Raw genomic sequence first — 72,089 nt, forward strand, 5'->3', positions numbered from 1 at the left:
CCATTAAAAACTAACTTCCAAGGTCAACCAACACATGAAGTGGTATTAAAGTTCTGTCCAGTGTTTAAAGGGTTTTTATTTTAAAAGTTTCATAGATAACCTTGATCTCTGGAGGAGAGCAAAACACACATGCACACATGTTCATCTACATTACGTTTTCAACTTTGGAAATCTTTACTCCCATTCCCAAGTATACAAAAGAAACTCTGCCTTTCGACTGAACAGTTTAAATCTTGGAGCACTGAAGATTAAAAAGAGAGATAGCCTTGAAACATTCCCACACTTTATCCCATCTGAATGCCAATTTTTACAACACTAAACACAAAATAACCTGTGTAATATAAAACAGATAAAATTCCATGTGAAGCTGTAGCCCCCACCTCAGTCAGCCCTTCTTCTTGCACCTAACCCCTCCCATGCTTTCCAACCCAGAACTTCAGCCAAGGAGAACCAGTTTGGTTTCTCAGCACCAGAAAGTGTTCAAGTTAGATGTTTCCTTTAGGCTGCGAGCCTTTGCATAATGACTTGGAAAGATCTAATAGACTCACTGGGATTTGCTTACCAGTAAACACGCACGTCGGCAGCACAGCAGACTTCCCAGGACAATCGCCAAGCAGCAGGGTGCTGCTGTGGTTGCGCATCTATTTCAGTTAGGAAAAAAGTGACAGTCACACATCCACCAATTCAATCAGCCTTCAAAACTACTGCTGCTGCACCTGCACAACTCACTCCGTTAAGTGAACGGATTGTAAGGGAGCGTCATTCCTCCCTCTCCCCACACATGGCTGCCTTGCCAGGTCGGTCCATTCCCAGTCCTGTCGGCTGCTCTGGAAGCAGGTGGCGGTTTCATCCCCTGCTGCTGGCTCTGGCGCTATCTTTGGCGCAAGGCACAGGAGCGATCAAAAGGATGCCCTCCCCAAGCTAGTCGAAGTTATGATTCCAAGAGCCCAATCCTAGGCGTGTCTACTCAGAAGTAAGTCCCACTATAGTCAATGGAGCTTACTCCCAGGAAAGTGTGGATAGGATGGCAGCCTCAGATCCCAAGCCTACTCAGAAGTAAGCCTACTCAGAAGTAAGTCCCGTTATAGTCAATGGTCTTACTCCCAGTGAAGTGTGGATAGGACTGTAGCCTCAGAGCCCAAGTCTACGCTTGTCTACTCAGAAGTAAGTCCCATTCTAGTCAATGGAGCTTACTCCCAGGAAAGCGTGGGTGCGATCGCAGCCTAAGAGAGGAGGGACCGCTTCCCACCCTCCCTCTCTGATCACACGCCTGGTCAAAAGCCTGAGAGCAGCTCCTGCTTCTCCTCGCCAGTGTCGGCTTACAAAGCCGCTGCAAGGGAAGGAAGACGAGCCTCCCCGCTGTGCGTGTGTTCTAAAGCCATCTCTGCCCCACAAGCGTGTACGCAACAAGGATCAAACCCAGTGTACACCTGCGGGCTGGGTTTCAACCACCACCTCCCCAGCCACTCCACCAGAGCACAGGGCAGCAAGCTGCGCTCCCCAAAGCATCTCCGCGGGGGGCCTCCCCACCAGAGGAAGAGGAAAGGCGGCAGCGTCTCGTCAGGGAGGCAGCCTTCCTTCCACCTGCGCCAAACTTCTTGGCGCGCGCCCCGTCGCTCCTGGGCTGGGCGGCGGGAAAGGAGCAGAGGACTCCACCTCTCTCTCGCCCTGCCCCCAGTGGCAGGTCCTGAAGGAAGGAGAGAGTCCACCCTGGCTGGCTGGGCCACTTGCAGGTCTTGGCGCCCCCCCCCCCCCGCAGCTTCACAGCTGGGCTCCCCCCTCTTTGGACGCACAGCGCAGGAGCCTCCCAGGAGCCCGAGCTAAGCCGAGTACAGTCCGAACTGCACCAGCAAAACTCTCTCCTCGCCCGCTCCTCCTCCTCCTCCTGTAGGAGCACAGCCGGCTTGGCACTGCCTCTCCTCCAAGTCCCTTCCTGCCTGCCCTCCCAAGGGGCGGGAAGGGACTCGGTTCCCGTCACCTCCGACTCCACCTCTCCCTCTGGTGCCTCGCCATGTTCTTTGTTTCTCTGGCTTCGCCCTCCCCCCCGTGACAGCTGCGAACCCCCTTCAGAAGGAGAGAAGGGAAAGTCAGGAAGCACTTCCCAGCCAGCCCCCTTGCACGCTTCCCTCCTGCACAGGCGCGCGCGCGCCGCTGCTGCTGCTGAACGCCCCACCTGCAGGTGGCCGGCAGGGAATGACTCCCCAGCCTCAGCTCCTGGCGCCTGTCCCTTCGCCATCCCCTCCACGCTCAGCCTCCTCCAATTAGCTCCAGGGGAAGAAGGGAAGTGGAGCCAATGACAGGTCGGCAGCCCGGAGAGTCCCATCAGCGCAGGCCAATGGGAAGCAGAAGGGAAGCTTCGGTCTGCTCGCTTCACGCTCCTTCCCCGCCTCCCTTTGGAACCCTTTCAGCTGCAGGGATCTCGTGCGCTCCAACAGCTGGGAAGAGCCTCCAGACAAAGGCAGCCGGGGCTGTGATCGCGCACTGTGGTGGTGGTTCAGTCGTGGCCTCCTGGACCACAGCACGCCAGGCCCCTGCCTACCACCAACTTCTGGAGTTTGTCCAAACTCATGCTCAGTCAGTGACACTATCCAACCTTCCCATCCTCTGCGTCCCCTTCTCCTTCCGTTTTCCCCAGCATCAGGGTCTTGCCTTCTCATGAGATGACCAAAGTATTTCAGCTTCAGCATCTGTCCTTCCAATGAACAGTCAGGGTTGATTTCCTGTAGGATTGACTGATTTGATCTCCTTGCAGTCCAGGGGACTCTCAAAGGCTTATCAGAAAGTGTTTTCGGGAGGGGTGGGAGGAGGGAGGGGTATGTGCAAGTGCGCGCGCCTCGCCTGGAATGTCAAGAACTTCAAGGAGAACATCTGGCCAACATGGAGCGCTCCTATTTATACACACTCGCTCTTACGCACTTCTTTGATCCCATTGTACGGTCCGGGAGTGGGAAATCATAAGACAAAGCGGAAGAGCTTGCAAAAAAAATCCTGCAAAGTGCTTCAGTTTGGTGTTTAGCTGCATCATCAAGCAACTGAGAAAAAGTGTTTCAACTTACAAGTATCCTATTTATAGTAATAGTTCTTTCTTTTACAGTTTGATTTCTTTCCTCCTCTCCCCCCCCCCCCCCATGCACTTGTAAAGTAAGGAGGTTGGGAATGAGCTTTCACGCCTGGGCCAAAGTAATGTTTCTGCTCTTTGACTAGTCTTTCCCAGGAAAACTTTAGAAGCAGAATGAGAGATCCTACAGGTGAAAGAGAGACAACCCAGACTTTGTTTCCTGTAAAGAAAAGAAAAAAGTATTGAGAGTAGGAAAAAAAGATTGTCAAGCAATTTGTGGCAGAAATTAGCTATTTCTCCTAAATCTGAATTTGTGTGATAGGCTCATGAAGGCTGCATCGAACCATTGGGGAATATATCAGGCCTCTTTTGTGACAAACAGTGAGTGACAGATCACCCTCTTGTATTTGAGGCTGTTCACTGAAATTGAATGAGCATAGGTTCCACACTGTTCTTTCCTGAAATTATACCAACACTTTTTAAAATAAATTTTTATTATTTTTCCAAAAACAAATATAAACAAACATACATAACACAAAACGCATATCACACTACACTGCACAAACACACTATTGGAGGGTGCAGGAGGTCATCTATCACTATCATATATCACTATAACTAATAAATCATTACATATCTCCTAATCAATTTCCTCTTCTATATTCACCTCTTAATATCATTTATCATTCATCTATCATATCATATTCATCTAAATGCCCTATCTTATATTTCTACAACTTCATTTTCAACCAAGCATAAAAAGGTTTCCATTGCTCAATCTGTGTCAGTTTTCGCTGCTGATCCAAAATCTCTGAAAGTCTGTCCATTTCCACCATGTTCATTATTTTCTCTATTAATTCATCTTTCAGCACAGGTCATGGTTCAAGAAAACACAGGTCAAGGTTCAGGATGTGGACCATGCATTACAATCCCTGCATTACAATCTCTGTGCATGAACTGTAGGTTGTCCATGACTTTGTGTACCTTGGCTCAACGATCTCCGGCACTCTTTCTCTTGATACTGAGCTAAACAAACGCATCGGTAAAGCAGTTACCACGTTTTCCAGACTCACAAAGAGAGTCTGGTCCAACAAGAAGCTTACGGAACATACCAAGATCCAGGTCTACAGAGCTTGAGTACACTTCTGTACTGCAGCAAGTCATGGACTCTTTGCTCACAACAGGAGAGGAAACTGAACGCTTTCCATATGCGCTACCTCCGACGCATTCTCTGTATCACCTGGCAGGACAAAGTTCCAAACAACACAGTTCTGGAATGAACTGGAATCCCCAGCATGTATGCACTGCTGAAACAGAGAGGCCTGTGTTGGCTTGGTCATGTTGTGAGAATGGACGATGTCCAGATCCCAAAGGATCTCCTCTATGGAGAACTCATGCAGGGAAAGTGCCCTACAGGTAGACCACAGCTGCGATACAAGGACATCTGCAAGAGGGATCTGAAGACCTTAGGAATGGACCTCAACAGATGGGAAACCCTGGCCTCTGAGTGGCCTGCTTGGAGGCAGGCTGCGCAGCATGGCCTTTCCCAGTTTGAAGAGATACTTGCCCAACAGTCTGAAGCAAAGAAGGAAGGCCCACAGCCAGGGAGACACACCAGGGACAGACTATATTTGCTCCTAGTGTGGAAGGGATTGTCACTCCCAAATTGGCCTCTTCAGCCACACTAGACACTGTTCCAGAACCACTTTTCAGAGCACGATACCATAGTCTTCTGAGACTGAAGGATGCCAATGAATTCATCTTACTTTGGGATTTTAGAGTCCTTCCAGCATATAAAATCCTTGCTGCAGTTAATATCGTAATAAATAAATACACATCATTTTCTTTTTAATATCTAAAGTAATATTGAGCAAAAATAATTCAGGTTTCAACGGTATAGTAAATCCAACAATATCTTGTATTAAATTTCTTACCACTCTCCAATATACTTGTGTTTTTTTACATGTCCACCACATATGAAAATTATACCAACATTTTGATGGTTTTTTAATGGTAAAAAAATTGTTTTTAAGAAAAAACAAATGCACATTTTATTTATTTATTTGATCTGATCTGATCTGGTCATGATGTCATGATGAATTCCAGGGCCAATGCATTGAGCATGTGTACTGATACAGAACTTTGTGCCGACACTGGTGAAGAGCCCCTGCACTTTGCAGTTAGCCTGCATGTTGAGGAAATGTTGATGGTGTTTGTTGCAATACAGATGTGGTATTTCATGATGAGCAACTGTAGAGGTTCATGAGTACAGTAAACATCTACAGTTTTCTTATGTGTATATATACTTTTGGATAACCACTGTATGCCAAACAAAAGCCCTTCGCTGGCACTTCCCCCTGTAATGTATTTTTCAAAAGCATTAATCTGCCACTCTAGCAAATGGTAACTGACAGTCACTTCTTGCATTATTACACTAGATCTGATGCTCATTCCTAGCAGATTTAGATTTTTGTAAATTAAGTTAGGCACCCTGAGGTTAATGAAATCATCCCAGTGAATGAAGTACTTTGAGCACATTGAAACATTATATAAATACTAGTATTATTCTCTATACTCAGTACCAATTTCCATAGTTCTTAGATGGTCTTTCCTACAAATAAATAGATTTTTGCTCAAACAGACACACAGAATAATCCCCAGGAGATTAATGCAGGTTCCTGGAAACATTCAAGCCAATCCAGGAGGGGTAGCAATCACAGGACACAACTGCATATTTTAAAAACATTCATGTGTTTTCATCTATTCAGAAAGAATTCATATTGAACTGCTTCAGATGTATGGAAGTTAGAACACATGGGCCACTTCTCACAGCTTCACAACAGGGCTTTTGTGAGGATCAAAGGAGGCTGAGGGAATGAAATATCTGGCACTTATAGGTCCTTGGAGGGAAGGGTCTCAAATTTGAGCATAATTCCTTGGTGGGATAGAGCAGGCACTGAGGAGAAATATAAAAGCCTACTAGACCTAACCTATCTTTCTGCACCAACTATGTGATCAGACTAGGAACAGGAATGTTGTAGTGGAGGAGGGGAACTGCTGTTTTGAATTGTGCCTTCATAACATGGCAATTGCTTCCTACTGTACATTGAGTCCGCTAATTAGAAGGAAGTGGTACCCAAGAGGTATTTTAAGCAGGGCCAGTCCTGCTGCAGGTTCTTTGTTATTATGTACCCCAATGGCAGCAGGTTTATGTGATTGGCTGAAAATAACCTCAGAACTTCTGGCAGCCTCAGTAGCAATTGGCTGACAGTTTTGAGAAGAGATTATCAAAACTGTCAGCCAATTGCTGCTGAGGAGGGCAGAAAGAGTTGGAACCTCCCTGCATTGACAAGACTGTTGAAAGGGGATAGCCTGCAGACCCCTCCCTCTTGCCTGGCAGCCTTAGGGAGGCCTGAATGAAAAGCCAGCTTGAAATTAGAGGCTCAGACATGAGAGAGAAGCAATGGGATTGGACAACCAGAAGAAAACCAAGATTAATCTGTCAGTAGCCGGGGACGTCAGTGATGTCACACAGAAATCTTTAATTGGTTAATTGATACGACTAACAGCCCAAGCTGTTAATTAACAGCCCAAGCTTACACAGAAGTAAGTCCCATTATAGTCAATGGAGTTTACTCCCAGGTAAGCATGGTTAGGATAAGCCTTTAAATACATTTTCCCCTTCTTTTTCTTGTAGGGGCTAAGCCCTACTTGCCCCTATGGAGGAACTGCCACTGTTTCTATGTTAGCTTCTCCGGTCCAGGACCCCATTCTAGGGAGGGGGCAGCAGCCCCTGTAACTTGCACCTACTGGCATATCCAGCATTACACTGGCCACCCATTCTGCAAAAATAATTGCATGGAGGTATCTGCCTGTCATGCAGCTATTAAAGGTTCAGAATCTTTGTCCATATAAATTGGTAACCCTTATTTAACAATCTCCATTTAGCAATCTCCATCACTGTGATCCAAAATATATTTGAGTTAAAATGGTGAATTACAATTAGTGTCATATTAAGTTGCAACTATCACATTCCTGTAACACATATATTCTCTATATGTTTTGAAATAATCTTAATGGAGAGATACATTTAGAAGACATTTTGTATCTGGGTATATATAGCCAAATTTAAAACAAAGTGTCTCACACTTGTTTAGAGACTGACCTACATCTACAAGAAAACCTCCTAAATTCCATGTGTTGACTGTATAAGCTGAAGACTATTAGGGAATCTACAATGTGTCTCTGCTATCCTCCTCCTCCACCCCCATTTTCTTTTCATCTAACTCAGTGGTTCCCAAACTTTTTAGACTAGCCACTCCCTTGACCTACAGGGCCACTGGCCATGGCTTACCATTAGGGCTACAATCCTATTCATTGTATAGGGTGGTGGGTTTTTCCACAAGGATTCCATGACTCCCCGGCTGGTTTCCATGGCTCCCTGGAGAGCCACAGCTTATGGTTTGGGAACCACTGTTCTAACCTGATGAAGAATCCTTTAAGTTTTGGAAGCTTGCTGCACCCTGCAGCAGGACCTTACCTGCTTTTAAGACTATTCTTCTAGTCAGTTGACCAACTCAAGCTACAATTCTGTCCACACTTTCTTGGGAGTAAGCACCATTGACTATAATGGGACTTATTTCTGAGTAGATATGCATAGGACAGTCCTGAAATGAGCTGGAATCCCTAGCATGTATGCACTGCTGAAACAGAGATGCCTGCGTTGGCTCGGTCATGTCCTGAGAATGGATGATGGCCAGATCCCAAAGGATCTCCTCTATGGAGAACTCGTGCAAGGAAAGCGCCCTACAGGTAGACCACAGCTGCGATACATCTGCAAGAGGGATCTGAAAGGAATGAGCCTCAACAGATGGGAAACCCTGGCCTCTGAGCAGCCCACTTGGAGGCAGACTGTGCAGCATGGCCTTTCCCAGTTTGAAGAGACACTTGGCCAACAGTCTGAGGCTAAGAGGCAAAGAAGGAAGGCCCATAGCCAGGGAGACAGACCAGGGACAGACTGCACTTGCTCCCAGTGTGGAAGGGATTGTCACTCCCAAATCGGCCTTTTCAGTCACACTAGACGCTGTTCCAGAACCACCTTTCAGAGCGCGATACCAGAGTCTTTCGAGGCTGAAGGTTGCCAACAACAACAACAAGGGCTCTCAGTCTTCTAAAGTTACACGAGCAGGATCATCTAATCATCTCCTGCCCATCATCTAGATTTTTAAAACAAAAACTGCAATGAATGATGCACCCTCCATACCAACACATGATTGTGCATATTTTAAATTTGCATATCTATTTCAAAGTAAGAAACATCTTGTAAGGAATAGCCTTGCAAAACCGTGTAGTCAGTGAGCTTGAAAAGATTGTTGTATTGCCAAAATGTAAGAGAGGAACCGTGAACAGAGACACACCCTGCTTGTCATACCCCTCAGTGGCGTCGCTAGGGGGGTGCGGAGGGTGCGGGTCGCACCGGGTGACGCGCGGGGTGTGTGTGACGTGCCCTGGGGGGTGCCGCTCTACAATCACGCCATTAGGAGCTACCACATCATGCCATAAACCATTGAATGCAGAATGTCCAGAGAAACACAATGCAAAAAAACCCCGTTGAGATCGCTCCTTTCCTTCAAAAGTTATGGCCAAAAAACCGGAAGGAAAAATGCATGGAGCCCTATGGAAAGTGAAAGTGAGCTGTCGCGCACGTCCACTCGTGAGTAGGTGAACATGCCTTAGTGCATCGGAAAGGGCAAGCTGAGAGGAATCCAACAACACCAGAATGGTCCTGATCCAGTAAATGCAATTCTCAAAAAACACCCGAGAAGAAGGTTCCCCCCAGCTGCAAGTGTATTCAGCTCTATGGGAAGGGAAACGAAGCCACGTGGCCGCGTTTACTCATGAGTAGGCAACCTTGCCTTGCTCAGCTCAACAAAAGTAGCAGAAGGCAGCCCCCCCCCCCCCCACTAGAAAGGACCAACAAAGAGGCTTGAACTGGTAAGGGGAATGTTTTCTATTTTGCACTTGCAGTTTCCCTCACAGCCCAATCCTACCCACACTTTCCTGGGAGTAAGCCCAACTGACTCTAATGGGACTTACTTCTGAGTAGACAGCATAGGATTGGGCTCTCAGACTTGTAAAGCCAGGTGGGTCTTTGTATTGATGTGCTTGAAATAGAAGGACTTTAAACTGGGCACTGGGGAGGGCTGAAGATGTCACTGATTCTTTGGGGGGGGTGTTTATTGCAGGCAGACTACAGAGAAAACTCACTTGGTGGAACAGGGCTGGCTCCCCCTTATTTAATTATTTCTTTCATTTTAATTTAACTATTTATAATTATTTATTGTAATTTGCTTGATGATGTCACTTCTGGCCATGACATCACTTCGAATGGGTCCTGGACAGATTGTCATTCTAAAAAGTGGGTCCAGGTGCTAAAAGTATGAGAACTGCTCCAATAAGGTGTTAGTAAGTTGACACGGGGGTGGGGTGGGGTGAGACTCTACAAGTTTTCAAAATCACTAAAATCAGAGTTTGGAGGAATAAGACCATCATGTTATATATCAATCAATGTGTAATTTCATGCAGAATGCGGTGAAACAAACCACACTGAAATATCTGTGTTCTATCAAAAGGTACTGCCAAAAAACCAGTGGGGGCGGGGTGATGGTACACTATGCCCACCACCTGGGGTGTTGCCCCGCCCACTGCATGGAGTAATGCGCAGGCCTCCCGCACTGGGTGACGTGAATCCTAGTGACGCCACTGATACCCCTTGTGGCTTTGTGCTATTTCTTCTGCATGTCTGTTCATGCTGTGTCCTGGGACATTACAAAGAATCCCCTGATCTTCAACATAGACTTTTCAAGATGCTCAGGGGCTTCAGTAAGAAAGGGTGGGAAACACAAACAGCATGAGCATAACTCAGGTGCAACCCACTGTCTGTATCATTGCAATAATGTTGCAGAAATGGAAGAATAGCATAATCAATGGAGTGAGTTGTCCTTTAAATTAGACAGCAAAGAACTTTCCATGTCACATCAGTTGTAGAGTTGGCCAATATTCTCCTAGTACAACCTTATATGAGCTTTGTTTTTTCCCCTAATTAACAGGATAATTTTACTGCATACAAATCTACCAGTTTTTCTTGTAACAGAATGATGAAGAAGTGATGATATATTCAAGGTCAGTGAAATACCAGTCAGGATGTAGACCTGGCCTACAATACATACATGAATTGAGGATAGAGGTCTTATCCCCAAACATGCAGTATAATGCACATGATGCAGTGAGAAAAAACTGGAACAGAAGGAAAGGAGGTGGTTAAACAAGACTTTCAGAAAACAAGGCCTACCAGTTGCATCAGAGCTACTGCGTAGGAGGCTCGGGAAAGGAAATGCACTCTTGTTCTGATTCAGTACACACAGACTTGAATAGATTTAATTAAGGCAGCATACATTACACTGCTAATGGGCAAAAGACACTGAATGGTATTTGAAAAGTATCCGTTTCCTCAGTTTTACCGGCTGCTTCCCAAAGCACTTGCACTCTCAGGCCCTCTATTATTGCCTCACAAAGGACTTTTACACATAAATGTGCAGACACTTAACTGTACACTATTATACTTAGTAGACAATCCATGATTGCACATGTACACAAGGATTTTCAGAAGCAGAATTTGATGCAATTCATACAATTCCAAGTGCAAAGCCTTGAATCCCCTCTATGTAATTTACCAGTGAAATCAGTTCACAGTCAGTGGACTTTTAGGCCTTACACATATACTTTGTTTAATTGCTAGTAAATTAACAACAAAACAGAAACCAACAAAACTCATACAAGGCAGTATTTTGGCCTGTTCAGGATAAGTCTACCTATGGCTGTTAGTCATGATGCTAAATAGAACCTCTATATACTGAGACAGTAGCATCATCACAGTTCCCTCCAGTGTTGAACTTGAGTGGTGGGATGACTATCAGTGTGGCAGCAAAACAGGACAACCCAAAAAGAATGCAGTGGTTTCTGCAAACTTGGGGGACTCTTCAACTGTGCAAAAGTGTGTTTATTTTGAATGAACATTAAAAAAAATTCAACTTTTATTCTCCTTCCCAAGCAGTCTAACAAGGACCTATTTTCAACTATTTTCATGGTTGCTGGAGTGTTGAAGGTATCACTTGGAAGAAAAGAAGGAAAATGGGAAGAGAGAGTAATGACCTGCTTGAGTTTGTAACATCTTTTCTTCCCTAGAGGAGGGCATTAGGGTGGAGAAGATGCCTACCATGCAGTTAAAACACTCCACTCCCTGCATTATCTGAGAAGGTTTCAGAAGAGAGGAAAGGAAAAAAAGACACCCTTTCCTTTTCGTATTCTCTAAAACTATCCCATATATAGTAATAACATGCTTGGATTCAGGACTGACAGTCCTGATTTCTGAGCACTTTAGCACTATATAGCAAAGTGGGGGAAGGTTCTCAAGGGTGGAAAAGCAAAAAAGGTGTCTCATTAAGACAGGTCACCACTTTCTCCTTTGACACTAGACCTGTGTCTTTAATAGAGCACGTTATGAAGAAATTCCACAGATGGAGGTTCATGAAGTGATGCTGTAAGTAGACAAGGGTGTTGCTGTACAATTTCTGTCCATCATGCAGCCTCTGTCAATGGACAACCATAGACTTAGATATCATTTTGGGGATGAAAGGGGAATTGACCTCTAAAAGCTCATCCCACCAACTCACATATAAAAAAATCCATTCTTTTTGGACAAAAAGGCAGCAATTCTGCAGACACACCAAATACACACTTAGGGTTTAATATACCGACTAACTGTTGTTCCCATATACACTGACACTATTACATCAGTGTTGTTAAAGACACTATTGTGTGTGCTGGTTTTTCTCCAGTGCAGATGTTCTAGATCAGGTATGAGCATTTTAATTCCCACTAGGATGATCTACACTCTAGACATGGGGTGGCCAAACTTGCTTAATGTAAGAGCCAAATACGATAAACTTCAGATGTTTGAGAGCCACAATATTTAAGTAGTTTTAAAATTCTTAAATGTATTTACTCACTATGAACATTAAACTTACATTTGAATCCAGTGGGCTCTCTGTTTATAATTATAAAACTTGAAAAGAATTATTTACCTTTTATATTAATTATGATGCCAAAAAGGAGCTCAGCCAATGTGTTTCTGTGAGTTGCACATTATATTCAAAAGCCACATGTGACTCATAAGCCAAGGTTTGGCCATCCCTGCTCCACACCAGCAACAATCCATTATTTCTTGTAATACTGAGTTTCACCTTGAGGAAATTCCCCTGAAGAATTCTCAAATACATTGTTAAAGACTGTTTAAAATGTGTGCAATATTTTTGAGTTTCTCCGCATCATCACCTTTCTGAAGCTCATAGTGGTGTCTTTGATGACTATTTTTAGTCTCAACTGTCTTTTTAATTATGTGGCTGACGTTCTGAAAAGCAACCATTATTTATTTCCTTCTAGTCATTTTGTTGGGTAATATACCAAACCGCATTATGTTCCAAGGATCGACTAGGGAACTTTCAGAGTGCACTGCATGCAAGAGTACTTACTGCCATTCAATTAGCTTTAAATTAATGAACATTTGCAGAAAGAAATATGTCCATGTATGTTTATGCATGCCAACCATACATACAGATAAATGCAGGAACATCTACAAGATAATCCTATTAGAAGTATTCTAGAGTAGAGGTGGTCTCTTCTAGTAGTCACCTGTCTACTAAAGTTTTTTGGTATAATCCTGAAGAAGGATGTTGGAAGGGTCATCATCTCTCCTTGATAAGCATGTCTTGCAAGGTATACTTAAATTTAAGCAACTGTGGGGAAGTGATGTACCATGTAATCTATCACATTCACAGTGTTTCTCAGACTGTCGGTTGGGACCTACAAGGCGGGTTGTGCACCTAGCTCAGCCACCATTGAAAACAGAGCTGAAAATACATGGTACAGAGCTACTGGGTAGGGTGGGCGCCTGGTGGGAGAAAGACATGGTGCTTTGCCCTGAATAAGTGGGAAGATGAGATGCTGGAAAAGGAGGGCTGTGTGGTTGGAGAAGAATCCAAGTCTGTGTTCTGCTTTGACTTCCAAGCTGGAATGTTTGAATTCCAAGCTATGCAAATAAGAGCAAGAGCACACTGGGGACCTTTGGCTGATCATAGCTTAGGATTAAAGCCTAAATTGATGATGTCATTTCACTTCCAGGTTAATACATCACTTCCAATGGGTCCTGACAGATTGACAAAAAGTGGGTCCCAGTACTAAAATGTTTGAGAACCACTGATCTATCACATACCTTAGGAATAAAAAACCTAGGAGTTAATGGGAGACTTCTGACTGTACACATATTAAAAGACTTTAGAGTGAAGCTATGAACAAGGGTATGAATTTGACAAGCATCTCTGTTGAAGAAACCAGTTATTATTATTAACAGTATTTATATACCGCTTTTCAACTAAAAGTTCACAAAGCGGTTTACAGAGAAAAATCAAATAACTAAATGGCTCCCTGTCCCAAAAGGGCTCACAATCCAAAAAGATGCAAATGAATACCAGCAGGCAGCCACTAGAACAGACAGTGCTGGGGTGAGACGGGCCAGTTACTCTCCCCCTGCTGAAAAAAGGAGCACCCACTTGAAAAAGTGCCTCTTACCCAATTAGCAGGGGTTAAGTTTCTATGTATTACTATACATAGAAATATGTTAGTATTGACTTTGAAAAGCCTTAAACTAACTTTTTCAGTCAAGACCTTATGTGCTTATTAAAGTACATCCTGAATTATGTATATGTGATGAACCTATTGGGTTATCACCTAAATTATGGGTGCTGTAGCAAATTACAAGAGCTTGTGCAATGAAACCCTGCAACACTCCCCATACCCTCCTTCTGGGACTGTTTATGAGGAGGTTTTTCAGGGGGTACAGTGGGGAAGAGGGGGCAAGGAAGTTCTATTGCAAAATCTTCTCCTGCAACTTAGTATACACCCTTATTATTGTATATGTATGGGCGCAATCCTAGAATTGATCTGGGCCAGCACAAGTCCCTTGCACAGGCCCAGGAGGCCCTCAAGAGGAAGCCAGGCCAGCGCTCCAAGAAGTGCCAGTCTGTGGAGTTTGACGCAAGCCTCCATGCCAGCTTCCTCTCTGAAGCAAGCTGACGCAAGCCGCAAAGGTAGACGGGGGGGGGAAGGTGGGGAGGAGGCGGGAGGGAGGCATTCCTGGGCGAGTGGGAGGGTGGGTAGTGGGCAAGGAGAGGGAGGTGGGACTGGGATCCAGTGGTTATGCCAGGAGAACAGAGCAGCTTCAAGCCACTCTGCTTTCCTCAGACTTGTGCCTCCTCCAGAGGTGGTGCAAGTCCTAGGAGACCCATAGGGGTCAACAGCCCTCACCCAGGGGTAAGGGGAAAAGTTTCCCCTAGCCTCTGGCTAAGCTGCTTCTGGTCACTGTCCTGCGCTGGATACAGCGCAAGCCTCTTGGTTTGCCTGTTCCAGCGCAGGATAGGATTGTGCCCTATGTAATTTTGAAGCGTTTGCAAAGAATATTGCTTAATATCTATAAATTCATGTTTCTTAACCAGAGAACATATTTGCAATTACATATTGTTATATTTGCACTTACCTAAAGTGATTACACATAATATGTATGGAAACTGCATATATCAACTCTCTCTCTCTCTCTCTCTCTCTTTCTCTCTCTGTATTCCCCAGTAGCATTTTTTACTTTTGAAATTTCAGAGAAGTTAAGAAACAAATAGTGCCCCAAAATATGTGCAGTACATCAAACACATTGGTATTCCAAGTGGCAATTTGACCTTCAGAAGTCTGTTATTACATTAATTATAGTGTTCTGTACATAACAACAATCAAAGCATTCTAAATCGGAGCACTTCAACAATAGCTCTTTTAGCAGGAATGAAACAGTGCTTTGGAAGGAGGTTTGCCTGAATCATTTCTATAGGTATTGGTAAACACAAACTGTGCCAAAAAAAAATCAAGGCTTGTACCTCTTGTCCATCTCTCCATAGAAAACATGAGTTGTATTTCTCAATTATACCAGTCCATTGACAGACTAGAATGTCATTTTGCATTGTCAGTACCCAAAAAATGTTCATGACATCCTTTACATATACAAACATAGTTTGGTGATCTCTTAATCTGAAACTGCAAGCATGCCTTCAGTCCACAGGCTGTGTGAGTGCCATTCAAAAGCTTCTTCACTGCAGTGCTCTGCAATTTGAAGGGGCAATTTGAACCAGAGAATCAGTTACAGGGAGGAGATACATAACTCCCCCAACCCCAATAACTCTTGCATTGTTCCCGACGTATGTTCAATGGCCTGAACCTATACCAGTGACCATTGACAGAATGAGCATGCTCACAGTTGCAAATGTGCCATAAAGCACATTGCGGCCACGCAACAGCCAGTGCTGTCAATGCTGAGGCCTGTGCTGACGCTGGAGCATTGCTTACTGACCGGGTTAAGTGAACTGCAAGGAGGTGAGTGGGGGGCTGAATGGGGGCAGGAAGGAGCTGTTTTTGGTGGGGGTGGGTGGCCTGGGAATGGTTTAGGCCCCAGAGGGGGGTGGAGGTGGCACCACAAAGGATGTTCCCACATCCTATCCCCCCTCCCATGCCTGAAAGCCCAGCACGGGCTAGTTGAATCTGCACCAGTGATTGAACTGGTGCAGATATGAGTAGACCCATAGGGTCTGTCTGGGCCCAACACAGGATAAGGGAACTAATGTTCCCTTAACCTGAGAAGACCGCTGGCTACCTCCTTGGCCCCACAGGATGCAGAGGTGGCTGTTCTGGCATTGCTGTACAGTGGGGTGGTAGCCACAATAGGATTAGGCTGTAAAGGCGCAACCCTAACTCACTTTCCAGCACTGACATAAGGGCAATGCAGCTCTGAGGTAAGGGAACAAACATTCCCTGACTTTGAGGAGGCCTCCGTGAGCGGCACCCAACTGCAGGATGCAGCACATGGCCCACTAGCACAGCTATGGTTGGCAATCTTCAGTCTCGAAAGACTATGGTATAAGCCTACAGCACCCGGTATTCCCAGGCGGTCTCCCATCCAAGTACTAACCAGGCCTGACCCTGCTTAGCTTCCAAAATAAACTTGGTTAGGATTTGGGCCTAAGAGAGATATATGACAGCCCAATTCTAACCAATGACAGCATACTCTGTATCCTGAGGTGGAAGGGCAGTGATTTTCCCTCCTCAACGTAAGGGAAAATGTGTTCCCTTACCTCAGGGCTATATTGCAACTGCATCAGTGCTGGAAAGTTGGTTAGGACTGGACTGTGAATGATTTTTCCATGGTGGGCAGATAAGTGGAAAACAGGCAAAGAAAGGATTACACAACTTAGGGGTGTCAAACATAAGGTGGCCCACAGAAGCTCTTTATCAGGCCCTTGGGTTCCCACAGCATCACCTTCAGCTATTCTCAGCTGCTGAGCTGTGCTAAGGTGTTACTGCTGAAAGGGCAGCCTACATGATAATTGGGTTCTCCCATATCTTGGAAATATGATCAAGATTTGTGTATTTTCTCTTCTGTCATTTGCAACTAATGAGTTCCTGAGAAAACAGTGCTTATTTCTGGTCATCAGCTATTTAATGATGTCACCTCCTGCTTAGTGATATCACTTCCGGTCCTCAGCAGATGTCATGCATGCTATTCGGCCCTCTGTTTGAAATGACACCTCTGACATAGCCCCTATCCCTGCATTTTCTTGGTTCTAGATTCACACATGCACAGCTTTGCACCAAAGAGTGTTATGTTATTATGCTTTTATCATATGTAATATGATAATTGTTTTTAATGTTTTATTATTGTTATATATCCAACAGCACCAGAATGGTTCCTATCCAATGAAAGCTGCCCCCCAAAAACACCCAAGAAGGAAGTCTCTCCCTCCAAGCAGGCGAATGTATTGAGCCCTATGCAAAGCGAAAGTAAGCCACATGGTCGTGTTTACTTGCAAGTAAGCAAATGTGCCTTGGTTGCTGGTCAAGTCAGGCAAAGGGGAATGCAAGGCTGGCTGCATGGTCCCAATCTGATGAAAGGGGGCAGGGAGGCTGCTACTGGACGGAATAGGATCTGGTGTGTACCATCGCCACTAGATCCATCCCTCCTGCAGCTTTCTGCCCCCGTTCTGCCCCTTCCCCACCCAGTTTTGCCCTGTCCCTGTTCCCATTCTGTCCTCCTCCTTGCTCCTCCCCTTTGTGGCTCCCTTTCCCATCCTACCACACTATGCAAGCTCTGATACCACACAGGAGGGCAAAAAACCCACCACAGCAATGAGCCGTTCTGTGCCATATTCAGTTTGTAAGCTGGGAGAAACAGAATCCACTACATACTTGGTTCTTTGCACAGATTTTACTTCCTTTGAACACTGCCTAGGGAAGGGTGGAGCATGAGCCAAATGTGACTGATAAGAACTACTGAGGATATCCAGTTAAAGTCTGGCCTTTTGATGCTGTAGGGCAGGGGTGCCCAAACCCGGCCCTGGGGCCACTTGTGGCCCTTAAGACCTCTCAATGCAGTCCTCAGGGAGGCCCCAGTCTCCAATGAGCCTCTGGACCTCCGGAGATTTGTTGGAGCCCGCACTGGCCCGACGCAACTGCTCTCAGCTTGAGGGAGACTGTTTGACCTCTCGCGTGAGCTTTGGGATGAGGGCTCCCTTTACTGCTTGTTGTTTCACGTCTGTGATGCAGTAGCAGCAGCAAAGGAAAGGCCAGCCTTGCTTTGTGCAAGGCCTTTTATAGGCCTTGAGCTATTGCAAGACCTTCATTCATTCATATAAGTTCATCTTTAATATATTCATTTATGTAAACTTATGTAAATTTATTCAAATTTTAAATATTTTGCACCTTTTTAGATTGTGAGCCCTTTTGGGACAGGGAGCCATTAGTTATTTGATTTTTCTCTGTAAACCGCTTTGTGAACTTTTAGTTGAAAAGCGGTATATAAATACTGTTAATAATAATAATAATAATATAAATTAATTCTTTTTTTCCCCGGCCCCCGACACAGTGTCTGAGAGATGATGTGGCCCTCCTGCCAAAAACTTTGGACACCCCTGCTGTAGGGGAAGATTGATCTCCACTGGCATCAATATGAATTTTAAAGAGCTTACACTTTGTCTTAGTTGTAGTCCAGGTTTGTATCTGTTCCGATTGGTCAGGAAGAGTTACTGGATGCCCTTTCCTCCCATGAGGACACCTTTTGAATTCCTTGCAGAGTCAGTTTTTTGTTTCGTTCTGGAGATTTGGGGAGGGAGAAAGGGTGAACTGCAAGAGTTGTACCAGGTTGATCCCCAACACATGACTGCTTGTCATGTTTATTTGTACACTTTATGCTCCTTGATTTCCAAATAAAAAGTGGTTGTGTACCAGGTCACAGGCTGGGGTGGGAAGAAATCAAACCCCTTTTTTAATCTTAATAAAGGTTGAAATGCTTGGCCTGTTTGGCAAAGCGCTGTTTAGAAATTCATGAACGCTGCGGGTGCCTGGAATTCACTGCTATTGTCCGCAGTATGAATTGCTTTGGGAAAAGGTCATATGAGGAGGAAAGGAAGTTTTGACTTTCATATGCCTGTAATTGCTAAGGAAACTGCTTTTGTGGTAGTCACAGATTTAGTACGTCTTGCAACTTTTAGCGCTCTGACAAATTGCACTGAGCGACTGCATCATGTTTTCTTTTTGCTTTTTTAAATTTCTTAATTCAGCCTGTGAAGCAAATAAACAGACATTTGTTTTACTTTATTTTATACACTGTTGCATTTCAATTGTGGAACAAGATTTTTGTCTTAAGCCACATGACACCTATAATCCACTAATTAAATTAACTGTTAATTATTATGTTAGAACATTTTCAGCAACTCTGCTGACACTCTACTCTGAGCTGTTGTAACAGAGCAGCTAAGGCTGCAATCCTATGCACACATAGGTGGGAGCAAGTCCCACTGAACTCAGTGGGACTTACTTCTGAATAGACATGCATAGGAGTGTGCTGTGGCCTAAGGCAAGCCAGTCAGTTTCCCAGCTGCAACATGGATGTAATACTACTACTTACCTTACATGGTTGTTGTGAGGACAATTTCAAGGTAATATGTGGGAGGTGCTCTGTACTCTCAAAAAGTGTGATATACTGTAAATGTTATTCATTATAAGACTTGCACCCTACAGTTTCCCCTCCCACAAGAGGGGTGCTCATTATGGCTTCCAACAGAATAATACAATAGTGTACAATCAAAACAATCATATCACGAAACACAGCAGTAATCTAGATAACAAGAGCACTAAAGATAGCAGCACATAAAAGCATGCCCCGCTTTCTGATGGCTTGTTTTTCAATGTTCTGCTCTTTCAACACATTTCAATTCTAACTGGAAGTCTATAACTTCCAGTCTATAACTGGAAGTCTATAAAACGTCATTCAATGCATGCTCCACTCTTTCAACCTTGCTCTGCTGTTCTAAAGGCAAAAATTGTGCTCACCCATGTTGATTTGCATATGACATGGTGATTTAAACTGTTTTGGGGTGTGTGTGTGTGTGTGTGTGTGAGTGTGTGTGTGTGTGTGTGAGAGAGAGAGAGAGAGAGAGAGAGAGAGAGCGCACCAACTTTCCCTCTGGGTCTATTCCCATTCCTGAAGGTGTTAATGAGAGTCCAATTGCAGAAATCTTTGTGTGGGAGCAGGTATTTGAAAGATAAAAAGGCACTTGCAGTTTGCTAGCTAAAAAAGCACTGGTAGCAATATTTGTAAACTAAAAAAAAGACTAGGTTTCATTTTTCAACAATTTCTGCTTTCCAGAACAGCTCCAGTATCTAACCTGTCAGATGAGCGGGGGACACCTGTATTGAATACTTAATGAAACAGAAAGGTCTTTAGTCAATGCCAAAATGAAAACAAAGATGGTGACAGCCTCTCAACATGGGGTAGGTGGTTCCATAACTTGGGTCCCACTGCAGAGAAGGCCCTCTTTTCTATCACCACCTAGCATTTTTTCACCAGCAGTGAAAGATGCAGGAAGGCTTCCTCAAATGGTTTCAGGGAATGGCTATTACTATGCAGGTAGAACTAATTCTTCAGATACTCTGGTCCCAAGCTGTTTAGGGCTTTAAAAAGATCAAAACCAAGACATTGATTGCCTTTTAAAATGTACCAGCAACCAATGCAGATGACCTAGCAACAGCCTGGTTTGATCACCATACCTAGTGTCCCATCAGCCATTGTGCAGCAACATTCTACACAAGCTGAAGTTTCCAGTTCTTCAGGGGCAGCCCCTCATAAAACATCATCATAGTCCAAAGAAGATGTAACCAAAGCATAGATAACCATGGGCAGGTCTGACTGACACAGGAAAGAATGCAGTTGGTGCACCAGCCTAAACTGGGCAAAATCACTCCAGACTGCAGTCAACAGTCTGAGAGCTAAGTTGAGTCTAGAAGCACCCCCAGTGACTTGCTCTTATGCAAATTCAGCACGCATGTCAAATGCCTATTCTATGCACTCAAATCTCAATCTGAAGGTGCAAAAGAGAGGAATGTATATGTATTATTATCAATAAGTAGCATGGTATTTGAAAATTGGGCTCATGAAAACCAATTCCTCCACTCTCTGTGTTTTAGCTTGGTGAAAGATACACACAGAGAGAATACAGTTCCATCTGTAAACAGAACATTTCTTACCGTACGTTCTGAAAAAGTTCTGAAGTAAAGATGGCTCTCTCAAGCAGACCGCACTTTATAGCAGAACGGGTCTTTCTTTCTGGAGCTGACTTCTAAACACAACAGCAATAAAGTCTGCTGTATGCTTCAAGCTATAACCAAATGTCATTATAAATGCAGAAAAGCTACAAAAGCTACATGACCTCTAACTGGGGATAAGGTGGCCATGCTGAACACTGGCCATGCTTCAGTTTATATTCAATATTATGTATAGTCCAATGAAATCTGAATTATGAAAATTATACAGCCAGGACCTCACAGGATGGCACATTAGAATGGTGTGTTCCTCGATGCTTGGTGTTGCTACGCAGAGAGTTTGCTGTGTTGCCATGTGTGCATAATGGGCAATGCTCATTATAGCGGAGTACAGCCAAGTACTTAATGAGCTGCATGCTACAGTGCATTACATAGTTTAAGCTCTAGTAAAGCACGAGCCACAAAGGGTCAGGAGTGCAGAGCTCAAGGGCTGGCATACACAGTGACTGTATTTACACCACAGGAGGGTACTGGTAATTACTCAAAAATGCAAGAAAATCTGGTGCTTTTGAAGAGAGTGGTGATGAATTCAAACAGAATCAGAAACAACAAAAAACATAAACATATACAAGTTGAAAGGATAATCCTAGCATGCTTACTGGGTTGCCAATCCTCATGATTTTGAAACACTACAAAATCTGTGTCAGTGTCTAATCCAATTGGTAATAGGTTTGGTATCTAGAAAACATCAGGGAACTCATTATAGATATCTATGATCCCTCCCCCCACTTGTTCATACTGTGATGCAAAAAGACCAGAACAAGCAGACACCTCTCTGGTAAACCAGGGGTTACTTATGCTCAAAACTCTGGAAAGATTCAGGGCCAATTTACTATTATTTAATATACTGCAAATTCTAAGACCAATAAATCTTTGGTTTAAAGATGTAGGGTGCAATCCTAGCCCCTTATGTCAGTGCATTCCAGCACTGGCATAGTGGTGCCAATGGGACGTGTGCTGCAGCCTGCACTTGGGTGTCACTCACGGAGGCCTCCTCAAAGGAAGGGAATGTTTGTTCCCTTATCTCAGAGCTGCATTGCCCTTATGTCAGAGCTGGAAAGCACTGGCATAAGGGGCTAGGATTGCGCCAGTAGAGGTTTTTTTTTTTTTTAACAAATTACTTCTGCATCATCTGGTGCACACTGGAGCCACTGAGATCTGCCTCTTCCTTTCTTGTTCTTCCATCCATCATGCCCTGAAGCTCCCTCTTTCCTCCCCCTCCCTGGCCCCTTCTAGCCACCCTCATCCACTTCTTGCCCCTGCTAGCGGCTGCGGGTCCTTCCAGCACCAATGCTGTTTGCAGTGGCAGACGCAGAAAGGCCATTGGTGGTGTGCTGAGCACCACTGTATGACCATTTACAACAGTTCTGCTGTTATAAAGGGCAGTCTGGTCCAAGTTAGGATATGTCTTCCCCTCTCAAAATGGGAAACTGCAGTGATCCAAGATAACCGTGTATAAGGGATGGTTTAATTTTCCAAGTTCATAAGGCACTGACACTAGTCTGAGTTTGGGTGGAGCAAATGCCTGGACAGAGTCAGCAGAATTGAGCACTGCTCAGTTCTGAAGTCTCTAAATCATGTTTATTCCAGTGCCACTGACTAACAGCCCTCCAGCTCAGATTATGTTACTACTATGTCCCTCAGAGTTGAACAAATCTGGAGAAGTAGGCATATGCTGTACAATATGGTGCTGTCCTCTTTTATTTTTGAAGTATGAATTAACGGTTAACATGGTTGTCCCTGCAGTTAAAATCCATTTTGCTCAAGTCTAAGAAGGGACTGTTTTAGTCTCAGAAAAAAACCTGCTTCTGTCTGTCATAGCAGAAATTTTTTTTTGAAATTTATGTTGTAAAGGTTAATCTCATATCAAAAATACTGCTAAATCTATTTTTGTTCTTCTACAAGAAAACCCATTTGTACATACCACTTATGACAAACTTGATTTCCTAATAATACACTTGCACTATAAAGTATACGTACCGTAAGTAGTATACTTTAAATCAGTGTCAGCGCTGCTGAAGGGGGGGACAGCTGAGCCCGGGGCGACTGATATTGGTATGTAGTGAGAGGTCGCAGATGGAGCAGGAGAAGGTTGTGTTTGGGCTCATGCAGTCTGTCCAGTAGTCTCAGAGATAGGCAGGGGGAGGGGGTTCCATCACCCACTGGTCCTCCTCCCTGCCTGATTTTTCAGGATCAGCAGCTGGCAGCATCCTATCTGCTAGCCAGCCTCCTCCAGACTGCCCACATCACCAGCTAGCCATATATGGAGCAACTCCACTCCTTTGTTCCACCCTTCCTCCTGGCCAGGCTGCATAAGCCCAGCCTGACAGCCTCCCAGGCCCCCAATCCTTCGAGCACTTGCCACCTCTGCTTTTCTGGAGTCTACTAATTGCAGCTCTACAACCCTTGCCCCAAATGTCAGTTGTCTGTCTTGGCTTCTCCCTTGTTCACAGCAGGTCTGACTTGCCTGCAATCAAGAAGGAAGAGGTGGGGCTCCCATGCCTCTTGCCTCCTTGGGGCCAGTCCCATTAGCAAGGAGAGGAGACCCTATGTTGCTGCTACCAGCCCAGTGGAAAAGCCCACTGGCCTGGAGCTTGGCCGTGACAGGCGACCTAGGTGAGTGAGGTCCCGAGCCAGATCCCGAACAAATACATTGTTTGTGTTACTGATTATACTGGGGTTACTTTCATCAGGTACATATTGAATCACTGGTTATATCCCAGACTGAGAAGGTGCCATAATCTTCCAGGTGCTACAGCATAGCAGAGACTCTTTTCAAAGTACATGTTCTTTCTCAGCAATGCAAAAAGTGTCATGTATCCAGAAGCCAATGAGATCACATCATACAATGGAAGTTTACTGGATAGCCTTCATTTTATTATGTAGCATGAAAGTTAAAGTGATCTGTGATAAATGTGATAGATCATGGGTCATTTTTAGTGAGGTGGGCATCTGACCACATGCCCACTAGGAACAAGCAGGTAAGACAAAAGTGCCTGTGCCACAAGAGTAAGTTTCGTCTTTTACAGACACTGATTTCCCAGCACAATCACATTACATGGGAGTAAGAGATCAGCCTTGAAGAGGAGAACACAGTTGCGTTCTCAAAAATGTCCCAACGAAGCTGTGCACAGCTGTTTTCTGCACTTCATCAATGCAACCAAGAAATCAAACTCTGAAGCTTCTGAAAATATATGCACTTGCCTTTACATCCTTTACATACACCCTACAGGCCTTTACATTTCCTTCTACAGGTTAGTTCAGCTACAAAACAAGACCAATACTATGAATAACTGGACTGGAATTTAATGAAGGAGTTGCTCTTTCAGAAAGGAGAATAGATTTGATTCCCAGCCAAGGCCTATGATTTTCACCCTGCTGTATAAACTTGACTTCCTTCTGTCATGTTTAGGAGCCCATAGAACTCATGGCTTCTTCAACAGACTGTCTATGCCTTTCCCCTGCATGAACGCCACACAGCAGCTCGTCATCTTTCACTGTAGCCCAGGACATCTGCTTTGTGGAGAACCTTGCAGCCCAGTCTCCTGAACTGCTGATCACAATGACCCCACCCAGTCCTCCAACTCTTGTTTTCATGAAGTTTAGAGCAGCATCAGCAGCATCTTGTGGTTTCTTCCCTGAAGGGAGGAAAAAAAAAAATCAGAATATATGAGACAATTATTTTGCACTAGAATGAATTTCAGACGAAAAGTGGCCTAAAATTTTTAAAAGAAATAAAGTCCGAATTGTGTATCCCACCAGGTTTGCCAGCAATAAACTTTTGTGGTAAATAACAGGCTCCTTAAAGGTCCTTGCTAGGATCCAAAAAACAAAAAAAAAGCAAACTTCCAACATTCATCATCTTATCACCAGGATTATTCTGTTAACACCGATATCCACTAGCTAAGGAAGTATTGTGAGAGTTTATTTACTTGCATTTATTTCTGATAAGTCTACAAATGAAGACATGAACATACCGCTATATTCCTAGCTGATAGCATGAACCTGTCAAAGGCACACGATACTAAAGAAGAGTGAACTTTTAAACAAAATCTGATATCCTGCAAAACTTCACTGTTGTCTTTCTTGTCCTTGGTAGCCTCAGATTAATCTCAAGGCATGGAGTACTGTTTGGTTTAAAAACACCAAAGACATCAGGCATGATAGAGCAACACTAAGGCTACAATCCTATGCACTCTTTCCTTGGAGTAAGCCTCCATTGAACAAAATGGAATTTACTTCCAAGTAGAACTATGTAGGATTGCGCTGTAACAGACTTAACCGTGAAGTATTTGCCCCTCCCTCTATATAAAATGAAATCCAAATATGCTAGAGTGGAAATTATTTTCATGCTTAGAAACCAAAGTCCCAGACATTATAAACACTAACAAGAAGGATATTTTCATCCAGGCAGCAGCTGCCATCAGAACGCTTAAACATTCTAACAATTGCAAAAAGGATCATTCAGTTTTTAGCCATCAGAAGAGCACCTGCTCTTGGCTTGCAGTGCACTATGATCTGATTTATATAGGCTGATTGAGAGGGACTGGTGACACATGTTGGCAACACAGTAATTTGAAAACAAAATAAAAAGCCTACCTTAATACATACCCTGGAAGCTATTATACATATTCCAAGATCAAATTAGAACATGGTGACACATTTCATCATCAGTTGTCTCAGTAAAGACATGAGACCCTCCCTCCCCAAGACAACCAAATAGAGCATTCCAGGTTAAATGTTACTAGAAAGTCAAGGGTTGGTTCACAACTGTTACCACATGTGTAGTTCATGTGTCCGGTGAACTTCCTTCACAAAACCATAACTAAATCATGTACGCTTACACTCATCTTGGAGCACCACCATGCAAACTGAAAGCACATGTGTGCTTCCAAGCCACAGTGGCTTGGAGAATTACTGCTGCCCCATGTACTTCTTGTTCAAACGTACTTCTTTTCTATGGAGACTGCCCAACTCCGGTACTCTCAGAGTGCCACATTATTTTCAAGATGTGGGCCACAAGCATATCCTGAGACACACAATGACCCTTCACAAGTAAAGTGAGGTTCATTAATAAAGTTGGGGCCATCTAGCAGGAGTGGCTTTGTAACTATAGAACAGATGAACTAAGGAACACAAATATACTGATTTACTGTACGTAACCCATTTTCCCAAGAGATCTGATATGAAAATGAAGAATCTGTTTCTTACAACTTGAAAGCATTTGCCTTTTTCTGATTAAGATGTTTACCACTCTCTTCCTTTAACATAATTAAAACCTGGTAGCAATGCCAAGAGTCAGATAAAATTGCCTTAAGAGAATGGGAGCCCAATAGTGCATGAAATGTGCCAGTTGTACATTTCTCCTCTAGAAAAGTACAGTGGGCAAATGGAAGCAATTCATATATGACCACAGGGGGAAATTTAGTAGGATGGCCACACAAGTGAATCAGCCTTAAGAAAAGTTAAACTTATAACCCTGCTAATTGGGTAATAGGCACTTTTTCAAGTGGGTGCTCCTTTTTTAGCAAGGGGAGAGTAACTGGCCCACCTCACCCCAGCACTGTCTGTTCTAGTGGCTGCCTGCTGGTATTCCTTGGCATCTTTTTAGATTGTGAGTCCTTTCGGGACAGGAAGCTATTAGTTATTTGATTTTTCTCTGTAAACCGCTTTGTGAACTTTTGTTGAAAGCAGTATATAAATACTGTTGTTGTTATAACCACTTTAAAAAATGCATTATTTTGTATGAAAAATAAATGCGTATAGATTTTCATTTATGCAGAAACTGAGACAATGATTTTAAAAGTACCAATTAGTGTCTGGAAAAAAAACAACATCAAGATATTATACCACAACGGTTATAACTCTACTAACATAACATGGTTGGAAAGAACACTGGTAGTCTGGGTAGATGCTATGAGAAGTCTTTGCATGAAAGTCTTCTATTTGCACAGGACTGGATCATGACCAACTCAATATCCTCAGCCAAAATGTTTTTCGTGCTTGTTTTATCAGCCATTCCATAGTGCTGCTCCATGCAGCCACTGCCCTGCAGTTTCTCCTCCACTATTAGTACAACGTGAAGTTATTCCATCTATTCACTCATTCCCCTCAAGAATCCTCATTGTGTGTATGTGCATGAGAGAGAGAGAGAGAGAGAGAGAGAGAGAGAGAGAGAGAGAGAGAGAGAGAGAGCATGCATGCATGTATGTTTTCCTTACATAAGTCTGTCTTCATCCAAATCCTACAGAGGAAGAGGTCTCTTCTCCCTTAATTCTGGAAAGATGCATGGCCATATGCAATGCATTTTTAATATTATTGAATTTGTAAAAATCGCAAAACCAAGAATAGTTTGCACTCCCAAGACGAAGAAATATGCAGGGTCAGAAATAAACACACACACACTGAGCTTTAGGCAAGGTACTAAGTCCACTGCCCCCTCACTCACCTTGCCGACATCAGCTAATTAGGAAAGCAGCCCAGTGTGGGCTAGGTGAGGAAGACGTGGTGTGGCACCCCAGGGTCCACTCCCTTGCCTTCTCCCGCTCTGTTACCCGCAATTCTGTGCCCATCCTGTTTAAAATAAGCAGGAAGTACGGAACAGGCTGTTCTTCCTGTTTAGGACAGGCACAGAGCTGAAGGTGTGAGCGTGAGGGGGTGGGATCTGGATTGCCACTCTGCACTTCCCTTCACTAACCTACATTGGCTATTTTTTTAAGCCCAGAGAGGAGAGTAAGGTTGCAGTGGCAGAAGTAGGTGAGTAAGCTGGGCTGCTGCTGCTCCAATCCTGTTCCTGCTTGCTTTCAGAGAGTGGGGTTGGCAAGCTAACAGAAGCAGCTCGATGAGTGGTGGGCTAGAGGAGGACAGCAGGCAGGCACAGGGTGAGGGGAACCCCTCATCACTTTGCTGCTCTTCCCTCAACTTGCTGCCCATGCTTTAGTTGGCATCTTGGTTGAACCAGCCCTGCCGAACCAAGCACAATCCAAAATAAAATGTGACAAACTTCCACAGAGGCCCCCTGGTGTCGGTACTCTAAGATGAAGAAGAGGGGTGTTTTAGGTTAATTTTGTGTTAAGTAAGCGTGATAAATAAATAAAGCTATTTATTTAAAGACCTAAAAAACAGAGATAAAACGTTCCCATGCTGGGGCAGTTGCATGGCAGGATTGTGTAGATAATCTGCTTGAATTGTAACATATTTTATGTGACGTTGATAGTTTCCCCCTTTACAATTTAACATTTTTCCTGTATATATGAAACAAAGTTTTTTTTGTTGTTGTTCCAAACCCGTCAGTATCAGAACAGAAGTTATTAAACTGTGGTCCAAGATCTGCAACTATAGCTTTGTATTAAAGCAGGGGTCACATTAGCATCTGTAACTGTATTTGGAAGAAGTAGGTCAGCTGATTGTATTTACAGACTGTACTATAAATTGAGAGTCTGGATAACATTGAAGGTAAAGCTCTTCGGGTCACCTGCAGCCTGATTGTATTACAGTAGCATGAACATTTTCCTTACCACACAGATGAGTACACCTGTTTTCATTCACACTACTTTTGTTTTTACAGAAGTCAGAGAAACAAGGGTTTAAAAGGATTCATCAGCAAGGATCCAGCTCCAACAACAATTAAAATCCATTGGGTATGAAATTACAATCAGGGAAAAGAAGTGCTTTTAAAAGTAACCAAGAATAAGCTTCTTCTCTACTATGCAGCTCTAACCACCACGTTGTTGCTATTTTTTCCAACATATTTTAGTAGGACAGAGTGACGTCCTGATGCCACCTAATGCCACTGATGGATTAGGGTTAACACAAAGCCAGTACTATAGAGAAAATGTACTGAATAGCCATCTGGGCACAGTCACCAAGGTCATGAAATTGTGTCCTCACTCCATTTCTCACTGGAATACCATGTCTTCCAGTCTGACAGCACCCCAACTGCCTGTGCAGCAATATAGTGGTGTCAACATGGTGTCTGCTGAACCCCTTACTCCAGCCTCTGGAGGTCTCCTTGGGGTAAGAACCTGCTGGCCTCGTGGGACAACTCAGACCTGCACCAGCAGTCTATCACTAGTACAAGTTTGTATTGATCCATGTAAGCAGATCAGGCCCAGAAACAGAGTCAGGATTTGACAGGTGCTGATGCTGCTGAATCTGCCCCCTTCCCAGGCCTGATCCATCCCTGTTCATCCACTCCTGCCCCCATTCCACCCCCTGTGCAGCCCTACCTGAGACAGTGACTGTCCAGTGCCCATCACTAACCAGACCCAGCCACTCATCACTTCTGGCACACACTCTCCAGTGCAGTTGCATTTGTGACAGCCTCAAAGTGCATTGTGCCAGCAGTACACACATCATGAAGGCATAAAACATGCTTAAGATTGGGCCCTAAGAAATATTAATCTTAAAAAGTTTTGGCTGTACCAAAAATGATTATAGCATGTGCTATAATCCATTGGTTGGTCGTGACACGATTTTGATGGGTCCTGTAGCAGCTGAGCAGAGCCTTCAATGAAAACATAGGTGAGGGAAGGATCAGATAATTAATTACCTCAAGCACTGAGGTTATTCCCAAATCATATAGCTGCTAATTGCCCTACAAAGAGCTGAGCTCCTGCACTTTGCAAGCATGTGTCAATACAGGGAGATAAATGTTTGAGCATCTATTTAGGGGTTATTATTACTTGTAAATAAATTATTTCTATATGTCTTTTTTTTAAGTCTTGAAACCTAGGTTGGTCCTGACACAGTGTGGTTTTAAAAAGTGGGTCCTGGAGCTATTATTTAGCATTATAGATTTGTGTGTATTTGCTCCGAAAACATTTCCAGTATTCAAGGAGAATGTCAATACTTCTGAAACATTCAAGTAACTGACAACAACCTATTCCTACCACCAGCTGACAGGTATATTATTGTTCTATACTTTCTGTAACTTAGGATTTCTTGAACTCCAGGCTTTACCTTGTTCCATGTGAAAGAGGATAAGTCGTGCGAGAACCACTTTCATAATGCTCTCCCCGTGGCCTGTGGTAGAGGTGGCGCCAACATCATTATCAGCATAGCCTCCACTTCCTGATCAAAGAACGGAATGGTTAGAGGATGGTGTTTTCTCAAATCAACCACAGGGCACATCAAAGAATAAAAACTCTTTACAAACATATAATCCCCCTAACGTCAAGTTTTGTGAACCAGAATGACCCAGGTGAAATACACTCTGTTTGCACATTGATGGAAGACAGAGGGCATGGGTAATTTTGCTCTTCAATTAAAAGATGTGAAGGGCAAGGAACAAGTGGCAATTACCCATGAGTGGCCAGATGCAGAGCTGTGGGGAGCGAAGTGGTAAGTACGGCGTGCTCTGCAACGTACCGCGTACGCCCCCCCCCTCAGCGTCAAAGCCATTTGGGGTAGTGATGGCAAAGTACCATCACTGCCCTGAATGGCTCCAATTCCGAGGGGGAGGGGGCTTACACGGTGCATTGCGGAGTATGCTGTACTTACCACTCTGCCCTCCTTCTAGCTCCACTTCTGAGAGTGGCTGTATTATTCTGAAGGTCAATTACTGTTAGTATAGAACTGCCACCAAAAATGGCTTCTATGTGGTCAGGGTTCCACTCTCCTTGATTATTTTACGGTGGTTAAATGGTTTTGTTTCATACATCATATTTCTTATCTTGGTTTTGTTTCATACATCATATTTCAGTTCTACTTTCATTTTGATTTGCTAGATTACTTTAATTGATATAAACCACCTTACACATTTTAGTCCTGGAGAGGCTGTGCAGAAATCAGGAGATAAATAAAACCGATTCTTGGGGACAGTGTCTAGTACACACTCATGCATTTCTTTTAGAGGGAATCTTCAAGGAATATTAATGGAGCATACAGTAGTTCAGTATGTGAGACAACACCCATGCCTACCAAGAGCAACCCATATACAGCAAATCTGCATTCAAAAACTTCGGGGAGAACCTTAACCAATATTAACCTACCAATAACAACATGATGGGTCTAATATTTTTAGGACTATTGCCCTTTAGATAACTGTACACTTCATTATTTATTTATTTGGGTTTTTTTTCTCCCTTTCTCTCTCTGGAGCCACTATATCCCCCTTTCAACAATCCTCCCTGTTCTGGGGGTTCAGCTTTCTCCTTCCCTGTCAGCCATCCAGGAGGCTGTGCATAATGAGTGAAAGGTTACTGAAGTGAAGCAAAAAACATGTACTGGATGGAACCATGCAGAGACATTTCACATACACACAGTTCTTGATTAACTCTCAGCTGCAAAGTTGCCAAACAAAACTGAAGTTCAGGCAAACTATGGCATAAATGGATGACACAATTGCTAATAAGCTATGTCCTTCATTCAGCCTGCCAAGCTAATGTTACCTCTGAATTGACAACTAATAATTGCTCCGGGCTTGAATGTCATTAGAGTTTGAATCAAAAACAGCATGTTTCCCTCCCCCCACATCAAAGCCTATGAATTTCTAAATAGCTTTCTACCTGGAATTTCAATTGGAGACACAAAATGAGGAGCTTGTTCTACTCAATGCAAATTGAAGTCTATTGCTGGTAAAGTATGTGTGTATACAATATGCGCTTTATAAGACTTTGCAGGAACACTGCTTGCTACCTCCTCTAGTAAGACCAGACCTGCAGCTAGAGAAAGTATGAGCCTATTTCTAAGAGAAAAGCTTACACTTTTTCAAGTGACTGTTGAAAAACCGTGACTGAAAGATCGTCATGTATTTTCTTTTTCCACTCCCTACCCTTCTAATCTTTTTTTTTTAATTATTTTTTTATTTTTCCATAAACACACAAACACACATACAAAAACACATACATACAAACATTGAGGTTGCAGGATACCATATACCAATTAATTAATAATTCATTCTACCAATAATTTCTTATATCTCTTAATATAATAAAAAAAGGAAAGAAAGAAAACAATTATAAAAATAAGAAAAAAGATATACAAAAAATACATATCCTACCCTTCTACTCTTGAAGGTGTTCAGTAGGTACAAGTTAAAAAGATGTTGTTTTAGAGACGTGAGTTTGTGGGGAAAAAATTCATTCCTATTCAACAAAAGCAGGAACTTATGATTGCAACTCTGGACTTACGCTTGCTGTTTCTGCTGGAGTTGTTTCAGTTTAAGAAGTGGCTTGCCTCTCTGGCAGTAGGCATTATTGCCACAGGACCCTCAAAGCCTTCCTATCACTTCTTTGGTTTACAGCCCTTGGATGTTATTGGATAATCAACGATATCATGCATCTGACAGGAGAAAGGATCTTCTTCCGTTCACTGTTCTCCCCTACCTATGCAGGCTGTATCACCAACGCGGCCAACCAGTTTGTTAGTGAGTCCCCCTGTTGATGTTGCAGAAGCTACATTTCCCGCACTGTCGATAGCAATGGCTCCAACTGTTCCAAGGTCTCTGCCAAAAATAACATTGCAAACAATTAGCTGATGATCCAATTGCGTTTGCCAGAAGAACATGGCGTATATTCTCACAGGTAGCTTTTTCCAAATGTGAGATGGCCTATCAGGAGTCTTCAGTCGGAAGACATGAGTTTTAATGCCTTCTTATCTATTAGGATAATTCGCACACGTTAAAGAGGTTTAATGACCTTCTCAATTTGAAGTTACAAGAGAGGGAGACGTTAGCAAACTAATTCTAACATGAGGCTGCAACTATTAATTGACGGGAAAAGTAATTAAAGGACTGTTGTAGGCTTACAAAATTCCTGACAGATTAATTGGTTTTTTCTTTTCAGATTTTGGTCATTTGGGCATAAATTGAACGTTCCCTCCATATCATAGTCATTCCTTTATTTCCTTGTAATTGCTCGGGATGGCTGCAGGCACCATATGATTCGATTTCATTTGGACTGTTGGAAGATTTCAATTAGAGAAACAGTGCAAGGGGAAAAGAGTTCAGCATCCTCTGCGCTGCAGTCCTGATCTGATTTCTCTCACATAGCTGCTATGACCTTTTAAAAAACTGAACCACAGGAGATCACTGACCTCCCTTGTCATGACAAGTTTGGTCTCATTTCTGTTGAAAAGGGAACAGACCAGTGGTTCCAAATTGTGAGCTGTGGCTCACCAGGGTAGCCATGGAATCCTTACAACAACAACAAAAATACACTTTTGCAGACATGGGGAGCTCCCTGACATAGTGCTCACAGACATAGTGCTCCCTGCACCCCCAGACCCCTCAAGCCTGCAGCGGTGGCTGTAGGTAAGTAGAAAACCTCCCTCCCCCACAGCAGCACAATCATGGGGATTATGGTGCTGCCTTTCCCCTCTCCCTACCCATTAAAGGGGCATTGGCCAGTGCTTCCCAAGCTGATGGGTCATGACCCACCAGTTTGGGAACCACTGATGTATAGGACTGTAGCCCTAATGGGGAGCTTCAGCCAATGGCCCAGTGACCAAACTTGAAAAAGTTTGGGAACTATTGGCAATTGACTCTGTAATGGTCCAAGAAAAGCTTTGAGGGAGTTAGGGAAGGTACAAACAAGAGAACCCTCAGAAGGAAATGAGGGAAAGCCTTTATGCAGAGCCCTGTGTGTAGGAGAGGCTATGTACTGGAGGCAGGAAGGGAGATTGAGGGTACCTTTCTATACTCAAAAAAACAAAACCCAGTTTGGAGCAGCATAGGATTTGGCATAAATTCCCTGCACCAGTATATCCTGAGATACAGCAGAATATTTCCACTGGAGCAAAGTTATATCATTGAAAGCAGTCACTGGTGTGAAATAAGATTTCAAACAGATAAGCTTTGCCAAGACACCAACATTTATACTCACTTTTGAAACTCTTGAGGATTGGAATCTGCCTCAAGGTTTTTCTTCCATCTGTCCAGAGACCTTTCTGTGATTAGCTTCTCTCCAGGAACCTCAGGAATTCCCATAGCTCTAGCAAAGGCAAGAGCCCCCTGGTCAGTTAACAACATATGGTCTGTCTGAAGGGGGAAGAGAGAGAGAGAGAGAGAGAGAGAGATCTAAGCAGCTGCTCAACAATTACGCAAAATGGGGCTTAAATTGGTTTAGGATTTTCTACCAACGGAAAAGGCAAAAATACCTCTCTAAACTTCTCCCTTTATTATAAGAATAGTTAAGCTCCTGACAGTGGTATAGCTGGTGGGGGACAGGCCGCACTGGGTGCTACCCCCAGGTGACAAATGACACAACTAGTGACCAAAATTGCAAATATTGCAGTTATTGGGAATAACACCATTTGTATGCCATTCAAAGTATAATTTACAGCAGCATGCAATGAAACAAACCAGAATGAAGTAGCTTTGTTCAAACATTACGGCCAAAAAACCAGAAAACAAAAATGCAACTGTCTTACGTAACAAAAAGTAGATTTCCTTAACTCAGAATGAACCAATGAGATTGATTGTTCAAAGAGCCAATGATATGTTATTATGATACAGCATGGAACCACTAAGGTATTATGATACAGCATGGAACCAGCATGGTACCACTTAGTAAGGTGCCACCTTCGGGGGGGGGGGGAGGTGACCCCCCTAGTGACCAAACACTCAGTGACCAAACACCACTAGTGACCAAAATTATGAAAATTGTGCTTTTTAGGAAAAATACCATCATTCAATGTGTAATTTAATGCAGAATGTATTGAAACAAACACTGAAATATCTGTGTTCTATCAAAACACAGTTATTACAGCCACATAACCAGAAAAAGAAAACACAACTGATTATGTAACGAAGTGAATTTCCTTAAAACCCATCAATGAGCCTGAGTGTACTGAGAGCTAACGAGGTATTATTATGACACAGCATGAAACCAATAAGCTATTATTATGAGTCAGCTCCCTTTTCCATATATCAGAGCTAATACTAGAAGTCCTATACAGTTGTGTGAGTGTCATCAAGTTGGCCACTCTTTTTTTTGTTGGTTAGTGATTGGTTGGATGACCTGTACTGTTCTATAGTAAAACAAACAAACAAATCAATCTTGGCAACAGCTTATGCAGGTTGGCAATTTTGGCACCAAGAGTGGTACCAATCAAGAATCAGCTATTCGAAAGTATTACTCTGTTACTATAGTAACCTATATGCACATGCAAGGTCATGAACAATCCCCTGACATCAAATCAACAAAAGCACCCCAAGAGAGGCTCCATGAAATTTCTTCTCTTGAAGGCTCAACTGGGAGTTTCCAATAAAGGACAATATAGATAGGTATCATATATCTCTACTTAAGAGCATATATTGTCATTTGTAAAGTGGAAGGACAATGAGAGTGTTTATTCTTACAGGTCTGGAATATTCTAGCTCTTTAAAAACAAACATTCATGGGGGGGGAAGAGAGAGAGAGAGAGAGAGAGAGAGAGAGAGAGAGAGAGAGTTCATTTGTGCAAGACTGCCCTCTTCTGTCTTTGCAGATAAAGCACCAACCATGTCTGATTGTGACTTCTACACATTTACTCAAAAGTAAATTCAATGAATTCAAACTTATTTTCAGGAAAAGGTACACAGGACTGTAGACTTAGAAGAGGAAGAAAACTGCCAACACCACTAAATAATATTAAGCAGCCTCAGGAAGAAGGCAGACAAACATTAAAAAGAGGTTCACAGTTTTATGAGCACAGTGGAACACACTCCCTTCTTAAGGCTGGCGGTAGCTTACCAGTGAATGAAACACTGCTAAATGTGACAGCTTCTGGCTGGCTGCCTCATTGGTAATGCCTACTGGAACAAAACACAAAACACACCACAGCCGCCTGGTCTTGGAGAAGGTTTTGAAGCTTCTGTCTCAGGTGGTCAATTTTGAGGTGCTCCCCATAAGCACCAGGGCAGGGAAAGAAAGTACCATGTGGCTGAGCACTTGAGATGGAGGTAGCCCACCCAAGGCAACAAGTTACACAATGCTTTTCTTCTCAACAGGAGCTGGTAGCAGCAGAAGTGATGGAGAGGTCAAAGACTATAACTTATACTCTACCAACATTCAATTTGCTGGTATGCTACAGGCACCCACCCCCCCACACACACATGAAAGAGAGCTCAAAACACGTTCACAGTACTTGGAGCCTCTCTTTAAGGCACATCTGTCAACTCCCTAAATTTAATAACTAAAAATTTCACATTATTAAGAAAGACTATAGACTCATCAGTCTAACCAAAAAGATTTAAACGATTAATTTTTGTTTAAACCCACATCAACTTTCTTAAAAAAAAAATTCACAACATTTTTTAGATGAGGTTTAAAGGATCAAAAAGTACATTTTTCCTTTCCTCCCGGACCATACTACTAAGATAATTATGTTTTAATTGTTTTTATTAGTGAATGTCATTCAATAAGATTTCAAGCTATGACCCTGTATCTTGTTATGCACACTTATGGTGCAATCCTATGCAGACTTGTCCAGGAGTAGTCCCACTGAACATGGTGGGCCTTTAGAAGTAAATATGCGCAGCACTCAGAGCTGGCTGAAGACCTTCTGACACCTGAGGCAGCATGCCAGATGCTGCCCCCTTTACCCAGTATGCGCCTGCCTTTGCTCTTCCCACTCAGCATTTCCCCCCTCCACATATCCTCTTCCCTCTGTCCCCCTTTCTCTTTTCCAAGAAAAGAAATGCATTTCCACATTGTTTTTATTTACTAACTTTTTTATTTTATTTACTAATTTTTATTAACTAACTGAACAAATCCCAGCAGTCACAAAATTAAGACAACTGCAGTTTCTATTGGCATTTTCAAATGATGTCTTATGGTCCCAATTAAAAAAAACAAAAACATAATCAGTAAAAACGTTTAAAGTTCAATTAAATGAACAGGACAATGAAAGTTAATTGCAAACTATTTGTGCTATGAATTGTAATTTAAGTCCCAACTTTGATTGCAAACCTTTACATGTTTATTCAGAAGTAAGTCCCACTTCACTCCCAGGTATGTATGTACTATATAAGATTGCAGCCTGAGAGGTTTAGAGCCCAGTCCTGAGCTCGGTTTTCTGCCAGGGCACACTGAGGCTTACCGCCAAGCTATTGCCCATGCTAGCCCAGCGCTGGCCGGCGCTGGGCTAGCGCCGGGGGAGCACCAGGAGAGTGCCCGGCCTCCACCACTTGGCAGTCTCTCAGACTGCCAAGACACGGAGAAGAGAGCAGTGGCGGGGGGGGGAGGCGAGGAGTAGGTGTGATGGGGAGGTGGAAAAGGCGGGCTGGAGGTGTGCTGGGGGAGGGAGCGGGGAGGCAGAGAGGCAAGTCTGGTGGAGCTCTGCTCCACCGGATCCTGTCCATAGGGCTCGGTGCCCTACATGAACATATTTACCTTACCATTGACTTTTTGGTCGGCGATAAAGTAAGTAGCCCCAAGTGGCTACTTCCCTTACCCAGGAGAAGTAGATGAAGTCCCTTTCTCCTGAGACACCGCCCGTGGCACCATTAGGCACGCAGGATGCAGAGGCAGCTGTTTGAGGAGCTGCCGAAGCTGCATGCCCCGAGCAGCTGAGGATTGGGCTGCCCCATGTTAAAGAGTTCGAATAATATTGGTGAGAATACACCCTTTTTACAAGCCTGTGGGAAGAACATGTCACCTATTTCCTTAATGCAGCAGCTCCCAAACTGTGGGATGGGACCCACCAGTGGGACGGGACCCAATTTTTGGTAGGTTGCAAAACTGACAGGGCATTAGGCTATGTGCATCAAGGATTAACAAGCTGCTACTTGGAGGGGGGAGCACTGCTGCCCTATCACCATTATAGCACCACCCCTTAGCATTTATAAATCAGGTAGCAGCCACCTTTGGGCAAGGTTAGGGGGAATGCAAGGTGGAGCTCTACAAACGCTCCAGAAGGTGGTCGCCCTCCCCTCCCCCCAGTACAAAGGATAAAAACAGAGGTTTGAAAAGTGAACCCCCCCCTTTTTTTAAAGGCTCGTAAAGCTAGGTGAGTCCTGATAGAAAAAAGTCCAATTTTAAAAAGTTGGTCCCACTGCTAAAAAGTTTGGGAACCACTGCCTTAATGCAAGGAAGAGGAACAAGTCAATGTTAAGGAAGAAAAGGAAGTTCATCTTCCAAACATGATATGATTTGTTTATTTTCAAGTGTTTTATTCTCAGGATTTCAAGAAAGTAATCTCAGTACATAAAATGTGTTTTCCAGTTGGCAAGATATCATTTTCAAGATATAGTTAATATCCCACTTATCACAGTAAGGGTGCAATCCTAACCCCTTATGTCAGTGCTTTCCAGCACTGACATAAGGGTAATGCAGCTCTGAGGTAAGGGAAGAAACATTCCCTGACTTTGAGGAGGCCTCTGTGAGTGACACCCAACTGCAGGATGCAGCACACGTCCCATTGGCACCGCTATGCCAGTACTGGAAAGCACTGACATAAGGAGTTAGGATTGCACCCTAAATTAGATTATCATTATGTCTCAGGTCTTGTTAACACAGGGCATAATTTACTGAAAATGTTTCCTGCACAAACCCTGTCGATATGAATGGGAGCTGCACAAGAATATGACTTAGCTGACAGTTTTCAACCAACACATATAAAAATGTATCTCTTCTGTTATACCCTAACCATCTGATAAAGTGAGCAATTGTCTATGAAATCTGACACCACGATAAAGGAGCTAATCCCTAGGGTGCCATTTTTGCTGCTGAAGGGACTAACCCAGCTACTCTTCTGCAATTTATTTCCAGGTACTTGTTTCTCTCCCAGTGCACGTAATAAAAGTATGCCACAGAAATCTCTAGATTTTGGTAGATCTCCAAAAGCAATCATTTAACGGATCTGACCTTCTGAGGAGTTATTAGCTCATGACAGGAAATAGGTTGCAAAGCTTAATGAAATATATCTCAATGGACTATTTAACAGGCTAGACTTGTGAGTGTGGCGAAATCTGAAGAAATCCATTCTGCCCACCAGATGGAGCCCATATTGTGCTTGATAATTCCAGAACATATTTATTCTGCTGGTTCAGAATGAAACTTTAAAAATTTATATATTTATTTAAAATGGGACCAAATCAAATGCAGAACAGATTTTCATAACCTAATGTCCTCTGACTTAAAACAAATAACTCATATTTAAATCTCCCATGTATCTCCCATGTTTAAGGAGTTTCCCCAAGTTTATAAAGAAATATCTACACATTATTTTTTAGAATAGAATATTTTTTAAAATTAAAAATTAAATTAAATTTATATTTTAAAGGATTTAGCGATGGATCTAGATGCTAGTGATGTTCGAGTTTGAATGCAGCATTTACACATATGTTATGGTCATGTCCTCTGAGTGTACGCTTTTGGGGAAGAAATATAAAGATTGTGCTACAGCAACTTCTGATTTTTACTGATATGTATGTAATCCTAAATTATTTACCTGTTGTAAGGAGATTAACACTCAGCCAACGGAAATGAACTCTCTGTTCTTCCATTATGGCAAAAAGTCTTAGGTTGCAATCCTAACCACACTTCCCTGAGAGTAAGCCCCATTGAACAAAATAGGACTTACTTCTGAGTAGACCTGGTTAGGATTGTGCCCTTTACTACTTAACTGGAAGGAAAGATGCCCACCAACATATGCCCAAAGGAGGAATGATATTTTGCACTTATTGGTATTTGAGCAAATGGCATATCGGCATCAATTGTGCATAGACATATTTGAGAATATCTGGAGGCCGTTCCTTGATATAATAACATAAGCCCCATGAAGTGTGTTGATAAATAGATTAATTTTGATCACGTATATATTTGTTTTGTCCCCCACATTTTTTCTTTCTTTCATAATATGTAACTTCTAATATTATATCCATGGAATGTTCTTTTTTGTTAGTTTTTAAAATTTACATAGAACAAGAATAAAGCATTTTTTAAAAATATGTATGTCCAAATGATACATTACCAGGCTACTTAAACACTGGAAACAGTACTTAAGAACCATCTTCTCCAACATGTGTTGCAATATGCTTTGATCATAATAATCATCAGAGGACCTGCTACAGGTGCGCTTACCAGAGGAGGAGTGATGGGTGTCTGCAGACCTTCAGTGCCTGAGAAGGTGAGCCAAATCCTGCCCCCACCCCTGTCCCAGCATGATGACATGCCAGCTTCTCCTCTTTACAGCCCTTACCAAGGACCAACCTTTACTTATAGACAAGAATTCAGTTTGGTACAGGAGTCTAAAATGCTCGTGGCATGACTGAAGCTGCCTGAGCAAGAGTCAGATTTGTAGCATCACCACCTTCTTGTGCACCACATTTAGTAAAACCTGCACTGGTTAATAATGTGTCAGTCTTGAGAAAGGACACTTCAAACATTTCAGGCCAACAGATACAAAACTGGAATGGGGGCTACAATTGGAAGGGAAGTGAACTTTACTCCTGGGCAGAATCTGCTTACATTCCTTTCGATTTTCACAAGAATACAAGTGAAGGGAGGATTTTATTATGAACCAAGACACTCCATTTTACCAAGCTATTAGGGTCATGACCATAAAGGGCCATTACAATTCACAATGTAACAAGTACACAAGTAAGTAAAGAAAATGATTCCTTACTGAGATAACATCCAATAGAAGTTGCTACATTATGAACGGAAACTGCTCAGCTGGTTTAGTAAAAAGAAGGAATTCTTCATATACATTTCCTGCTAGAAGTAACCTTTACTAAAACTGAAGATAATCATAATACCGAACAATTTCCTGTACTTACAGCCCAAGCTTATGCATGTCTTCAGTTCCATTGTGTTCAATGTGTCTTACTTTCAGGTAAGTGCACATTGGATTAAAGCCTTATTGGCAGCCCAAACGTGAGCTGCCTGGCGCACGGGCCTGCCACGGTGCCAAAATGGCTACCACAGCATCCAACATGCAACTGAGCAGCCCACAGCGGCTCTTTGGGAGAAGGGGACTTTTGTCCCCTTCCCCCGGCTAAGGAAAGTAGCCCCACAATGGGGTTACTTGATTCTGCTGTGGCTTTGGAGCTGGTGCAGAACTGAAGAGTCCTGTGCTGGGCCACACAGCCCGACACATGGCTCAGGATCCGGTGGAGCTCACTCTCCTTCCGCCCCATTCCCTCCCTCCCACCCTCAGTTTGCAAATACACTTCTAAGCAAGGGCTATCACTTCAGACATCAGATTAAACCATAGTTAGTTTGGTTTGGTGTGATTAAGTTAGATGTAAATGATGTCTCGCTCAATAAGACTGCTCTCTGCAGCATTTCAGCGTGAAGCAGCTTATTAGGGAACTAACTTGCATGTGTGACACTTTGCATGAGCACACATTTGCAGGCATGGAAATCCTTTTGGAAAGTCATTCAATGTCTTAAAAGTTTACCATGTAAGTCATCATTTTCAGTTATTTCAGTTTCAGTACAAAAAAACAAAGAGCCAATAATCCATTCTTTGCCACTTAACAGGAAATATTCAACACCAGCAGCGACCACCATTTTATATTTTCGGTAGACAACTTCAATGAATGGTTCAAAAAAGCCTTCATTTTGTTATCTCAGATCTCTCATTGGACATGGGGATTACTCACAGTGCTTGGTATATACTCTGCAGTGTGTCAATTTTTGGGTTTCAATGGCACTTGCTAAATGCCTATCTAATCAGTGTCTTTTCAGTGGTAACGGCTTCATTTTCATGTCATTGCCAAGGTGCATATCTACTTCTCCTGCAGCTGTTGGCCAACTGGCTCTCATAATGCAGAATGGCCCTGTCCTACTCTAGCTCATCTTATGACTCACCAAGCTGACACCACCGACTGGCCCAGAATTGTGGCCTGAGAAGTGCCTGCAATCCTGGTTAGGCAATAAAAACAGGAATCCTTGGCCATCAAGTTCCTAGTGGGCCACCATATATTGCTAGGCTGGTAAGCTAAGAGTGTAAAATTAGAAAGAGCCTGCCCATTACTCAGATGCCATGACTGATGTCCAAAGAATGAGTTAACTAGTGCCTGAAAAACAACTGGGCTTTTTGCCCACAAAAGAAAGTACCGTTTCCAAGGATACATGAACATCCAAAAAGTGTGGGACTACTAGCCGAACAACCTGAAGCCTTGGTTCAACTTGCTATTTTGACATGTTTGTAACAAGACACCTCAATTGAACATTGGGATATTACAATGAAACTTGAAATGTAGAAGTATGTTCTGTATACTTCTCTGAAGTTTGAAAGTGCTTGACCCACACAACTGCTTTGGAGGTGAGAGGAAAGATGGTTGTATCAAAACACATTCACCCCAACCAGACATAAATTGTTCTGTTTGCTGAAAAGAGCTAAATGGCGGAGGTCATCCAACCTGAAATGATGCCTCTTGAATCTTGAAGTTAAAGTCATTAAGGTTCAGTTGCAATATGGGCATTAATTTCCTCTTTCACAGGGATTTGCAAGACTGAATGAGATAAGGGTTGTAAAACTATTCAACATACAAGAAATGCTACTCTAATGAACTGATTTCTACAGGCATCTGCTTCTATGATCGCTTTGTCCAAAAAGCAGACTGTTCTTCTCTATTCTGAACTTGGGGTAGGCGGAGCCAAAACACCTTGCTTGGCCAAGTTGCAGGACAATTTGCTTCAGTGTTAGAAGGTATAGGAAAACACATTAAATGCTGGTTGAAATTTGTACTGAAGAACTAATATAAACACACAAAATGGTGGCTAGCCTTGCTTTTAACAGTTTTAAAGGGCTTACTCACAGTTACCTCAGAGGCAGAGGAGGGCTGGTAGGTTCACTTCCATGATTAAAGTCACTGTTTTGAGAACTGGTGCCTGATATGACTAGCTTCATGACAAACTAGCTTCATGGCCTAGTTTGTCCAATTTTTCAGATCTGTCATACAAGGGTAGCTATAAATACGAACCAGTCCTGAGATGGTTGAAGGACTATAACAGTGGTGTCATTGCCCAGGGTGTCTGCACTTATTTTCTTAAAAAAAAAAAAAAAAAAAAAAGAATGTATACTTTAAAGCTATAGGATTAGAGAGCACTACAATATCCTGCAAACTCTATTTACCAGTGACAATAGGGGAATGATCACATACCCCACCAGCAAGGGAACTTCTATTATATCAATGCTTTAAAAAAAAAAAGGCTCCTGTCGATTTCTTTGCCTTAATTTAAAATTTCACTGTAAGTGAAGTTTACACTTATATCATAATGAAGTGGGAGGATGGACTGTATCACTTCAGAGTACAGACAGGAGTTTCTGTTTCTGAATGCCCCGTATGAAAAAGAAACCTCCCTACATGCAGAAAACTAACACATCTGGAACAAAGGCTCAGGTTCAGCACTTTGCCTTCAGTGCTGATTTTCTGTGTGCATAGAAGTGTTCACAAACATGGTATTGTTTGAACTCTGAAGTGATGCAGTTCATTCTATCACTTTATTATTCCAGTCCTATATGCCTCTGCATGTGTAGACCAGGCCAGAGGCAACAAGATGCCATGGAATACAGGTCAAAGTCACAAGGGAAAACACTGTCTTTGTTCATGTGTGCATTCACCATACCTTCTCCATGACAAGACGAGCGAGTTTTATTGGATGATCTATACGTTTCACTGCAGATACTGCTCCTGAGGCTAGATTTTTTCCGTCCATGATAATGGCGTCCATTTCTACTTCACCCTTTTCATTTAACACAGAACCACGACCTGACAATCAAATAGAAAAGAACATTAACATCTAGGCAATTTTATTATCAAAACTTTTCTGATCAATTTGTATATTAGCACCCTTTAAATGACTGAATTCATTTGTTTCTGAAATGCCAACATTCTGCAGAAATACTTGTAAATGCAACCACAAATCCCAGTCCTATAAATAGGTCTTGCATATCTTCTGCTTGTGACACATTTCTTCTCCTTGAATAGCAGAAAATATATGAAGACAGTACCCCAAAACTCCCTATATATTATACATACACACTATTTTGTAGCACTAAATTTTTATATGTGCATTCAGACTCTGAAAACTCAGGACACAAGATTATGCGGATTTCTCAGTACCATGATGAATGCCCTTTCTCCCCCCCCCCCTTTGACTATTTTTCTATCTTTTGGGACACTTTTAACCTCCTAGATGACCCTGCCTAAGTTCAGCTTCTAAACACTGCTGAAGTATCATTTTCCAGGCAGCCTTTGTCCTTTGTGTGAAACTCCTTTACTAAAAGGAGAGCTCATGCATTTGTAGACTGGGCTTCTTTTCTTATCTTAAATGATTACTCTCCCTCCAAGTCTAGTAGCAATTGGGCAGCCAAACTTGTCTAGGAAAGGAGTGGGGATAAAGTGACCAGGTGGGTTCCACACCTTCAATCAGATAATTTTACCATGTTCAGCTGCTGGTCCAGCAAACGGAAAGCAGGGAACAGGAAGGGATGTGTGTGCACTAATCACACACAAGGCCCTACTGCCCTTGGGCAGCCAGGCTTTGCCCAGGACACCATTTCTCTGAAACCTGTCTACCTACCAAGAATTCTATCCTGCAAGAAATGGAAAGAAACTACAACACTCAATGGAATGTACAGAGGTTATAGCTCTAATGAAGCTCTATAAAGCAAACATTTTGAATATTTTTGTTTTCTTTCTAAACAACCCATCAGCCTGGGCTCACAGTTTAAATAGCACTTCTAATGTATTATGTAGAACTTCAGGCTTGTTAGTTGGACTGTCTATGATATCTTTGTGCCAGACGACTAGCAATATAAAACTCATACTTGTGAGTATCAAACATTGATCATACCCTTTCAAATTACATAGTTTAGTCCTTTGTGTGCTCTTTGAGAAGACAAGCGACTTTAGGAAGATGGGAACTCCGCTTGTAAAAGATTTTTTCTAGCACAGGAAACAAGTTAAGCTGTGAATGCAGTATCCCATTTAAGATGGTTGGATACAAAGGAGGACAGCACCAGATGAAAACATTTTGGTGCCTGAGGTAGAACATCAAAATTCTGCCTCTCAAGGTTTCTCAATCTTTTTTGCTCATGGCCCCATCCTGAGCCTCATTTACCTCTGTGGCTCCCCTCATAGTTGCTCTTAGTTGGGAAAAAAGTACTTTACCATCTGCACTGTTTATTCTAATTGGTACTTTACTTCTAAGTAACAATGAAAATGATTAAAGACATAAAATGTATAGGCCTGCTAATAAGTAGTATTCTGATCACTGGCATTTTATTCAGTGTGATCCTTGTGAATAATCATCATACACCTGCCTGTTAAACTTGGGTGGCCCTTCTGAAAACTTACTGTGGCCCCATATTCCATTTTTTCCACGTGGTCCCCCCTAGAAGGCTGACATGGCCCCTTATAGTACTATATGGCCCACACTGAGAAGCACTGGTGTATCCTCATCCCATGACATTTTCCTTAATGTGAAATGACTGGTGTTTGCTGCTTTGTAATGGTAATCAAAAATCTGCCATCGGAGACAGGTGCATCCTAATGGTTCTGTTTTCAAATAGGGCAAGAACCAAGCCTCTGTTTTGTAGTTCCCTTTTCTGGACTCCATACAGGGAATGCTTTCCATACAGGGGAGCGTTCTAAAAACAATGCTAAAAGACCTGATCGTCCTGGCACCCATTACGCAGCTGCTTGGCCAGGTTAGTCATGTCTTCTCCTCACCCTCCCGCCTCCTAATGCTGCCAGTGTCTCCTGCTTTCCTGCAACAATACATCCAGCCCACATTACAATAAGACTGCTTCTTCTTTTGTGAAGATAAACACTACATGTTGGGTTTCAAAGGGCTCCAATCAGGTTCCTTTTTACACAGCTCATTTTCTCCTGTTCACCAAGAGCAGCTGTATTTAATGAGCCTTAACATATGTAGATGTGAGTGATTACAGAACTCCATACCATGTACAGAAGGGTAGCCAAACTTTAACAAGCCGGCTGCTTGGTGATCACAACTGCAAGGCCCACAGGTTTGCAATTTCTCTCAAGTATCCCTGTCATCGGATGTGTGAAGTACACTACTCAAAAGGCTTCAAAAATCCTGAATGATCTGAACAGAAAGGAAGTATTCTCAAAAAAGCTTTGCTAATTTTAGAATAGAAGGTTCTCGCAAAAAGAAAGCCTCACACAAACACTATATATTATATGCTGCTAAATGTCAAAGTTGACATCAACTGAGTGTTCAGATTATCTCATGCCAGAAAGGTGATCATGGACTGGTAATGGTTTAATAACAGCTCTTCACAGTTAATTCCATCTTTCCCTCTATTCAGCTGAAATTGGGGTGGTGGTATTGCTTTCTATGTCCGTGTGATGTTGATCGCACACACTCTTGAACAACATTAGTAATCCACAGATCCGTGGTTCTCCTGCAATAAATAAATCTGCCTGGAGAAGCACAAAGTCATAGCTATAACATGAATACAGTATCAACTCAATCCTATGCCTGTCTATAAAAAGTAAGTTGCATTGTGTTTGATGGTGCTTAGTTCCAGGAAAGTGTGCATAAGAGTGCAGCTTAGATCTGTTTTGTTTCTTGAGGTAAGGCATGGATAGCATAAACCAGACATTTTGATTTTTGTAGGTCTCAACTTTGAACTGGCACTCATAGCTGTACATATAACACCAATTTTCCAGTTCACTTCCAACATGATCTCTTAAGATATGTTTGCCTTTGTGTCAACTGCCTTAGTACTTCTTTTAGCATTGGCAACTTTTGTTACTGGTCCCGCTTCAATGCTTTTAGCAACACCAGACTTGTAGAAATTTAGAAGCTGAAGCTGTTGCTGGCCTGGAAATAAAATGATAGAAGGAAAGTTTCACCTCCTCAATTTTGGTACATTGGGCTGCTGGTAAAGACACAGGATCAAGGCCAGTAAAAAGAGATGCTGCTGTCTCTATTACTGTGTGGCTGCAATTTCACTCTCCAGAAACTGAAAGTGCACAGCAATTACCTGCATTAAAATGAGGATCATCTTCCATTACTGCCACCGCTTCTTCGACGGCATCTAATGCACTCCCTCCTCTTTTAAGAATATTGTAACCTTTCAGTGCTGCTCTCTTTACACCGGAACGACTTCCTTCTTCTCGCTCTTTAAAGATGCGACCAGCTCCACCATGAACCACAATAACGGGCTTCATTCTGATGAATCTTTGCCTAGCTAGAAATACAGAATTCTGAAATACAGAAATATTACTTAAAACTGAAATTAAAATGTCAATGTCACTGTGGGCATCTGCTGAGATATACTGGCAAGAATTGTTTCACAAAGGAGTTATATCTCTCACTGGACATCACCTGATCCTGAAAGCTGACTTCATATTATACTGACATTTTCAGGGTGTGCTGAATCCATTATCTCTTCCTACTGAGTGAGGGTTCAAAGTCTAGTCTCATTCCTGTTAAGTTCAAATGGACTTTTATTATCGATTTTAAAACACACACACACACACACAATAGACAATTAATATTTCATGGGAAGAAGGTTTAATCATAATAATAAAGGACAATTTCTGAATGATAAAAGCACGTCATATAAGTTGTTTCAATAATCCTTACTTAGGCAGTAATATTATTAGGTCTGTCACCAGTTTAGAGAAATTTTAGTCTATATGCATTATAATTGATTAATCAATTAAACCTGTATATGAGTAAAACACCAACAGTAAAAACTGAATTTTTTCTTCAAATGTTGTACCTGTATGTCAGCACAGACACCATTCCCTTCTGTGTGAAAGGAGAATGCTTCTCCAAAAATAACACCTGCCACCCACACTTATAATGAGAACTTGTATTCAAAATCATGAACATGAAAAAAAAAATCAACTTCCTGATTAACTGGGGCACAGTTTAGTTTATCAAAAAGCTTTTGATGGACATGTCTGACAGTTTAAATGTCGCAGCCCTAATTATTATTTTTCCAATAGGAAGTGTTGAAGAGAAACTTCCCCCAATTTTTCAGCAGCACAAAGTGGAGGAGCCATGTTCCACCATAGCTCCACTACACATGCCAACAGCACGTATGGAGAAACGTATCTCTCCATGCAGATTTTATGTATGGAGTTCTTTTTGTGTAAGTTAGCCTTCTCTCTTTAATGCCCCCCCCCAAGCAGTTTCCCCCTTTTTATTCTGCTCTCTTTTATATGTGCTGCACTGGTTTTTTCAATCTCCAGTTTTCTACTGCTTTTATCTCTTATATTATATTGGTTGTGAACCTCCATGGGCATTTTCGTTTACAAAGAAAGGTGGCAAATAAGAGCCCAGTCCTATCCAATTTTCCAGTGCCAGTGCAGCTGTGCCAATGGGGTGTACACTGAATCCTGTGGTGGGAAGGCAGTCACAGAGGTATCCTGTTCCCAAATGTATGGGAACATTTGTTCCCTTACCTCAGGGCTGCACTGTGGCTGCACCGTTGCTGAAAAGTTGGATAGGATTGGGCCCTAAATCTTTTAAACAAATAAATACATTTACTGAGACAGACAGATGGGGGAATCAGTTTACCTGGGCTGCTGGATGAAGTGAGAAGCAGCTCACAGGTCTATGTCTATATTTTCCTAAACCAGTGTTTCAGTTCTGCAGAGTCTGCACCTATTAAACTTGCATGGCACAAGCAATCCCATTTTACCTCTGTGGAACTACAATACTGGGTAAAAAGAATGAAGACCTGCGAGTTTCTAGGGCACTGATGAGGGCACATATCACTTTCTTCTAAATCAGGAGGCTGTTGTCCACATTACAATTTTCATCAATGCAATTGACTGCTGCATTCAAAATTGTAACTGAACATCTTTACAGAGGCATCTTGTTGAGAGCTAGGCATGGGTACAAAGGATATGGAGTGGCACTGCATACTGATGTCTGGCTAACAAACAAAAGTCCTTTCTATGCCAGTGTGGACTTTTCATGGACATAACAGGCCCACTCCCATTCGTGAAAATCATAATAAAGGAAGCATCTCATTTCAGCTAAGCCTCTCAGCTGGAGAGGGGATAAGTGCGACTGTGTATTTCTTCCCCCCCCCCCCCCAAAGACAATTGGCGTTTGGAATTAAGAGACTCAGGAACAATTGTTTCAAACCTTAGCAGCAACCAGTCCTACTACACTTTCATTCTAAATTCATCAGCGGTTACCTGCCTAACCATACTATACTGCAGATTACATGAGCTGGTTTCAAGGTAATTTTCTTGACATAAGGATTCATTGGCTACCTACTGTGTACTCCATCTCAAGACAAACACATTATCTTATTAAGGGGGAAAAAAGTGCTGTTTAAATTTTGAAGTAAGGCTGTGCCACCAGCAGAGGCTCTGCCAGTCCAAGTGGATTTCAGAATTGCAACCACATCTGTTGTTTGAATTAATAAAAAAAAGTTTATAGAAGTGTCACATACAAAAGCCTGTGAAGGCCACCTGGGGAAACAGAATAACTGGCAGGCTAGGATGACTAACTTGCCCCATAACACATCCATAGAGCTGACAATACAATATGCAGAGTTTTAGCATTCTAACCAACACTGCTAAAAATAAACCTTAAGCAACAAAATCACGATCTTCCTCCCCAGCACTCATCTCAAGGGATGAGGAGGGGAGGGTATATATTACAAGGTGTCTCATGTATTAATGTTTCCCCTATAGGCTTTAACCATATGATATCACAAGCAGAATAGCTGAGAAATATAACCCAGGGGAATAGGAAAACAGAAGGAAGCTGCACCAGGCTGTAGGGGAGTCCAGTGGACCTTTGTAGGGTGCAATCCTATGCACACCAGAGTGCAAACTTATGCACTCCTAGATTCCTGGGAGTGAGCCCCGTTGATTAGAATGAGACTTACTTCTGAGTGGACATGCATAGGGTTGGGGTCTAAATCAACCACCCCAGCAAGGGTTTTGCCTCCCAAGTGGCAAATATGTAAAGATCCCAGGAGTATGCACCAAGCTAGCAGTAACCCAAAGGAGGAGAAGGAAGAAACGGGGTGGGAGGGTTGGAAGAGCAGAGAAAGAGGCTCTCATCCATCCATTCATCCATTCATTCATTCGCTGTCAGCCTACTGCAAGCTTTCCTTCTCGCAGATTTACTCACAGGTGGCTGGTGTTTTGTTTTTGTTTTTAATTTCCAGAGTGCCTTCTTAAAATCTTTTTCCCCCAGATTGCAAGAGCTGCAGAAGTGCTGATCCCTTCCTTAAAAGCAACACTGCGAGTATGTTTACAAAGCCAAGCGACGGTCACATGGGGGGGGGAAGCTCTTTGCTCAGGCAGCACTTTGCCCTTAGAACAGAGAGGGCTGCGTTCCATCGTCTCAAATGGACCTGAAGCACAGCTGCCCTCACATGCAATGGCTGCTGTTTCCTTTGGTTCTGAAAGGGGCAGCGGCTGCCCTTCGTTAAAATGGCCGACCCATCCTATTGATTCCACGGAACTGAAGCAAGAAGCCTACCCTTTCCAAAGATGGCTGCTGTCTATTAGCTCTGCAGGGAGAGGCGGCGCTTAGTTGGCTGCCTGGTGTTTGCCTTTGCTGTCCATTAACTGAGTCAGCAGGAGGCAAAAGGTGGTTCAAAGTTGAATGGGACTCCCTGAAGGGGGTTGGGAAGCTGGGCAAGGAAAACACAAGGAAATGACACAGTGTTTCTCAAACTGTGGGTTGGGACCCACTAGGTGAGTCATGAGCCAATTTCAGGTGGGTCCCCATTCATTTCAATGTGCATTTTATTTTTATTATTGATGCGACCGTGGTATGTGCCAGCATTTGGGGAAATGTTACAGATCTGTACTTTTTCTTAACAGGCTACTATGAATATGCTTTTAACAATTATTGTTTGATGATAATGGGGCTTATTCCCAGGTAAGTGTGAACAGGATTGCAGCCTTTGGGATGTTTGCAGATTTATTTTTTTTAAACAGATCAGGAACTGGTTGGGAAGGTTATTCTTTCGTTTGAAACTTTTAATTTCTTGATTTGATCATATGGGGGGGTGGAATGTTAAAAATTTTCCTGCTTCATGATGTTACTTCTGGCCATGACATCCATTCCAGGCCAATGAAATCACTTCCAGTGGATCCCAGACAGCTTGTCATTCTAAAAAGTGGGACTCAGTGCTAAAAAGTTTGAGAACTACTGCATTCGCATATGACAGAAAAACTAGACAACCCTCCATCAATTTCTCCCCCCCCCCATTCTTCCATTATTTTGAGTAACATTATTTTGTTAATTTTTTTCTCTATTGTTACTTCTGTTTCACAGGTGCTGGCAGCCACTGATTTGGTTAAGCTTTTTGAATATGATGTTTCAGGCTTGAAACTGGAAGTTATAATTAACAGTTCAGTCCTGGACATATTAACTCAGAAAACTGCAGCCCAAATCAGCCTGTGCAGAATGCCTTGGATGCCCTGAATAATCAGTTAGTCAAGCCTTCCTTCACTTCCAATCTGTGATGAGGGTCATGGTTTTCCATGTCAGAGGACAGGACTTCAAGTGAACCCAAGCGGCATTAATATTACATTCTGCTAATATATAAAAGCTTGTCTTGTACCCAAATAGTGTCCTTTCTCCAATCCATTCTTTTTGCTTTCTCTTATCACTCTAATTGATTTTTTCCCCTGCACAATTTGTGACCCACATAAGAACAACCAATCAGCCCCAGTTGTCTGCTAGATCTTGATAAACCTGGTTTTTCCAGCCTTTCCAGGAACTGCAAGAAGTGCAGAGGGCTGTCACGCATCTCAACAGCTCTCAATATGTGGCCAGTGGGTTGTGTTCAGCATGACAGAGCACAAGTTGTGCAATTTTACCCGTTAGAAAGATGGGAAAGACTATCCAACTGCACAATCAATGCAAGCCAAACAAAAATGTACACTGAGTGGGAAATAGTCTTAGCTGCTGCCCAAATGCCTTTTGTGCCACATGAAATAAACTCATACAGGTGTTATTTAGGAGAGTTGGGACAGCCCTTCCCCCACTATTTTGAATCACATGTCATTATTCCTCAGGAGCACCTTTATCTCTGGCTATCTGACTGGTTCTAAGCAGAGACTGACAATTACTGTGTACAATTATACACTGTTTGGTTGTGCTGTTTCGGGCTTGCATACATCCAATCAGTTGTTCCTGTTTTCTGTCCTGTTATAAAGAAGGGACATTTCCAGATAGGCTCCATTCTGTGACAGAACAGTAGTGCTAATGATCCAAATTTGTGGTTATTGTATTGCTTTGTACTGCTTCTTTAAAAAAAAAGTCAGATTTCATTTCTTATTAAATGTGATTTAAGCACAAATAAAATAATGGACCACAAATAGATGACTTTTTATGAACCCCACATAAAGAGTGTTTAAACAAAGGGTGAACAATCACAGATTAATCACCCCATCCAAAAGTGCTCTGGGTCAGTAGGGGGAAAGGCAAGAGAGCAGGAGCAAGTTCGATCAAATGCACTAGAGATCAAGGCTCTGGAAACACTGGTGCGAGCCCAGTACACCAGCAGACCTTTGGACTTCAACCATAAGAAACAGCTTCTATTCAAAGAGCAGAGTTAGACTCAGCTACAGGTTTTGGAAGCCTAAGTACAATTTGGGTGGACGGAGGTGTCACAGTTTGCCAAAGCTAAAAATAATCCAGAAAAGCTTGGCTTGCCCTCGAAGAGTGGCCTAAAGAAGAGGAATACAATGTGAAATGAAAGAGGTGCTCTGAAGATGTTTTCTACCCTTCCTCACACAAAATGCATTGCTACTTAGTGGCCCTCATGGAGAAGATCATAATACTAAGTGGAACTGACTTGTTAGATCTGTGCTAGGTGGCATGACCTTTTTGAAAATAAAATGAAACTCTGAATTAGAGAGCCTTACCATGGAGCTAACAAAGTTCTCATTTTGGAATGACCTAGAAATCTAGACAAAGCTACAAAGTAAAGGAGCAAGAGAGAGAATCTCAGCTCTCTTAGACTGGATCTAACAGTTTCCTCCCCATTTGAAATAAAAATGCAGCACTGCTGAAAAAATGGACATACCCTCTATTAACCTGCCAGTTTACAGTATGATATGCTCCACAAGTGAGATTTCACAGGATAAAGACAGCAAAGTCAATTATTTAATGAGAGAAGCCTGACACTTGCTGCACAACCTCCACTAACAGTGCCGTCCTAGACGTGTTTACACTGAAGTAAATTCTATTATGTTCACTGGGACTTACTCCCACATAACTGTATAACAGTTAAGATGGTTACACAGCAAGACTGTAGCCCTAATAACAAAAAGCAATCAAGCAAAAAAACACCCTTCTTTAGCTGTTTTCTTTCTTAGTGAGTGGGCATGGTCCTGGAACCAAGGCTGAAGGAGGTCTACAAGCCAAGCTGAGGAAAGGCAACAGCAGAGCTAACCTAAGACTTTCTGAGAAGTGACACACATGCCAACTTAAGCCCCCTAACCTAGTAATGGCCCAGCCTCTACTTCTCTGACTAGCCAATGTTCCAGGAGCTCAGTATTCTCCTTCATATTTCCTCTTCCTCTCTGCCCACCTCTTTCTTTCTCAATCAAGGGAGTAGACAGAGAAGGAGAAGCAGTGGAGGCAAACTGGCAGACAGTGATGGGTGTCCCACCCACCAATCTGCTGCCTGAGGGAACTGCTTCAGTTGGCTTCATTGCTGGGCTAGCCCAGCTGGTGCTCTCCAAAAATGGTGATCAATCCTTTCAACAAATGTTCAGAATCAAGTTTAACTGTGATGGGGGAAATCTACTCAGACAATTTACCATAGGTACTGCCCTTTGATGAACTCCTTAAATGGTTTAACAATAGTGTAGGAAAATGCACAGGTGCTGGGCTTAGCCTTGGTAACATGGCAACCGGTAGGCAGGCAAACCTGCTGCCCCCCCCCCCCACTGGCACACCAGAGTGGGCCAGTTGCTGAGTCTTCGCCCAGAGCCTGTAAACAAAGGATGTTATGAAGAAGCGCATATCTTAAGAATGTGTATTGCGGTCAAGCCAGAGCCAGCAGGTTTCTTAGCAGTGCAGATTTCAGCAACCTTCAGTAATTTTCCCTAGTGTCATCATGTGTTTTGAGAATGAATAAAAGTCTGAGGAAGCTAGCCGGGAGAGCGGACTTCTCTCTCAATCTCATACAGTCCTACTTCTGGCTCAGCTCTCCCTGCATCAACCCTCTAAATGTCTGCTGTGTTTCTCATTGCTCTGACTTCTTGCTGCTCTAGTTCTAACTTTCAAACCCTCAGAGTGCTTCTGCTTTTAGCACTCTTCCTCAGGCACCAAGGTTCTAAACCCTGGGTGCTTCCCAAGTAGCATTGCGCTGTAACAAATAGCAACCATGCAACCTCATGCCTTACCTGGATTCTATAGGCATTCTTGGGCCCCCTCCCAATTGCCTGGTGACCAAAAGAGAGCCTTCTGATAAGCATTGGCTGAAAAAATGCATTTGAAGATAAACGCTAGTTCTGTGCATATGCAAGTTTCCAGAGGAGATGGGGTGGGGTAGAATTGACTTTTTGCTCAAGCATAAAGCTTCCTGTTTGGGGGAAGGATATAATAAAGATCCAACTTCCTGTAAAACAGTGATCCTGAAAAAATATTTACATTCAAAATAAATATGATTTGAACAGTACACCAAAGTCACAACTTGACTCTTCCCCCCCCCAAGAAATACTTGAAATCTAAACTTCTTCCCTAGTGCTTTGAATTTATAACTGACATTGCCTTGAAAAATGAAAAAGGAAAAAGGTCTGATCCACACCTACTCAGGAACAATCCACATGACTGAACTCAGTGAGACCTATTTCTGAGAAAACTCAGGGCTGCATGGATCATTTCTAAGAAAACTAATGAAATCGGGATTTTATTTTTAAGTCTTGGGAATAGATTTCAGGGTATTTAATATATAAGCAAATTTGTCACATGAAATAACTTATATGGAACATAAAACTTATGGTATATGGAGCATAAAACTTATACGACTAGGTGGGAAGAAATATTAGCTGAACAAATCATGATGGAAAAATAGGTCTTTGTGTGAAGGCAAATATTTAACAGCCTAAGCCTTCCTCTGACAAAAGGACTTCTTCTGTTGAAAGATTCCTTCCCTTAGAGGGAATCCATCCATTATCCTTCCATCATGTTTCTTATCACACCTGCTTGAGAACTCATTGAAATAGACTTTCACAGAGACCAAAAAAAAGGGTGTCAAAGGATGTTTGATCATTGGTGATGGTGCATTTAAAGGGAATCAGTATTTTAGAAGGGGAAAAGAAGAGAGAAAATCACAGGGTTTCAAATCACCACACAGTTACTTTAGGATTGTTTTATTATAACAGGAGGGAGAATCAAAATAAGTTCAGTGCAAATGGCAAAATAATAACAAAGAGGCAAAACAATAATACCAACAAGAGGCAAATTAATGAGCAAACAATACATGAAGACTGTAATCCTAAACAGTTACAAGTGAGTAAATGCTAGTGAGACTTGCATCATCTGAGTAAACACATGTAGGATTGCACTGTAACAATTCTACTTAGAATGAGCTCTGTGTGTACATGTATTTCAACCTAAGACCTCTTTAAAGGCGGCTGTCAGGGTCCCCCGACTTACCTGGGGGAAACCTGGAGGGAAAAGACTTGCAGGGCAAGAGAGGGGCTCAAGGCAAGGAGGAGACAGGCTCTAAGGCCAGCAGCAAGAGGAGTACAGGCCTGGAGGGCCAGGAGAGGGGAGGAATACCAGTCTTTTAGCTATCGCAAGCAAGGAGGGGCAGGGCTGGGAGAGGCCAGTCAGCCTTTTAACCCTCCATGGAAGAAGGGGCTGGTCATTAGCATAAAGCCCAGCTGGGCCAAGGATGAAGGCAGTCTGGGTCAGGCAGCTGGAGAGAGCAGAACCCAGCCTGCCCGTGAACCAAGACTGGCTAGGAGCCGAAAAGCCCTAGCAGCTGGGGGAGAAGGGCCTGGGTGACAAAACCCCCTTCCCCCCACACTCTCTGCTGAGGCCCCAGTGGCTGGGCCATTGCTCTGGGAGATGGAACCTCCAGTGCCCTGCCGCTGCCTCTCACAAATATGAGGGGCCCCCTCAAGCCAGGACCCCATAAAGGCTTTATACCTAAAACAGAGGGGGACTGTAGAATTTTAAGAAAAACAAACTTGTGTGTGTATGTAAGGGGGGGCACCCACAAGGCTCAAAGAAATTGAGAGACTGGCAGCTCAATCCTATCCACACTTCCTGGGAGTAAGCCCCATTGACTCCAATAGGACTTATCGTAGATACTTGCCTATAGTACTAAAATTTTTGCCAAGTAATCAAGCTCCAATTGTCACTTTGCCTTATCTCTGGGTCAATCAGAGCTTTTCAACTCTGAAAAGTTTTGTTTCTTGCTCAAGTGGGTCATTAGAAGCAATGCAGAGATTAGTTTCTATAGTAACTTTGCTGGGAAATTCCAGCCAAAATTAGCCTTTTATTCTCCTCTGTTCCATTTTGCAAATGCTGTTGCAGCCTGGTTGTTTTGCTAAATGCAAGCCTTTAGCAGAGATCTGTTTTTTTCAACACCAGGATGAGATCCTCCTTTCCATTTGAAGCAAAGTCCCAGGTTACAATTCAATGCACCCTTACTTAAGAATAACACCCATGGAAAGCAGTGGGTCTACTTCTGAGTAAAAAGGGTTGCAAATATATGCAGCTGCATCTCTCTGCTGTGAACTGAATTGTACAGTCTCCGTTATGTGTTATGGGTTATATGTTGTATGTAGAGCTTCTGGCTTAACACACCAGACACCTTAAAGGTGGATTTGATTCATGGTTCTCCTGCAGTGGTTCCCAACCTTTTTCACTTGCATATCCCTTGGCAGCCCATTTCCATAAATTGTACCCTTCATATTAGCAAAATGTTAGTAATTAATAATACAAGCCCTCATCTCCTCTATATGAAAGCCCAGACTTCATGTACTTATCACAGTGTTTTCTTTTTTCATCTGTTTGAAGAACAGAAGACTCTGCCTTTGCACTGTTTTGCACCAGAAATGTGCTAAGAAATTCTGGGTGATTGATCACTTTCCATATTATGTTTCAGCTTTTTTACTGTGCTGGTTTTCAATCACTGGTTCATAGATGAATTGATGACCAAAAACTAGCTATTGGTGGGGCTTTCACAGCCAACTAGCTACCTTCCTTCCTGCCAGTCCCTGCAAAGCATTCTGGAGCACAACCTGCCTTTTTCTGCAATTATTCCATTCTTTTTCAAGTACCCCTAAAGGTGCTGTTGAGTGCCCCTGGGAGTACATGAATCCCAGGTTGGGAACCACTGTTCTACTGGTATGTTATTTACAGTGCACAGATACTGTTTACATAAAGGTGGTGAAGACCAGAACTTAAAAAGAATAAAATTGTATCTTATGATCTTTTACTATGTTTTTAATAAATTAGAGACTGTACAGTTCTTAGGTAACAATTAGTGGTAAGTTATTTTTCAGGATCTGGCCTTGGGTAAAATCAGTCAAAACTATAGTCAGACACCCCCCTAAGTTTAACCCCTGACTTATCCAAGGGTCACAGAAAATTCCATGATTTTTTGCTCAAAAATCTACCCTGGACTTATCTGTGAGATCGACTTACAGGCGAGTGTCTGCGGTACTTCTGAGTAGGCACGCATAGGATTGGGCTGTTAGGCTGCAATCCTAGCCACACTTTCCTGAGAGTAAGCCCCATTGAACAAAACAGGACTTACTTCTGAATAGACCTGGTTAGGATTGTGCCCTTACAAAGTAGAGATGAACATGGAGGAGGCTGGTTTGTTATTTATTTATTCATTCATTCATGCATGCTGTAATGTCATTTAGCCAGAGACAGCCTGTTAGAATCTCCAGGATTGCTGTCAGTAGTCTCCTGGAAAACACTGCTGATTCTTGGAAGCTCCAGGTTAATCCTGGAGGACTAGCAACCCTAGCTATAATGTCTAGTTCCTGCTTCTTATTCAAAATTGTTGTAAGAAAATTGTCAACATTCAATAAAACAGACATTCAAAAAACAACTGCAAATGCTTTTCATTCTGAAGATTCAGCCACACTGAATTCAGTGGTACGTACTTCCAGGGAAGCATATATGATTGCAGTCTAAGAGTCCAATCGTATCCAACTTTTCAGTGCCAATGTAATTGCAATGGAGCCCCAAGATAAGGGAACAAATGTTCCCTTACCTTGAGGAGGCCTCTCTGTGACTGCTTCCCCACTGCAGGATGCAGCACATGCCCCATTGGCATGGCTGCATCAGTGTTGGAAAGTGGGTAGGATTGGGAACTAAGAAACTTTAGTTGTAGTTATTTGGGAGTTATTTGGGAGTAGGAGAGTTTACTTCCGAGTAAATGTGTATTTGTTCAGTCGACATAAGTTGTTCTATGAAATTGGTCTAAGGCCCTTTCCTTCACATTGTTCTAGAGTGGAATATAACGCATGTTATTTATGTAAAATGTTTTTGTTAACTTTGGATGATATGATGATGTTCTGTGACATTCTGTGTTCCTGAAAAGTAGGCCGGTGGTAATAAAGACAAGGCCATTGCAGCACAGATTGAAAGAAGGAACCACCGGTTTTCTAGGCTGCTCTCTTACTGAATATGAGATCAGCCTGGTTTTAACAGTAAAAACGTTCTTACCTATTAAAAATAGATCATAGTGCAATGAGCCCACAGAAAGAATCTGTTAAAGAAGATTCTGCGGGTGGGGCTGTGATTTCTCACCATCTTGCTATACTATGTGCCAAAAAATGAATAAGAAATTAGGAATGCATTGCTTCGTATAGTCTTTGAATTAGAATTTGATTTGCACAGTACTAGATTGACCTCTTCAGCAATATATAATAGAAACGAGCATATCTATTTTCTGTCTCTGGTTTACAGAGAATGGCAAAAATCAGATTGACAGCTGATAACAGCATAGCACCTTTTTGACGTTCATGTGGCTGTCAATGTTCTCATTCAGCTTAAGCTCCTTGATTTCTTCTGCTAACAGCTTGGTTTTGAAATGGGAAATGGTGCAAACTCAGCGTGTATTCATTAGGGACAGGTCATTCTATGTTCAGTCAGCAAGGTCTGCAATCCACAGTTGCTGATATAGGTATCATTATAAGAGAAATCTGCAATTAATTAGCTCTTCCTGTTGGTTGGTCAGAGTGTTACTATTTGTAATAGAAACTCACAAGACTGACTGAAGCCCTCTCTTTGGTTGAGTCAGAGGGCAAAGTGTGCCACAACTGGCTACTCCTCAGCTTTCTCCCTACCTCCTCCTATTTCCCCTTCATCTTGGCCCTGTGGCAGGGACCTGAAAACAGTAGTAGAAAAGAGCAGAGTGGTGACCACTCTAGCTAGAGTGGTCATCATTCTACTCCTCCCCACTTTCTTTCTTGAAGGAGGCAGTGGTTTGCTCAGGAAGCCAGTCCAAGAGAGGTCTCTAAGTCCAGTTTCTTCAGCTAGTCAGCAAAGAGAGTAAATGAATAGCCAAGGCAAGCTGAGAGAGGAAGTCCTGTTGAGAGAGCTTCCTTAGCCTAACTTCCATTTCTGGCCACTTCTTGCCAGTCTGCCATTCCCTCCAGCCCCTTCCTGCAACAAGTATTTCACACCACCTCATGACCAGGACAGGCCTAGAATAATTTGCATGATTGTAGTTGTGTTAGGGCCCAATCCTTTCCAACTTTCCATCACCGGTGCAACCACAATGCAGCCCTGAGATAAGGGAACAAATGTTCCCATACCTTGAGGAGGCCTCTGTGACTGCCTCCCCACCACAGGATGCCATGCAAGCCTCATTGGCACGGCTGCACCTGCACTGGAAAACTGGAAAGGATTGGGCCCTCAGTCTGCAGCAAAAAACCCAAAAAACCAGCAAGAACTTGTTGCATTGGCAGCTGTGCTAATGGGGCATGCACTGTATCCTGTGGTGAGGGGACAGTCACAGAGGCCTCCTCAAGGTATGAGACAAATAATTTATTGATTAATAAGCTGACATGAAGGACATTCTGTGTCATCAGAGGCATGACGTGAAATCCTAAGGAGGATGGTAGGAGAACAGGCGTTCTGCTACAGTTTTCAGGGTAACAATTCTTCAGCAGAGACACTTCAAATACTTGTGATACTGTCACAAGACTAGGCCTTTTTCATTTCCTTCCATCTGACACTTCTAGATTGAATTTTTTTCTATCCCTCTGTGTGTGTGTGTGTGTGTGTGTGTGTGTTTGCATACACATTCACTCACATACTGGTCTACAAAAAATAACACTTTGACCACAAACACTTATGCTAGATAAATATTGTCAGTCATTAAGTTGCTCCAAGCCTCTTTGTTATTTTTACTGCAATAGGAGTTAGTTTACATTTCAAGGAAAGCACCACTGCTGAAATCAGTGTGGGCCACATCACTGCACTTCTTATTACGTTGTATTTCTCACGGTTATTCTTCAAAACCTCTTATCCAAATGCCCATCAAAGACAATTAAAATATACTTCCCCTTAGAAATGTTCATGAAAAAAGAGTTACAGCCCAACCCTATCCAGGCCTGTGTGATTCAGGGACACAGATACAGCCGCCACAGACCGTGGGATGAACCCATACACACATGCATACTACAATGACCTGTATCACAATGTATATCTTCAAAATTTCCAACACTGTCTCCATTTAAGATCTTAAATGTTCCTCTAAGAATGGGTATATGCCAAACTAAACCAAGATACTGATCATAAATATTTAACAGGAGTTGCTTCTAATGAAACATCTCACTGTTTCATAAAGAATGAGTCCATAGTCTCAAAATACATAAGTATTGCTAAGTTTAGCTCACTTAGCACACGAGGGAGCAATGCTGTTGCAATGTTTTTCTGAGATTGTTGATCATGTTGCAACCAGTTAGCAGCAATTAAAATAATCCCTCTGGTCTATTGCTTGAAACCCATTGCAGGTTAAGAGTTAAATACCTGCAAAAATGTACAACTACCAGGCAATATGAACCTCTGGGTAAACTGAAGCTTTGGGGTAATATATTTTGTTTAAGCAGATTATAGCTTGCTAATAGCTGCCCGAGGGATGCCTACTCAGTGGGTGATTTACCAGTAAAGGGGTGAGAGAGAGAGTGCTTTAATTTGGGCAGAAACAGACAGAAAGGTATAAGATTTTAGCTGGACTTGGCTAAAACTAGATTACAACCTTTGGAGCTTAAATAATTGTTCTGTAGAAATTGATGCAAAGGATTTTACATGTGCTGACTACTTGAGGAATCCACTGCCTACACAGGGTCAGCCTGCATATCTGTAAATAAGCAGATATTTACAAAGACCCCATAAGTCTTTGATGCTCTCCCATTGAAGCAAGCCAATTCTTTCAGTTTCTCATGGAACTTGTCATGATTTGGGAAAGAGGAATGATGATGATGATAAATATTTGGGGGATTCTGTTGGAGAAGTTAACAACTTGGTAAACTGAAAGAAATTAAAAATTCTCCAAAGTTTTGTATGGGTAGCTCTCATTCCTGCTCCGAGAGAGAAAAAGATAACAAAACAAAACAAAAATGGAACCAGCATTTGGGCAGACTGTATAAGTTTGTCAGTTAAATATTATGATTGATGGCAGCTTAAGAGAGCAATTAAAACAAAAGGGATGTTCTGCACATTGGCAATTCCCAGCTCTGCACCATGTGCGCACTTGGTAGGCACCTTAAGCTTGAGCTGGGGAGGCAGCATGTCTGCAATCCTGAAGTGGATACATGTCAGTGAGCCACAGCCAATTTCAGTGGCTTAGAGCCAGGTCTCTGCCCCTCCCCTTTAAACACTATAGTGCTAGCCTTAAGGTAAGCTGTGGATCCCCACATCCTGAGAGTCACTCTTTTGCATGACTCTTCTTACATGAAGTTTCGCAAAGGTGGCAAAGCATGAACAATACAGTGTGGTTTGGTTATCTTTGAATGAGTCATGGAGGTATTTACAGTCAAGTTGCTGTAAATGCAAGCCCTCTATAGTTCTCTTGGATTCTAATGGATACACTGCAAAGAGAAAACTCAAAAGTCTGCCTATGTAGATACCCATGAAAAATAAGGTGTTGAAAATGACCATAACCCATTTAAGAACAGAACTCTGGAACATGAATGAAGAATTTGTTCAGGACTAAGTCTAAAGTAAGAATAATTAATGTGGATTTTAGTTCACCTAACAGAAAATTGCATATAATAGAAACAGTTCATCCAAATATATTGGTATTTAGTTAAGACATTTCTTCCTTTCATCCTATTGCCATCTCTGTCATTTCCAGTTGTCTTGCACTCAGGATTACAATTCCTCTCTTTCTCTTTGTGTGTACCCCCCCCCCACAGCTGTATCTGCTGCTCAGTATTTGTGTTCTATGAGCTCTATAATTTTTCTACTTCAAGAATCAATAGTAGAAATGAATGGCTGTGTGTCCATATGAAAATAATGAAACAGAGCAGTAGCTTTCAAACATTTACCTTTTCTCATTGATTAATTTGCTGAGGAGCTCCTGCATATCTGCCATGAAAACCCAGTTCATTGCAGACTATTCTGGGGACTGCAGTGTAAGGCAAGGCACATGGTTTGCAGACAGCACTGGTTGGGCCAAATGGGCCTTTTTGTCACTCGATGTAGGCTGATACACTGTAGAATGTAGATCATATTCCTGGGATCTTATGTGTGTATAGTTGCCCAGTGAAATGGAAGATCAGTTGCATTGGGAAAATTATCTTTCATGTAACTTTGTTTGCCATTTGCTAATCTTATTAAAAAAAAAAAAACAACCCTGATGAGCTTCTAGGGAACTCCAGGGTTCCATGGGGCATAGATTGAATTAACCACTGGAATAAATAGGAACCCACTTTCTGAACAAAAGTCTGATTTACAATGACTAGAGGCAAATCACACAAAGGATGATCTTCTCGCACCTGTTTTAGTGGTTGGACCCACAGCTATTAAGCATTTAGCCTTTTTATTTCATATTTTAAGCCTGCACTGAGAAGACTGCAACAGACAAATGTTGTACATGCATTCAGATGGGACCTGTTCTTTAAAAAGTATTTCTACAGGGTTTTAAACATATTTTAATACAGATTCACTAGGAATAAAAGAGTAAAATAAACTATAAGCTGTCTGTATGATATATCAAAGCACTGTTTCTGAGCACTATGGTGATCTCCAGGATAGCACTGAGAGGGACCACATCTCTGGGACTCTGGGCTTTTTTTTCCACCCTGAGATTATGTCAGAACCACACAAACAATTTGCCATTGCCATACATATGAGGTTGTTTTCAGCTGCCAGCAACTTTGTGAATTTTGCCCATGAAGTAAGCTGTCCTCCCATCTGTGGGCCTATGTGTCAGTGGCTTGGCTGGCATCTTGCAAAGCACAATGTCCACCTTATATATTGCGAACCCTGTCTGTCTTGATCCTTAAGCCAGATCAGGTCTTTTTTGTCCCATTTTGAGCGGACTAGGGGCCCAGTCTTTAACTTCACTGGTTTGAAGCACTGGGTGTTTCAAATATGCCATAAGGCACATCTGTGGCAGCCAGAGAGGAAGGGCTGCCAGTGCTGGGCCAATGCCAGTTGATGCTGAGCCTCAGAGCTGTATAGAGTGCCGACCGGTTCTCTTGCAGTGCTGGCCAACAGTGACCAGATGATTCCTAGGTCAGTCTCAGTGCATACAGAGCACTGCTATGGGGGGGGGGGGAGTTTCCTCAGAAGTAGGTGCTTGCTTATGACAACATCCATACATATGTTTGCCTGAAGGTTTCATCCATAGACACTATAGGCATCCAAAGTTCTTGACAGCTGTGGCACAGGGATGGAGTAGGGTTGCCAGTGCCTGCATATGTAACAGCTGCATGAGAGGTTGAAATTCAACAACTGAACCTTATCTCAGCATTGATAGGAAAAACTTCCTCTACTAAATATTTTTGCCTGCCATGAGAGTATTATCAGGGGAACTGGAGGCCAATATGACTTAAGAGTCAAGGGTCCTGAATGAGGTTCAATGATGATAACCAGTTAACAAGTCAATCCTATGCCCCACCATCCTATACAACACAGGAGCACCAAGGCAGCATGTTCCATCCTATGGTGTGGAGGCGATCACCCCAAAAGACAAGATTTTTTTACTTACCCCCCCATAAGGAGCCTGGCTGCCAATGGGACTCCCTGGACACTGCCAGCTATTTAGCTGGCATAGATACAGGGAGCCTCAGGGATGTGACAGGCCAGAAAAGGTGGGATAGAATCCTGGTGTGCACAACTGTGAACGACATCCTCCCCCACCTGATCTTGAACCACCCCCTGCCTGCCTTGCCCCTCCTGATTCTCTCCAGAACTATCCATGACTTGCTATCCACTACCACATTATCTGCTCCAGTGTGGCCTGGGCGTGCCATTGGTACACCTATGGCGCCTCTGGTCATTTGTGCCAGAAGAGCTGCAACACACTATAGGAGTGTACATTTTGCAGCGCCATACTGGGATTTAATGGCAGTGGATCACAAGATCTGCTGCGGTGAATCCCCAATAGCATTGGGGGCGAAAGGTTAAATCAAGCTTATGCTCCAACTCTCTTCTACTCATTTCACTGAATACAAATGTTTTCAGATAAAAATTATATGAAGTTTGGCAAAGATATATTTATTCAATGAAATCAAATTTTTTAGCATTAGTCTAACCTGCCACAGTTTTAAATAAGTAGCTTGTGAATAGATTTGAAAAGTTTTCATTTTTTTTTTTAAACACATTGTCGGGAAATAAACTTGCCTAAAATATACTTGATTGTTTTAAATAAAGTCTAATTTTGCAGAACTAGATTCCAGAGAGGCTGTTGAAAAGTGCTGGCACTGATCTTGCAAGTCTTTATTATTAACAAGGGACATTGGCTCTCAACTAGCACTGTACAAATGACCCTTTCCTATTTTAAGCAGTGCCGAAATTGCTTTGTTTGCATAGTATTAGCCAAAACTCCGTTTTCTAAAAAGTATGGTAAATATCACAATAAAATGGTAATAAACTACATTCAACCATATTTATAAACTGCTATCAAGAAACTGCCATCAAGAAAAGTTATCAGCTTAAGGAAACATAATTGTTGCTTCTATAATTTCCTGTATGTATGATGAAAGAAACGCCCAAGTCATTTTTCTCATTTGGAGTAAGTGACAGATCCCTCATTTCTCATCAATTTCCTCTTTGGACATTCTAACTGGGTGTTTTACAGGATTCTGAAACATTATCATGTATCCTCCGCTTAACAGTTGATTTTAGGAAAAACCGGCTGAACTAATCGACAGCCTGATTCTCTTGAACCAGCAATGCTGCAACAATGCTGGGACAGGTTATGCTGAAGTCAACCAAACTTACTCTCAAGTAAGCATGCCTTGAGATGAAACCTTGCAGCCCAACTGCACACATTTCCTACACTCAAAGGGCATTATACTGTTGGTAGTGAGAAAAGGTGAGTCTTTCCCTAGCCACTGGGACAACTGTGTTTTGAAATGCTGATATGTAGCTGTCTGAGATTCATGGGGACCTGTTATGTAGTGCCATCTCCTATGACAACACACACATGGGCCATGCTGTGATTTCTAAACCAATGCTTACTCTACATAGACGGGTTTTCAAAGGAACTGAAACTAACTAGTGTCATAGGAGTCATACACCTGGAAGCTACTATGCAGATAATGTATAGAGCACGGAGGGCTTTCAATGGGATCAGTTTATTTCATTAAATATGCTGAAAAGTATCTTTGTGGTCTTTGCAGAGGCCAATCCTAACTCCCTACACAGCAATGCAACAATGAGGCCTTCTTGATGTAAGGCGATATTACCTCCCTGTTCCATCCACCCCCACCCCGTTTTACCCCCTCCCCCTGATCCCTCCATAGGCATCCCTGCTCGGGCAGACACTTGCTTTGCAACATCACGCAGACCTGGCCAGTCAACTCTTGTGGCCAGACTGTATGCTCTGGTGCTGACACATTTGTGACAGCCATAAAGAGGTTTATGCCACTGGAACACTTGTTCCAGTGGTGTAAAGACCATTTAGGATTGGGCATTATGTGAGACAGAAAGGCGGTATATAAATATAAGTAAACTGAGTGAGCCCGTATGAAAACACCAATTCTATCTACCAGTATGCAGGCCTATTCATTCACTGGTTACAGGTTGTGTGATTGCAGCAACTCAAAAGTGCTACTGTGATAAAACCAATCCATAGGCAACACAAGGATGTGCCCGTTCACACAATAGGTGCCTCTACACTATCCCTGCTGAGCTGCGAGTTCATCAGCAAGCCCAGGATTATGCAGGACTCTCTGAGCAGAAGAACTGAACTGATGTGTGAAAGTGTCAGTTATACAGACACATACCCAGCAGTGAGTCTTTAGCCTTGGCATTGGGATTTTTGCCAGATTCAACAGATTCACTGTTGAGGTAAAATAGACAAGGGGCATCATGACACAAGACAGAGACTAGATAGATAAGTCTTGAGACAAGATCATTTTCTGCTTTCACTGAAATCCCCACTTTCCCTCACATGCAGTGGAGGACACCTGCTACAAAAACAGAGTGGAAAATGGAGTGGAAGAATTTCTGTTATTTCCTCCTCGTCCCCAACAAAGCCGTATTACATCCATTAAATGTAAAATGGATGTGTAACTACCACCTTCATTTGGGACTTGCAGGCTTATCTTGAAAAGGCAACAATATGGGAGGGATAGCGTTTGATTTGCTGAGGTCAAAGGGAAGGGCCAGATTGGAAGAGGACTCATGAATCATTGCGAATTCTTAGTGCAGATATCTTCTGCTACCACAGAAGATCTTCCGCCATCACAAAGTACTACTGGCTGCTGGAATCTACAGGTGTGCCATTCAAGATTGTAAGGAAGGATGTGTCAGTAAGGCTAACAGCCCAATCCTATCTCCTCCCCCCCCCCCACCACCACTGCAGGCACCAAAAAGGCACACACTATATCCACTTAGAGATGAATTGGGAGGCTTGGGAGGGGAAAGGGAATTATTTCCTCTGTAAGCGTCCCACTCACTGGTTGGTCTTCTTGGAAATACACCAGCTTTTTAGCTGGTGTAAGTCTGAGAAGAATCTTCCAAACAGAGATTCTAAATGGATTCTGGCACACACCATTACCACTAGATCCACTCCCTCCTGCCAACTCCCTGCCCCAATCCTCACCCGTCCTCACCCAGTTTACCTTATTTGGTCCAGCAGGCGCAGCAAGATCTGGTGGTGGAGTTGCGGCACTGCTGCAACATGCACAAAATGGCCACAGATGTCTTCTGCCATTGTTAGAGAGAGTGGCATAGCTAAGGCAGGGCCAGAGGGTTCAGGGCCCTGGATTCGATGTCTGAGGAGGTGTCACCTCCCCTTGTGGGCACACAGAGTGGTTGTGAGCCATGCGGAGTGGCCGACTGCATCTTTTTGCAAAAGGTTCTGCGGCCGTAAGGACCTCCTTGCTGCTGCAGAACCTTCTACTGCACCCCCCATGGGCACCCCAAAGCAGTTGTGTGCAGCTCTGAGCAGATTACTGTCTTTTCACCTTTTTTTCCTCAAAAAGGAGGGGGAAAAGGCTTAAAAAAGCAATTGGCCACTCAGAGCAGCGTATAACTGCTCTGGAGTGACAAAATCTGGAAGTAATTGGCAGGGACATCATAACATCACTGCAATTACTTCTGGGTCAGGCACTTCCAGAGGGTGATATCTGGAATCACAGACCCTGTGAAGGGCCAGCTACACCCATGGGAGTGGTTAGAAGCTCCCATGACAGGCCAGTCCTGCATAGAATTGGGCTGTTAGAATCAGAACGACCTAAAATTCTGACCCAGTCTTGGAGAGGTTTGAGATTAAATAATGCAAAAATCAGACTGTTATAAGAGCATTTATCCTGATTTTTTTAGGTATCTCATAATTACTATATAATGTTTATCAACATGAGATGGATATCCTTTTTAAGCAAAGGGACTTGGTCATCTGGCATGCATATCTAGTACACAGATCTGGAATTAATAATATTCTGGTAGAAAAGTAGGGCATAAGTCAATCAATGTATCCATTATTACTGCAAAACCAATGAGTTTGTCAGAAATATTTATTATTGAGGTATAATCACATTTGGTTTACGCAGAGAAGGAGAAGGCAGGGACAGTGCCCTTTGTCCTAGAGGGAAGTTCTTTTCCTTCTCGTACGACACCAGAACCATGGGACATCCATTAAAATTGAGTGACGGGAGAACAGATAAATGAAAATATTTCTTTACTCAGTGGGTAATTAGTATGTGAAACTCCTTGCCACAGGATGTGGTGATGGTGTCTGGCCTACATGCTTTTAAAAGGAGATTGGACAGGCTACATGTTGACTATACGCAACCACCAAGTCTTAGAGGTAGCCTACCCCGAATACCAGACACAGGAGTGTAGCAACATGATACAGTGCTTCCTGATGCATCTGATGGGCATCAGGGAGATGGGCATCCTGGGAGATACAGGAAGCTGGACTAGATGGATCTTTGGCCTGATCCTGTGGGGTTATTCTGATGTTTTTGTTCCTCATTCCAAGCCCTACAAATGGTTAAATAGCTTAGGAGATCTTCATATAAATAAGCAAAATCCATGTTACACTCAGTAATTTCTATTATAGCCCTTAAATAACCAAGCTGAAATGTTCTGTTTGCTTTTACTGGCTCTCACTGAAAGAATAACACATAATCATCCTACATAAAGATCTAAGGCAACATATTTGGTATAGCAGCCTCCATGACAACCAAGTGCAAAATGTATGAACAAAACAGAAGAGAGAGAGAGTCATATGGTGCTAAGGAAATAACAAATGAAGGGACAAACTGCTCTGTGATCTAGTCTTTCCAATCTGCTTATGAAGCAAGAGTACAGCCTTGAAATCACTTATGTGTGCTCCCATCAAAGTCAATTAGATAGGAAAAGGAACAAGGCTAATAAATCAATAGTTCGGAAACCCACAACGATTCCCAAATACGGAGAAAAGAGCATCTTCACTGGACGCCCATGTTAACAAGTGCTATGCTCCCAATGATGAAGAATCGGGTCAAAAATGGCCAGCAATCAATACCCAGTGTGCCTTACAGAGAAACAATGACCATTCACGGATTTGCTTAGTGTTTGTTTTGCTTTTTGCTTGCAATGACACACAGAGGATTCTAAGAGTTAAAAATAATGACAGGGCATGACAACTGGCAACATTAAGCATTTGCAGATGTTTCTCTTCTGCAGTTCAGCGTATTGTGCCAGCAAGACTCTCATCTACCTCACCAATATGTCAAGGTTTAACTCAACATAAAAGATACAAAAATATTCATTTTTTTTAAGATCATAGAAGCCTGTGGCTACAGAAGCAACAATGCTTTGAAGCAAGGGATATAGGAGATCCATTCAAATCAGAGACTTCCATTCTCCTATTAGAGCACGTAAACAAGCACCTCACTTTTAGGCAAGCAAAGAAGCTGTGAAAGCCTATACCAGTGTTTCTCAACCAGTTGTATTCGTACCACTGGTGGTACTTGTGGTGTCCAGTGGTACTCATGGGACCCCCGGACCCCATCGCCTGGCAGTAAGACTAGCAGTGCAATGCAACAAACAGCAGTAGGAGGCTTGCTTCAGTGGGCAGAGCTCCAGTGTGCACTTTTCACATGCTCAAAAAAAGCCCTACCATCTGCCTTGAGCCTCTTACTAGTGTTTGCCCCATTGTATCTGGCCACCCAATACGGAAGTTATTCCATATGTCATCATAGCCAATTACATCTGGTGGTACTTCCAATAGGTGGACCATGCAAAGTGGTACAGTGGGGGGGTTAAAGGTTGAGAAACACTGGCTTATACTATATGTGTGAAGGATTTCTATGGCTGGAAACAGGCAGCAGCTTTTCAGTGGCCTGAAAGTGATTTGAAAGAGATGCCACTTCCCAAGAGGTGCACACATGTGCTTTGTCCACTGCTGTCTCAGGACAAGCAGACTTTTAAAACAATGCAAAAATGGGCAAAACCCATTTGGACCAGAGGCAACAATAGGATGAGTGCGCATGCCACACACCACAAGTAGCCGTCTCCCTTTCAAACCTCCAGCCTACTTGTGAGAAAATTGCTGACCTATTTCTCAAACTTGTGTGCAATGAAGCAGTTGTGTGCATCACACACAACAATACTTAGATCAGCACTGAACAGGGCACACCGTGTAAATAGCCAATATCCGTACTTTTAAATGTACTTTCCTCTGCACTTTTGAATGAGAAATCATGTATAATGAACAGTCCTATCTCCCACCACTCTATAGTGTGCAGCCATGCCAATGGAACACAAACTGCCAATGCTTTTGTACCCAAGCACAGGAAAAGGCAAAATATGACACACACCCCCATCCTCCTTCCCATCCCTATGTAGCTTTGTCTGCTCGATTTTTTATTTGGACTTATTTATACAGTTTTGTGACAAAAGGTGCCAGGTGGCTGCAAATCATGTGCTAATTAGTGTTGACAGAAACAGAAATAGTTGTTCTCTTTTTCTTTTCAGCATAATATGTTAACATGTGTACTCTATTTTAAGTACACATATCCAAAGAGAGTGAATTCCAGACAGCTCTTTTGGTCAGGAAGTAGCAATGATGGTATGTACCTGTTTTTGCACTGAAGCCCAAAATTATAATCTCACCTTAACAGATACATGTCAGAAGGGGCTGGGGAGTCACATCCTTTCTCTAGGAAGCCCTGCGGAAATCTGCACCACCAACTGCTAGAGTAACACCATGCATCATAAGAACATTGCTTTCCCGTTCCTTACTGTTTTCTTGTTCAGGAGGATCCTCCGTTCATGACACAAACTGTGCAGATAATGTCATCATTGCAATAGTGATGGTGCTGCCTGGAGTGGAGAGAGGTGACTCAGGAATGGCCATGGGAGAGCATTATGCATTGTCATTCCTGTCCCAGCAATAGTCACCATCATCAGAGGTGGCCCAGCAACAGCACACACGGTCATCACCTGTTGAAGAGGTACAGAAGGAAGGGCTCTTCCTTCCCTTGTTTCTTACCTGGCTTTCTATTTCTTTTTATTGTTTGTTGGCTGTTATCTTATGCCATGAATCGGTCTGGTGATTTGGCCTTAGTGGGACATATTGCCCACAATTTATCTCTTCCTTTTTTACTTGTTTTGATCTCTGCTAGTTAGATCTGATAGTTAGATCTCTGCTTTTGACATGGTTACTCCTGTTGTGTTATCTTTCCTTTCTTTACTGTTTTCACACTCATCCTGTCTGTTATGAGAGAGGAGAGATGGGCTTCTTGCACCAACAGGCTATTTTTTGCCTATTGTTATTCTTCCTCCCTGTTGTTCTTCTGCTTTTCAATTCCATGCTATACAACTATTTTCTCCTGCAAGCATTTCTCTGGCTATTATCTACTCCCCCCCCATTCTTTGTCTACGTTTTTGTTTGATTTTGAAGTATAGCTTTCATCTTTTCTGGCACTTTCTTCTCCTGTTTTACTCGTTGGTGATATGCACATTGATCAAACAGCTGATTCAGATATTCTTCAGTACGCTTGCTTTGCTTGACTCCTTTGATCTTTCTCGGTTTCCTTCTGCAGCTACTCACACTGCTGGTCATATACTAGTGGCCCAATCCTACTGAAGGCCTGTGCTGGTGGAACACACATTCTGAAAAATGCTTTTGATAGCACAAGGCCTAGATGCACTGGAGGGAAGGCTGGAGCCTTCCCACTGGTGCTGGCACTAATTGGGAGGCCCACTGGCGCAGTTAAGTCCAGCACAGGTGTGGGGGGAGGGTGGGGAGGTGTTGAATGGGGCGGGGGAGTGCAAAACGGAGTGACAATGGGGGTGGGTAGATAGGGTTAGGGAGGATGGGATTGGTGGCACCAGTATGCGCCATATCCAAACCCCCTTCCTGATCCACCTGCACAGATTAGCATGAATATGCACCAGAGATATCACTGGTGCAGGTTTGAGTTGACCCATTGTGACTGCTGGGCTTATCCTGTGACAAGGGGAAAAATATCTCCTTACCCCAAGAACACCTTCAGGAGCCAAAAATCTCTGGTGGGATACAGCAGAAGCTGAGCTGGCACTGCTGAAGCACCACATTGGGATGTAGGTAGGGCTGGGCTGTTAACATCTGTCCTCTTTTCCTTAGGATCACCTGATTTTTTCCAATATTCCTTATGCAGTCTGTATAACAATACTTTCATTTAATTTTACTCTCTTGCTCAATTCTAGTTCTTTATCTACTGTTCTTAAACCAT

General features: G+C 42.8%; 1 protein-coding gene across 2 annotated transcripts; it reads right to left on the bottom strand.

Annotated features, from left to right (window-relative positions):
• Positions 1–24,153: 24,153 nt before the first annotated feature.
• Positions 24,154–50,126, bottom strand: ASRGL1 (asparaginase and isoaspartyl peptidase 1). Of its 2 annotated transcripts, none has more exons than XM_066609519.1 (7): positions 49,885–50,126; positions 46,760–46,966; positions 43,369–43,511; positions 33,688–33,842; positions 32,191–32,309; positions 29,825–29,935; positions 24,154–24,501 (listed from the first exon to the last, which is right to left on the bottom strand). In XM_066609519.1, the coding sequence occupies exons 2-7, from the start codon at positions 46,944–46,946 to the stop codon at positions 24,272–24,274; spliced, it is 945 nt and encodes a 314-aa protein (XP_066465616.1). In that variant the 5' UTR covers positions 46,947–46,966; positions 49,885–50,126; the 3' UTR covers positions 24,154–24,271. The 2 variants fall into 2 exon arrangements, with proteins under 2 accessions (XP_066465616.1, XP_066465615.1); XM_066609518.1 differs by having other exon boundaries at positions 46,760–46,982.
• Between the last annotated feature and the right edge of the window lie 21,963 nt (positions 50,127–72,089).

Source organism: Tiliqua scincoides, chromosome 1 (genome assembly GCF_035046505.1).
Source record: "Tiliqua scincoides isolate rTilSci1 chromosome 1, rTilSci1.hap2, whole genome shotgun sequence".
Taxonomy (NCBI): Eukaryota; Metazoa; Chordata; class Lepidosauria; order Squamata; family Scincidae; genus Tiliqua; species Tiliqua scincoides.

Excerpts from the sequence above, each read along its gene's own strand:
- ASRGL1 (XM_066609519.1), bottom strand. The coding sequence starts at position 46,946 with ATGAAGCCCGTTATTGTGGTTCATGGTGGAGCTGGTCGCATCTTTAAA. Across the intron at positions 33,843-43,368 it reads CTCGTCTTGTCATGGAGAAG|ACAGACCATATGTTGTTAAC; the intron begins GTATGGTGAATG and ends TTCCCCCTTCAG. Across the intron at positions 29,936-32,190 it reads TGGTGATACAGCCTGCATAG|GAAGTGGAGGCTATGCTGAT; the intron begins GTAGGGGAGAAC and ends TTCTTTGATCAG.